General features: G+C 47.7%; 4 protein-coding genes across 17 annotated transcripts in view; 1 reads left to right on the forward strand and 3 right to left on the reverse strand.

Moving 5' to 3' along the window:
* Positions 1-16,347: 16,347 nt before the first annotated feature.
* dedd1 (death effector domain-containing 1) lies at positions 16,348-27,701 on the reverse strand. Of its 10 annotated transcripts, none has more exons than XM_084667998.1 (8): positions 27,621-27,701; positions 27,441-27,493; positions 27,032-27,145; positions 26,235-26,776; positions 25,943-26,071; positions 25,642-25,797; positions 18,080-18,464; positions 16,348-17,756 (listed from the first exon to the last, which is right to left on the reverse strand). In XM_084667998.1, the coding sequence occupies exons 4-8, from the start codon at positions 26,707-26,709 to the stop codon at positions 17,750-17,752; spliced, it is 1,152 nt and encodes a 383-aa protein (XP_084524124.1). In that variant the 5' UTR covers positions 26,710-26,776; positions 27,032-27,145; positions 27,441-27,493; positions 27,621-27,701; the 3' UTR covers positions 16,348-17,749. The 10 variants fall into 10 exon arrangements, with proteins under 10 accessions (XP_084524124.1, XP_084524132.1, XP_084524089.1 ...); XM_084668006.1 differs by having other exon boundaries at positions 26,235-26,790; XM_084667963.1 differs by having other exon boundaries at positions 26,942-27,145.
* A 62-nt stretch (positions 27,702-27,763) lies between these two features.
* rabac1 (Rab acceptor 1 (prenylated)) lies at positions 27,764-31,009 on the forward strand. 4 transcript variants are annotated; one of them, XM_084668042.1, is made up of 6 exons: positions 27,764-27,890; positions 28,488-28,640; positions 29,145-29,384; positions 29,766-29,863; positions 30,078-30,179; positions 30,345-31,009. In XM_084668042.1, exons 2-6 carry the CDS (start codon positions 28,525-28,527, stop codon positions 30,431-30,433), a joined length of 645 nt encoding a protein of 214 aa, XP_084524168.1. In that variant the 5' UTR covers positions 27,764-27,890; positions 28,488-28,524; the 3' UTR covers positions 30,434-31,009. The 4 variants fall into 4 exon arrangements, with proteins under 4 accessions (XP_084524168.1, XP_084524193.1, XP_084524184.1 ...); XM_084668067.1 differs by having other exon boundaries at positions 29,172-29,384; XM_084668058.1 differs by having other exon boundaries at positions 27,771-27,890; positions 28,511-28,640.
* A 2,689-nt stretch (positions 31,010-33,698) lies between these two features.
* Positions 33,699-56,761, reverse strand: atp1a3b (ATPase Na+/K+ transporting subunit alpha 3b). 2 transcript variants are annotated; one of them, XM_084668079.1, is made up of 24 exons: positions 56,652-56,761; positions 52,064-52,291; positions 51,846-51,935; positions 42,588-42,701; positions 42,391-42,450; positions 41,455-41,658; positions 41,154-41,267; positions 40,839-40,973; positions 40,577-40,694; positions 40,057-40,325; positions 39,252-39,450; positions 38,848-39,092; positions 38,382-38,574; positions 37,692-37,867; positions 37,427-37,563; positions 37,115-37,265; positions 36,693-36,861; positions 35,733-35,887; positions 35,494-35,617; positions 35,035-35,180; positions 34,775-34,905; positions 34,420-34,521; positions 34,115-34,206; positions 33,699-33,962 (listed from the first exon to the last, which is right to left on the reverse strand). In XM_084668079.1, the coding sequence occupies exons 3-24, from the start codon at positions 51,849-51,851 to the stop codon at positions 33,934-33,936; spliced, it is 3,069 nt and encodes a 1,022-aa protein (XP_084524205.1). In that variant the 5' UTR covers positions 51,852-51,935; positions 52,064-52,291; positions 56,652-56,761; the 3' UTR covers positions 33,699-33,933. The 2 variants fall into 2 exon arrangements, with proteins under 2 accessions (XP_084524205.1, XP_084524213.1); XM_084668087.1 differs by lacking the exon at positions 56,652-56,761 and having other exon boundaries at positions 52,064-52,317.
* An 11,862-nt stretch (positions 56,762-68,623) lies between these two features.
* Positions 68,624-70,072, reverse strand: part of LOC146301459 (poliovirus receptor homolog) — a 63,012-nt gene continuing 61,563 nt past the window's right edge. Inside the window, exons 8-10 of the mRNA XM_084668129.1 lie at positions 69,937-69,994; positions 69,622-69,705; positions 68,624-69,396 (exon numbers count right to left, since the gene is read on the reverse strand). Coding sequence (XP_084524255.1) covers positions 69,196-69,396; positions 69,622-69,705; positions 69,937-69,994 — 343 coding nt within the window. The 3' untranslated portion in view covers positions 68,624-69,195. The remainder of the gene's footprint in view (positions 69,397-69,621; positions 69,706-69,936; positions 69,995-70,072) is intronic.

A 70,072-nucleotide genomic window follows, 5' to 3' on the forward strand; every position in this document is an offset into this window, starting at 1 on the left:
TAGCTCACTAGTCTCATTGTCTGTGAGAGAGAGAGAGAGAGAGAGAGAGAGAGAGAGAGAGAGAGAGAGAGAGAAAGAGAAAGAGAGTGTGTGTGTGTGTGTGTGTGTCAGAGAGAAAGAGATGTGTGAGTGCGCGTGCGCTGTTTGTCGACATGAATGACAGACAGAGAGAGATGTGTGTGTGTGTGTTACCAAGTATGAGCATGTGCATGCATGCGTGTGTGTGAATGTGTGTGAGTGTGTGTGTGTGTGTGAGTGTGTGTGAGTGTGTGTGTGTGAGTGTGTGTGAGTGTGTGTGTGAGTGTGAGCGCTTCGCTGTGAGAGACAAACCAAGAGTATGTCTGAGCGCTCCCTCCCCATCACCAGAACAAACACAAGCCCCATCACTACAAAGTCAACATCAGCTTCTGCATTTGAATTCTACACACCCAGTTGAAGCTGCATCCATCGGCCCCTTCTCCCACACACACCTATTGTACTGACAACAGCATAAAAGCAAACACACAGCTACCATCCAATTAAACTAGTGACTAAACTAAACCAAATTGTAATTCCACTCTGACCCCAAACTACATCTCACACCACAAATATTGGCCTTTCATTTTCAGATACTCGGTTGCAACTGTGAAAGACCTTTGCTCCAGAGAGGACATCTGAACTGAAACGTTCCAGTTCAGGATTCACTCACACCAGCTCAGAGTTTGTTACGTGCTGCTGAAAGTTTGTCTTCTGTTACAGGTCTATACTCATTTGGAAGCACTTACCACCAGTATTTCTGATGGAGGTCTGGAGGGTAATTGCGAAGCAGTGGTTGCTACTTAAGTCTACGTACGGTATGTATAGTGTGGTGCACTCAACTGCATCATGGGAAAGGACGCATCAAATAACTTCAGAAAAGGTTAGCACAATTTGGTCAAGTGCTGGGGCTAAATATAGAGAATGCTATCAACTGAATGTCTGAATTGGAGCTTTGACACTTAAGCCAAGAAAAGGTCAGATTGCCTCAAACCCACACACACACACACGCTCACTTTCACACACAGAAGAAACACACACACACACACACAGAGAGAATCAGATGCAGCCAATTAGGTTCAGCAACCCCTCTGACATGGAAGTAGGCATGTAAGGTAGTCAGCCAAGCCTAACTTTACCACAGAAGCAGCCACAGGACAGACAGATAACAAAGGTTCCTCACTGAACTGACAGACCGTCCAGCATTCCCAGTTATTCTGTATTAGAACCAAACATCCCCTTTCTCTCCTTCATATTTCCAATACGTGTCTATTCCTTACACTGTATGTGTTCACCCTAAAGGTGAATCTTCATTTTGAGTTGTGTTGGAAGCTCTTTATGTACCCCATTTCTCAGTTTGACTCCCTCTTTATCTCTCTCTTTCTCCCTCCGATTCCCTCGTGTTAATGCACTGCGGGTGTTTCCGGACTGTGTATTTACTTAACTTCTCTCTCTCTCTCTCTCTCTCTCTCTCTCTCTCTCTCTCTCTCTCTCTCTCTCTCTCTCTCTCTCTCTCTCTCTCTCTCTCTCTCTCTCTCTCTCTCTCTCTCTCTCTCTCTCTCTCTCTCTCTCTCTCTCTCTCTCTCTCTCTCTCTCTCTCTCTCTCTCTCTCTCTCTCTCTCTCTCTCTCTCTCTCTCTTCTTTTCTCTCCTTCTCTCCACCCGCAAGCAGTGCGACTGTCTGTGTGTGTGTGTGTTTGTGTGTGAGTGAAAGTGGGGGAGATTTAGAGCGGGGATCAATAAGAAATTTAAAAATCAATGCACTTAGCGCCAGGAAATCAATGGCCCTAATCGGGATGCCAATCGGCCAAGTCAAAACAATTAAGAGGGAAGAGAAATGTTTAACAACCTCCTTTCTCTTGCTTACACAGACATAGCACGAGAGAGAGTTAGCGTGGACTGTAGGAAGAGGAGGAAGAGGAGGAAGAGGAGGATGGATGGATGGACGGAGGCCTGGAAAGGACTTTCAAGCAGACGGGAAGAGGGATGAGAAGGAATGATGGATAGGAAGGATCAGGAGGGAAATCTCAACACTTGGGGAAAAGAAGGAGGGGAGAGAGGGATGTGAGCAGAGATAAACGGAGGAAAATGGAAAGAATATGAGGTAAGAGTGAGACTGCCATGAAGGACAGGAAAATCAATGCTCTCCACAAGGACCCTGACTGTATCAGTCAGCGATGATCATTAACAGAGAAACATTAAGGTGATAAAGTTGTGTTTGGCTCCCGGACAAATGTTCTCTATTTTTCAAAGGGTCGGCTCTTGTTTTAGAGAACGTACTTGTAATAGTCACTGAACACGAACCTGAGGTGTGACTATAAAGTTAGGGTGGTTTGAAATGAGGTACTTCAAATGCATTGAAACATCTCCATGTTCATGTATTACATCAACAGCAACACACTGTCGCACAATTGTTCCAGCACATACTTCTGAACGTCGACAAACAACAAACAAGACTTCAGAAATCACAAACACGGTAAAAAATATACTTTTTTAACTCACTGAAGTGTCCAATCAGATTGAGTTGTTTGTAAACCACGCCGTCCAATGAAGACAATTGGATCGGGCAGGAGAGACATGGATGGGGGTGGCTAGTGGGAAGTTGGGTGGTTGAGGGGGGGCTAATTTGGGGTCAATCAATAGATCTCCCCTCTCTCTATCTTCTGTCTGCTTGCCGTGCTAAAATCAATGAGAAAGCCAATAGTTCTCCACCCCCGTGTGGATTAGTGAACACACCAACTAATCAGGCAGTCAATGAAAGTGACAGTACCGCTATTAACCTATTGATACGGAAGACACATGTTGAACACACAAAAACACGCGCACATTCCGATACCAAAACAACCGTCTCCCTCGCTGTAAGCAACACACACACGTACACACACACATGTACACACACACACGGACACACACACATACACCCACACAAAAAAAAACACCCACACAGACACACACAGGAGGGGTTATTCAAATCGCACCGAAATACAAATGATTTTACAAACACACAAAGAAAGACGTATATATTTCATAAGTCTTGACAAAACACACATCTGTGACTCCTGTTGGGCGGCAAGCCGGCCTGTGATTGGTCGTGTTCAGAGGAAGCCTCCCCCCTTTCCAAGCAGATTGCAGCAGCCTGACCTCCCCGGCTGGATCCTTGGCTACACAGAGAGGTCAGTGAGGGGACTCAAAATGGCTCCGCGTGGACGCCAGTTTCAATCTAACACAAGGCTGCAGCCATTGGTGAGACGACGCCGACACGTGTAAATCTGCTATTGTTTGAGCCGAAGACAAAATGGCGGCTTCTAATAATCAAAATAATTGACTGCCAACTCTGTGTTACAGCGTTTGGATATGATTGTGCTTGGTGATGTATTTTGTTTTTTTGGACCGCAAAACCATTTAGAGCAAAGTCCAAAATTGATGACATTTTCGTAGTTATCACAGATACAGAGACCAAATCATATCATGTCACACAAATTTCTTGCTTTCCTGTAATTTGGAAAAATACACCCCAAACGGAATTGTTACGATGGTGTTACTCAGACTCAAAGTGCTCAAGCTAGACTACATGCCATGTGTCTCCAGGAGGATGAAATGATATGTACCTGGCTCTTAAGAGGGGCACTACACAAGGATCATTTCTCAAAAATAACAGGCCGACTAGCTTTCATCCCCTCTTGTTTTCCGAGATTGCCTCTCCCTCCTCTGTTCCTCCTCTCTCCCCCTCCCACACCACCTCCTTCTGTCATGTCTTACTTTTCATATGTTGGTTTTGTTCTTCCTCATTTTCCCCCTGTGTAAGAAAAGAAAGGCTCAAAAAAGGAGAAGTTAGAAAAAACAATAGCTGCAGTCACACCAGCGCTTTGCTAGTGTGCATCTGTGAAATAATACAGCTACGCACTGACAACTTCCAGCTTCAGGCTTCCTTACAGACTAAGTGAATCACACCCATACAAATAGCATTTTCCAAGGCAACCTGTATGCACCGAATAAGTCTCTCTGGAGATCGATTACAAATATTTAAATATACTGTATACTTTTAAAGCTGAATAAGTGCACATTTGGAAAAGCATTGAATATACAGGCATGCGCCAATTCGTTGAAGGCACACTGTGGAACCCTATTGCAAAGGCTACTTGCAAATCAGATTCAAACATGATACTTGAAAAGCCAAATCGGATTCATGCATGTTTTTTGGAATCAGTTATCATCCATGCACATTGTACTGTGACACCCAAAGCAATGCACCAAGCATAGCCATCTCTCTCATCCTCCCTCTCTCCATTTGTTTCCCTCTCTCTCTCTGTTTATCTCTGTCTCTCTTTCCCGTTCTCCCCGACATCCTTTTCACCAATTGCTTTTCACACGTTAAACACAGAATGGAAGTGAGAGGCGTATGAATATAACTGGATTTCTGTCTTCTCCAGACAGTATTTCCATGGTGTTGCTAGCGTATGTGTGTTTACGTGTGTGTGTGTGTGTGTATTAGTTCACGGTAGGCCCAGCAGGAGCAGTAGTCATGGCATAGTCAACACAATCCTGCATTTAAGGCTAATCCATACCTCCTCCTCCATGCTGCCATGGCAATGATGGAGGGAGCGAGAGAGACAGAGAGAGAGAAAGAGAGAGAGAGAGAGAGAGAGAGAGAGAGAGAGAGAAAGAAAGAGAGAGAGATAGAGAGTGAGTGTGTGTGTGTGTGTGGGGGGGGGGGGTTACAAAGAGGGTCAGGGTAGTCCAGATGCATTTGTTCCATATAACAGTCCTATTCCACTCTGAAAAACGTGTGTTGCCAGGAAAACGGAATCCCAATTTCTCGCCCAGGGCCCAATATCTGCAACCATACAAACTTGCAGGGTATGGGTGGGGGTGAAAGTGATAGAGACTCAGAATATGGCTCTCTCCTCTTATCCTGCTCAGCCATATTGATGTCCTGAGACTTCCATAGCTCAGCCGAAATGAAGCCTTTTACAATAGGAAACCATTGACAGATTGAGAAAACATATCCCATTTGGTAATGCGTGATAGACTTGCTGCTCTTATCTCTGACAGTCGACCAGTGCTGAGAGGGCATGTGAAGCATATACATATTATGTACTTTATCTGAACAAGTTGAAATTGCAAAAGGTCCTGAGTCGTATATGACACACAGAAAGAACAGACAAGCTCACAAGGGTAGTCTACTGACATAGTCCTGAAATAACAGACAACACAACAGAACTCAAACTCTGCTTGAAATAAAACGTGATTCTGAAGTGACAAAGAAGAAGGAGAGTATACCTTCATTAATCTCACAATGGTGAACACACACACAAACACGCAAAAACACACACACTTGTGCAGGTAGCGGAGGAACACACACGTGTGCCACAGCGTCCACAGGAGAAATGGGTCTCTGCCTTTATCTCACCCTGCTGTCCCTCCTCCTAGGGCTGCCAGGAGCCGGGGCACTGCAGCCACCACAGCAGTGCCCGGGGGCCAGGTCCGAGTGCACATCCATGCCCTGACCAGGTCCAAGTGCACATCCATGCCCTGACCAGGTCCAAGTGCACATCCATGTCCTGACCAGATCCGAGTGCACATCCATGCCCTGACCAGGTCCAAGTGCACATCCATGTCCTGACCAGATCCGAGTGCACATCCATGCCCTGACCAGGTCCAAGTGCACATCCATGTCCTGACCAGGCCCAAGTGCACATCCATTCCCTGGCCAGGGACATGCAAAATACAGCCATTTCTTTCCATCTTTTTACACAGGGGTTCTTTCACAGAAGGCAAGTGTCAGCGTCTAACCCAATAAATAATCTTGTTCTAATTGTTAATATTGTTAGTTGCATTAAACGACAAAACAGAGAAAACTCTAACATGAACACAACAGAAAAGAAAATTACCCAGCTCCAAAACTGGAAATGAATTACTGTCACAGAGTGACCAAAGATTGTCCACCTTCAACAGAATCGCTGCAGTGTCTAAATTGGTGTGATCTGGATGTGAGGATGGCCAGGAAGACAAAACACTCCTGGTAATGTTCAAATGTGGAACTAAAAAAGGTGTGAGTTTGGCCTGCCGTAACTGACTCTTATCTGCTGTCAATACTAAACGGCTGCATAGATAAAACTGGAAATTATTGTGTCAATTCAAGCTCTTGGCAATTGTGCTGTTTGTGTCACAATTCATGGGGATGGAGTGATGTAAAGAACAAAGAAACGAGGGAGAGGTGAAGCAGGAAGGACGACTGCGGCCCAAAATTAGACGAGTGGATGATGACAAGGTAAGACTGACGGGAAAGACATAAAAAATAGAAAAACAAACGAGAGACAGAAAAGAAATGAGTAAATTGTAGGCTACTGCTATTTCAGCAAATGCTACCGCTTAGCCTACGACTAACAACCGCTTTCTAAAAATACCAAATACATACAACAATGTCAGATCCAGCTCTCCATCACGGTCGAGTGTGAAGTGTGAAACAGGGTTATGTTGGGGGGGGGGGGGGGTTGGCTTGTTCACGAGCGATAGGCGGAGGAGAAGAGGAAAAGAAGGAGGGAAGGAGAATGAGAACAATTGGGAAAGAGGGTGTTGAGGGAGAGAGATCTAGGCTTGGGATTAAGGAAGGAGTGCGGGCCAGAGAAGGAGGATTAGGGGCGTGGGTGAGCAAGGGACAAAGTGACGGAGGACTGGGGAGAAAGAGGGATGAAGAGAGAGTGAAAGAGAAAAGACCCAGACCTGGGCTTTGATGGAAAGATCTCTGGGATGAAAAGATGTATTTTTCCTCCGTTGTCCTCCCTCTCCTCCAGGGCAACTTGCCCCTAGCTCTCCTCCTCTCCACTCCCTTCTTCCTCTGCCGAGTACAAGACAGGTAGGAAAGCTAATCGAGCCAGACAGCCCGCTCTCTGCTCCCACTCGCAGGTCGAGGTGAGGTACTGCAGCCACTGCTGACTGCTCGACCCTTATCTATCGGTGGATCTATCAATCTGGCAATGTGAAGGTGGGGCCATGGGGGCTAGTGGTCTCCACACATGGAGCTGGAGATAAATCTGGAGGTAAGGAGCTTCTGGGTCTGGTTCTGGTTCTGAGTGGTGGTCAACGGTGGCCCCTAGCTTTGTGATGGTCGTTGTGGAAGATCCCATTACAAAGAAACCATGACGACCGTACGCAGTGTCACAACCTGAAGCATTACATAGGGCGATGGTGGAAGGGGTGCGAACGGCGACAGAGGATTGTGAGTGTTCAGCGTAGTTTCTCCACTGTACCATGTATGTTATGTGTGTGTGTGTGAGAGAGAGAGAAGAGAGAGAGACAGAGAGAGGGAGGTGACCACAAAAGAGAGAAAGGAAGGAAGGAAGGAAGGAAGGGAGAAAAAAAATTGTGTGTTGTGTTTGAATGTCAGAATATGTGTGTGTGTGTCCTGGTAAGATACCACGTTTGTTGATCTAACGTGAGCCGTGGTAGAGGTGGGAGAGGGTCATAATTTAAGGGTCGGGGTGTTAATTTACTCCTTCACGCTGAACGAGAGACCAAAGTCTGTGGAGACCGTAAGTAAAACAACAACCAAACCTCAAAGATAAATTAAACGACAATCATCATTCCTTACCTCTCACTCTTTCTCTCCTTTTCCCCATCCCTCATTCTTCCTCCACCACCTATCCCCTCCCCCCTGTCCCCACGGCAACCTCCCCCCGCCACTGTTTGACCACAGAGGTCACCGCGTCTCCCGGGGTCATCTGTCTGGGATGAAGCTGACCCCTGACCCCTGAGCTTGATCGTATTCTAACCACCCCGAGACCACAGACACCATCACAGGAGGGACAGGAGTGTCAGCAAGCACAAGAGGCCCTCTTTCATTGTGGTCATTTTTGATCAATTTATCACTTCTTCCTTGTCGCCAGCTGAAGCCCTCTTTCCGTAGATAACGCCTCCTGGCCTCGTGACAGCGTCCGAAGGAGAGACGAGACGCAGATTGCCGATGCCGGGTTTTCATCTGATTACTGCCATTTATCAGGTAATCGATAAAGCGATGATTGTGAATCACTTTGGGTACTATTCAATAACCAAGAGTGGAAAGTGATGCAGGACGTCAGATGTGAGGGGAAATGATACACCCCTTTGCTATTTCACGGTTCAAAATGAATATCATTCAAATGTGTGTGGAAAAAGTATTCACAACTACTCACACAGTTAAAATAGCAATGATCCAACGAAATGCCCAAATATGTGACCATTTTAAACTGAATGACCAAAGACCATATTTAAAATCTAAATAGAAACCACAATGGGTGTGATGATTCTCCTTCTACTAATGCACAAAAATCTATCAAACAATGTAAAAAATTGAATAATAAAAAAAGGAATGAAAGAAAATTCCTAAATGTATACTATTTGTTACAAGTTAAAACATAAGTAGGCCTACATTCAAATTTACATGAATCATGAATCAGTATTTTAGAATTGTTTTCATTGAAGGAACATAAATTATCCAGTTAAAAAAAAGTGTGCAAGTGAAACTTTCACGAATGTAACCTAAATTTTGAAAGAAATATTACGTTCAAATGTGGTGCATGGTCTAACCGGTAAGCGTTGTCATAAAAACGGTGCGACGTGCAATTGCAATCTTTCCGCCTTAATTGAGGAACTGGCCAAGCGCCCTTTGACCCTGGGGGTCGTTACTGCATTGTGCACGGGGCCACAGAGAACTGGCAGACCATTTGGGAAAGGAATCGTGCGCAGAAAATGGATTAATGTCTGTATGGCCTGTGGTGCTGATACTGATTGGAAATACAACAGCAATATGAGGAAATGTATTGAAAGGATTCTTCATGGACGAATAATCTTTAACACCGGATGCAGTTGAGTCTATACTGTAGCCTAACAGTATTCCATAGACAACCTTGGCCTGGGTTTTGCTGATAAGTTGAACACAAACTGATTCAAATATTCAAAACACCAAGTGCTTTTTGTTTCAAATTTAGAGTGTTATGTATCACATACACCAGCTTGTTTAGGAGGACCGTGGGAAATTGTACCGTCTCAGTAACCTAAAATAATGAATGAATCGATAGCTTACAATAAAATAAAAATAGCTACATAAATAATTGGAGAGATACAGCAGCCGAACATCCAGTAAACCCACAATAGAGTATGTTGACATCCTGAATATATCATTTGGAGTTCAATCGTTTTTAAAGACAACCTATTAGCTAATTTAACGGTCTGTCAATTAAAAATGTAGTCTAACAGTGTAAATCGTGCTCTAAGGTTTCAAGGGCTAGTTCAGTGTAAATAGTCTGTTTCACATAACTTAAAGCCTACTTTCCACCTTCACTTTTCGACATTCACAATGATAGGTCATATACTCTGAATTTTAACACTTAGGCTAAATAGGCAATGTTCAAATGATCTTTTGAAACGAATTAAATCCTGTTCCTTAGCCTATGTCCAAAAGTTTGACTATTAACAATTATTTTATCATGCGGCCATATTTTACTTTTCTCGAATGCTCCCTTGGGCTGATTCCATTTTTGCATCGTCGTCGTGCTTTTCACTTGTCATACGTTTAATATGTAATTTTATATTATTACAAACCGACATTACTGTCATGTCCTTTCAAATGGGTTTATTTAGGAAGCGCCTAATAAGACATCGGTTGTTGTTTTCGAGATGTTAGCAACATTTTCAAATGATGGGAAATAGGCTAAGAAAATAATGTCCAATCATTTTTATGGTGTCCTAGAAAAACATGTAGTAGGCTAGGTGTGGGCTACTGGATTTTTAACAGATGTGCAAAAGAGAGCAGTCAAACCTCATGTTGTCCGCTCCTTTGTGTAAATTACTTTAGTGAAAATAACATATTTTTAAAGTGGCTAAAACAGGCTGAATGTAGTTGAACAAAAACGCCTTACTTATTTTTATGTAGGTTGTTGCAAGGGTTTATGAATATCTTAAGTGTAAGCTTGTCAGCGTTGGAAAACATTTGATTAGCGTTGTTGCTTGGAACATGACTTATGTTCGTTATTATTATTATAAATTATTAAAAAATGTTCATGTTTAATTAAGGCATTCTCAGTTAAACAATGCATGATGAGTTGTACAAAAAAGTATTTGCATCGTCTACACAGGTGTTTACATTTAAGTTCATTAATAGGCAAAATGCAAATATGAATGTAGATGGCATTTGTAAGCTAATTACATTTGCGATAAGTCAAATGTGATCAAATTGTGCACACACATATTCTGTCTCTCTCACACACACACCCAAACACACGCACGTTGACAGAAGGTGTCCCAAATTTAAAAAAAAGAGGACGTAAAATTGTATATAATTTTCTTGCCTTAAACAATCACTAATCGACAGGTTTACAGTAGACGTAAAAGCTAGGCCTAGGTCTTTCACAAATATCAAACTTGGAAAAGTTAAATGCCTACCCTAACTGGATGATTATAGATTACAGTACAAGTGGCTACAATTGTTTCACCCCGTTGTGATCTCCTGAACAAAGTTAGAATATTACAATATGCTAGGTTACACAAAACCATATATGAAGTTTAGTATAAAGTCACGACAGGTGAAACAGCATAAACTTAAAGTGATGAAAATGCAGATAGCTAGCCTGGCAAAATGCTCAACCAGACACACAGCCTATAGCCAACAGCTCAACTACACTTTCCCTGCATCCAATAGATTTGATTGGCCTGCTGACCACTCTCGTGCATTTACTCTGTTCATTAACGTTTACGCCACAATTTCTTATAGCTTTTTCGCCTTCATGGGTCTGTTTTCCCTATCCGTATTTTCCTTTATGTCTGTAACACAGGCATATCATGTGCTGACTTTTGAATAATCACTTAATATTTGCAATTTGCTTGTTACAGTTGCACGGCTAAAACTCTCTCTCACACACACACACACACACACACACACACACACTTAAAAAGAAGGTAGTGTGGGTGACAGGCCTATAAGCAAAATCTAATTTCAGCTTGCATGCCATGGCTTCAAATCAGTGATATAGCCTTAACGCTCAACCACAAAATATCAGTCAACAGTCGTGAATTAGTCAGTTGTCTTTTCAGGATGACTCCAGTTCTTAAACTTTGCTTTAGTAATAATGCAATGGGTCATTTAGGCATGTAAGCTCCTCTGTTGTGCATCGTGAAAAGCTCCGTTCGAAAAGGAGACCGTAGCCGCACCGGCACAATGACAAAACCAGCCGGTTTAGGAGTGTCCATGTCCCGTTTCCACTGCTGTTCTGCCGGTCCCTGCTCAGAGCTCGGACTTATAAAGCCGAAATCCCCTCCTCTTAATTGATTTTCTCATAATTAACTCAGTCTGTCCATCGATTTCCTTTCGCCAGGGTAGGGTATCAACGGTTCCACGCAAACTGCTACCCGTGTAGGGGCCGTGTTATTGTGCTGTTATCTGCAGGGATCGGGGATCCACGAGAAAATCGACCACATTGATTATAAATCCTTGTCTACACAACTAAATTTGACGAAGCTTTATACGGCTACATTAAGGGACAAATGAAGGTAGCATAGCCGGCATGTAGCCTCTGCATTAAGGTGAGGCTAGGTTGGAAACCACAATTAAGGTACTACAACAACAAAGGACCTTATCGACAATAGGCATTCAAAAAGAAATCAAGCTGCTTTAAGGCTCTGGTGATAAAAACGCATCCGAATAACCATCATCATAACCAACTCTGGGTTATGTGAGACCCCCCCCCCCCCCCCCCTCCCAGGTTGCAATTCCATATTCAAATATTAATAGCATCGCAAAACGTATACAAAATACAAATCTGAGAAATTATAAAATATGCATTTGAACACGTGGATTAATTCTGTTTGGCACAGTAGAGAAAACTTGCACTTAAAAGCACGTGCGGCGTGCATGCATAATGCACAACGACCCCATATTCCAAATCGAATATTCCCGCGAATGACTACCGGTAATTCAGCATGCAGAACAAGCCAGTCACAACGCCATTCGCCCACTGATCGCGAGAGGGCAAGGGGCGGGTAGGTGAGAAAGAGAGAAGGGTTGCCCCTATGAATTAATTTCTATCAAATCAATAAAAGAAAGAAAAGCCCTGCCCCGCGCAAGAAATCATTAAGGTCGATATTCTTCTGTTCATCTCTTTTCCCCTCTCTCCCACTCTCTTAGTACACTGCCTGAAGTTTGTAGGCTATACACACACCGACACGGGACCAGAATCTTCATGTTTAGAATTCATATAGAAAGGAAAAATAGACTTATTGAGAAGGAAAGTATCGCGGGAATAAACGGTGTACAGAGAGGGAGGGTTAAAAGGAGACAGGCGAAGAGGAGGAAGCATTATGCAAAGATAAGTTATCACAACTGAACCCCTAAAATCTTTTTTGGGATGTGGAAAATTTACCAGTGCTTCCATCGGTGAATGTCTCTATCCCCGCCATGCGAGCTGCTTGTCTGGACACGAGAGGGATGGAGAGCAAAAGATGGGGGAGAGGAGGGAGAGGTATGGGGAGACAGAGGTGTGCGTAGGGGGCCAGTGAAAAGGGAGGACGGACAGAAGGGGGAAAATGATATGGGGTGGGGGCTCAGAATTAGAAACTAGGGGAGGTCAGAAGTGAAGGGGGGTCGTCTGGAGTTTGGGGGGGGGGGGGGGGGGGGTCTGAGGCACGCGCGCTTGCCCCGTATGGTAACACCCTAACCTTTCATGTCTCCCTCACGGTCCCTCATTGTCCCCCCCCTCTCTCTCCATCTCTCCCCACGCAGCTAGGGCTCCAATCTCTCACTCTCGACGTGTGTCTCTCAGTGGTTTCCATGGCGACATAGTGGCTGTGGTGCTGCTGAAGAGAAAGAGGCGCGTGCACAAGGAAGGGGAGAGAGACCGAGGGAAGGGTCATTTGGAAGAACAGCTATTTCCAAATGTAAATGAAAACAAGTTCAAATTATACGTACAAACACCCTAAAAAATCCGTAAGATTACATTGTGACATTTCGTCCATTTAAAAATTAGCCAACCATTTGAAATGAACACAGTATTTTAAACGTCATTTATCAACGACAAGCAATGCCTTCCACGGCATCTTCCACCGAATAATTACAACTCAAATATTAACATTTATGGTTTAAAGAAACAGCTCTCGAAAATATTGGTGGGACTACACCAAAATGCTTCATCCACATCATTCACAGCCGAGAGAAGTTTCTTAAAAAGCCTTGGATATGCAGCAGGCCGCATGCACTCTTTTGAATAACGGACCTCCTCAAATTGCCTATTCATCTACACATGCTGCCATCTACAGGCCAGGACCAGATCTGACGGTGTCCGTGAAGCAGACTGAAGGGCTTCCTACCACAGATAGATGAAGGCTATAGGTCACGTTTCCATTGTACGTAAATGTGTATTCAATTTGCATTCTCATTATGTATAAAAGTAATTGTTCCGAGTTCGCAAGGCATGTATGCAAACGCTTCTTGTTTTCAAAACAACAATCATAAAGAACCATTTTTATATAGCCTACATCAAGTACCACTTAGAACACTGCAGGATTGATTAAATCCCAGGGGAAGAATCATTAAAACGCCCTTATATTGAACTCATTTCAATTCAAACCCACAGTGAAAACACTTGTAATTTCCTTCAAGATAACTGGATAATGTGATGTCAGGGCATACAGTATATACAGCATAGGATGAATCCAACCCCAAGTGGGTTACAGTGTCTATCAGCTTTAGATGATATGTTTCGATAGCACACTGATTTCAGCTGGGGATACACAATATCAGTCGAGTCTCCATCCAATCAAAGAGGTGCAAGGAACACCTGGGGACTGTGGAAGTGGTTCCCTGTAAGGTTCACAGAAGGGATGTACAACGCTCTGTCATACAAGCCAACACACAGGCTCTTTGTCCGACAATACCAGGCAATTTCCTCCATGACAACAGATGATCTTATAAAGTATAGGTTTCTGGGCTTCTAAAGACTTTCCCAAATAAATCTACTTATTGACAATATGATCATTTCACCACCGACAGACACATAAAATACAGTATGCACATAATTGAACATTTTCACTGAATATTGTACTCTCAAAATCACACTCAGCGAGATGTAATCACAAAACAACGGGCTACTTCGAAAAACAAATACAGTTTTTATTCTTTGCTCGACTTGCTAGAAAAGCAAGAGAAGAAACAGCATCCTGCGCTGTTCTTTTCCTGGCACTCCTCCTCTCCCTCCCTCTCCCCAGCCCTCTCTCCCGGCTGATCCGTCACCAGCAGACAGCACGACTCCAGGGGCTCCGAGTCGATGCGGCTGTCGCAGCCCTCCTCCGCCTCCGTCGCTATGACAACGGTCTCCTTGACCCCGGCGGCAGCGACGTTGACCTGGACTCGGATCTGGTCGACGTCCCTGACGCCGATTGGCCGGGGGCTGTCGGGATGGGCGGAGCAAGGGGTGGCTCTGTCGTCGGGGGCCTGGGCGACAACAGTGGAGGCCCAGGTGGGGGTCTGGCACTGGGCCAGATCTTCAGGGCAGAACCCCGGCTCGAAGATGGAGACACGGGAGGGCTTCGACCACAGTGCTTCCTGCTCTCCCTCATCCAGCACATGCTGCTGGGGTGGTGAACAGCTCATGGGAGCGAGGACCGAGTCTGTCTCTGTCTCCAGGCTGAGGTCAAACAGGTCAGGGGTGGACAGGCGGTCCAGGTAGGAGGCAGGGAGCGGAGATCTGCTGGAGCGGGGCGACAGTCGATCGTCTCCTCCATGGCAGCTTGCTCTGGAGAGAGCTGAGGAGTCATCCAGGCTCAGGTCCATGTCTGAGCGAGGAGAGCTCTTCATCACAAGCACATCAGACGCCTGAAGACAGGAGGGAATCTGCTCACAGGTTTGGATGTCTCCAACGCAGTGAGACACTTCAGCCAGCTTCTCATCGTGGCCACGGTCCTGAAGAGAGGGGGCAACCGGACCCCCAAGAGAGGCCGCAAGCAGAGGGCTTGTAGAGCTAAGGTGAGCAGCGGTCTCCAGAGAGACAGTGGGCAGGTGGTTGGGCTCCTTCACAAATGGCAGGTGTGAAGCTGATGCCTCGTATCTCTTCTGGCTCTCAGCTTCAACGTTTTTGACCGGTGAGTCATTGACAGAGACTGGCTCCTCAAAGAGAAAGTCAGTGCGAAGGACTGGACTCTCAAAGCAACCTTTGAGTTGGGCCTCTAAATCCCTGCAGGGGTCCGTGTTTGTGCGTCTGGGCCTTCCTGTGGTTGTCCCTGAACCTGATTCCTGGTATGGTTCTGAGAGGACTAGGGATCCAAACATCTCTGAACTCCCCATGGCAGGCCTGGGGCAGTCTGGCTGCCCATCCAGGAACAGTGACTCAGATAACGGCAGCGATGGGCCGATCAGGTTTTTTTCAGGGGGTTGGTCCCCTTTACATTTCTCCATGTCCGCTGAATTGTGAAGGTTGTAATATGCCACGGCCTTACACAGGACAATTTATTCGGCAATTATTCGGACAATAACATGGTTTCGGAATAAACGGTAGTTATGGTAACAGAAATGCATGACGAAATAATGTTTTCATCAAAACAAAGGCATACAGGTTACATTTGTAGCCTAACTACGTAAAACAAAGACACAGGTAGCCTACTACGACACTGTAGTAGCTTAGTCTATCGTGTCAAAAAAGTGACTTGTTGCCAAAAATGTATTTCAGTAGGCGGATATATAGAAGATTAGAGCTATAAACTGGTAAACGGTTAGCCTAGCTATAATCTGTAGGCGGCAGGTGGGTGATAAGAGACGATAATTATAGCTAAAAGAATAATTGCAAAATAGATCATTTATTTTTAAATAGGCCTTAAGCTAACCATAAGGTTACTGTGCAAACGGAAGTCGATTTTTGGCACCGGAATGTCTGTGATTTGTATTCACTACCACGCTTCATTTTTTAAAGTTTAACGAAATGTTACTTTACCCATTCACCACGTAACGCTATTGTAGCCTAGTGCACTTTATCAATGTTAGGCTAGCGGTTTTCTCAGTGGCATGATTGACCAAGGCACCATAGCACGTACGGCCGTGAGTGGCTCCCATTTCAATAAATCAACGTAAGCAAATGCCTGCCAATTAAGAAATTCATACAATCCCATGTTTCATGAGTCAAATTTAGGTTAAGACCAGACACTTGCGCTTTCATCCGAATTATTCCGTAATCAGAACTCACCGTAAAGTCAGGCTACTCAAAGTCGTAGTTTATAGGCTACATGCCTATCGTCTAACTCTCTCCATCAAACAAGTTGCTACGCTAAACATTTATGCCGTACAGGCCTACAAAAAAAAGTTTGCAGCACACACACATTTCACTTTTTCGACACATATTTTATTTTCATCAGAAATAGAAATTATTTTCTTCAAATTTATTAAATTAAGATTACACACAAAAAGGAACCTCCCTTCTTGCCATGCCAACACAAAATCTCCAACTAAGTACTAAACAAAGGTTTCCCCCATCGATTTTTTTTGTTTGTTATTTTTTTATACACAGCCTACATTGCATTACAAAGCTTTACTTAGGAATTTATATACCCCCCCAAAAAATAAGAAGAGAAATAGAAACCACACACAAAAAAACGTATCCCAAGTTCCCCTCTGTAGGTCTTTAACTCTGGACTGGAGAGCCCCTGAGATCCAGACTAAAAGCCACAGTGGTCGTTGGTTTCCGTAAGTCCCGCTTGCATGAGGGGACTTGGAGCACGGAGGCCTTATTGATCGTGGTCTATGAGTGAAGTCCAGGCATTAGTTCCAGCAGGGTGAGCAGACAAGCAGCCCATGAGCCACCGTAGTGGGTCTACAGGACAAGGCTGAGTGGACCCGGGATGTGCTCTTTTGATTTTGATCTCCCACAACATCGCCTCTATTGAACGACACACTGTCGCGTGCTTGGCCTACATTGGAGGAGGACTCCCGGCCGGGGCATAGCAGGAAGGGTTGTGTTATCCCTGTTGCTGTAAAACAGCTTGTCCCTGATGAATCTGAAAATGGTTGGCTAAGGCCCAGAGGTAATCACTGCTATCATCTTGTGGCACCTGCCATGTCCACTGACCACAGCGATCAGAGGTGGAGGTTATTATGCCACCACAGTGAGGGGACTACCAGTGTACGTGTGTGTGTGTGTGTGTGTGTGTGTGTGTGTGTGTGGGTGGACCGGCCAAGGCTACACACAGGGCGTCCATAGGGTTCACTATCTCACCATCTGGTTTCCATTCTCCTTGGACCCTCAGAGGTCAAAACCTAAGAACAAGCTCTTGGTCTCTGCCTTTTCCTTCTTCCTACTAGCATTCGCAAGCTCTAACCTTGTAAATCATGCATCGCAATGAAAACTAAGTTCTCACCCTACAGATCAATCTCACCTTTCAGGGCAGCTCACATATATAAAACAAAAAAAAAAGCAAGACACAGGGCCCCGTTGGCGTTCAAACAGTCCGCCAGACTGTTTCAACGGTCTCCAGGCTTCAGTGACTTATAGGCAGATATTCCTTTTGAGTGCGTTTAACGGCAGTCTCTTTTTCCTCAACAGTGTGCCCTGTGAACGCCGACATCAACTGTCCTAGTCAAGTTGGTCTTCTCTTTTTCTGTCTAATTTGACATCTTCTAGAGGGGTTTTCCCAGAGAGTAGGCGCAGGAGAGGGTGTAACCTCTGAGACTCAGGAAGGGGGAGAAATCATTCCTTTTCGGTTTCTTCCCCTCCCGGTCTTCGTGATCATGACCTGTGGAGCAAGCATCGTTAGAATGTCTGTTGATGAACAGATATCCAGATACAGCTCTCTGCGTTTCCTGACGCGTTTATAAAAGTGTGCAAGGTCTGCCACCTAGTGGCTGATAACTGCAAATCCACAATGTTGAATCAGATGCGTAGGAGAATGGCAACTCTCTCAAATAACAGTTGTCCATAATCAAAAGCATAATCTTTCAAAAATAAAAAATATATACTTAGGCTTCCCTACATCCTCAACCTCCGTGACATAACCCACAGACCCTGCGGTCCAACTAGCCTAAAGACGGGCGTCGGCCCCCGTCAGGAATGCCTCACCTCTCCCCTCCCCACCAGGAGGCGCCGTTGTGCCCCTGGAGCAGCACCTTGCGGCCCTCCTCGTAGTCATCCTGGTCCACGCTTATCAGCAGGCGCACGCCCTCCTGCCCGGCCGCCATCCTCATGGAGTCGGTGATGAAGACTCCCTTAAGAGCCTCCAGGAGAGCCCCGCTCAGGTAGTCTCTCCAGAAGGCCTCCAGGTTCTCCAGGTCGGTGAACTTGATGTCGCAGACGATGGAGCCCAGGTCGCGGGTGCGTAGCAGGGAGCTGGCCCGGCTGAAGAGCTCAAACTGACGCTCCAGCGGCTGGCGCTTGTTGGAGGAGACGCCGCTGCGCAGGGCCGACTCGTGCTCCAGGTACTCGGCCCGCACCCGCAGTCGTACTTCTGGGGGGGTGGGGTGGGGTGGAGGGGAGGACGGAGGGTGAGGGTTGGAGGGGGGAAGACAGGAGGAATGAGAAGGGGTGAAGGGGTAGGATAAGAAAGAAGTGAGTAAAATAGTGGTGAAAGAATGAAAGGTCAAGGGGGGGGGGGGGTCAAGTGAATTGTAGGAAAAGAGAGGGAGATGTTTAGGACACGGGGAGAGGGTGAGAGAGAGGGAGGATGAGCAAGTGGGTAGTATAGGGGGATTTAAACAGGGGTTAAAGGAAAGGACAGGTAGAAGAGGCAGAAAGGGGCACATTGTTCAGGGAGAGAGTGGACATCAAGAGGAAAGTGGGGCACATTGAGTCAGGGAGAGGGGACAAAAAGGACAAACAATAATAAAGTTAAGTTAATGATTCGAAGTTTGCAGTTTTGAATTATCTACTTAACCCTTCTATTGTCCTGTGGTTGTAGCCCAAATTCTATTCAAACCTACAAAAATTGAACACAAATTAAATAAAACATGAATCTAATTACATGGTCTAATGTAGCTTTCTAAAATGAAAGAAAATAAAAAATAAATTACGTCGTTTTTTGGGGGGCTGCCACAAAATTAAGTAACGCCTATTGTCTTAGGGTCAATGTATATTATAGATGTTGAAAAGAGCAGTAGCCGATGTCATTTATAACTATTTGGTATTCTACACTCACAGCTGTAACATTGCATATGAACGTGAAATTTAGCAAAGAGGTTTAGTTGAGCTATGAGATAAACTGAACTCAAGAGTTATAGTGACCCAAAGGTAATAGGCGTTAGTATATCTTCAGACAATAGGAGGGTTAAATTACACCAAGCAGACTATGAAAGGAGTGGTTCATAAACTGTGGCAAAACAAAAAAATCTCTGTTGAAAAATTACTGATACAGGCAACTACAGCAGCACTAACTGTATTTAATAACCAAAAAGGTTTCCATTTGGGGCTTTGTTTGAATTGCCAAGAGCTGACACCTGTTTACAGGAAGCAGCTAAACAAAGAAGAGACAGGCCTGAAGGATGTAAAGGTCTTTGGGAGACTGCTGAGATGTGGGGAATGACACCCACCAGTACTGTGCTTACAGGCAGGTTACTGTTGGGCAGGTTACAGTCATCAGCACCAGTGTTTGAATGTGTTGGGCTCTGGTTGAACAGCTGTGGTTTGAAAATGTTTACTCGGGAATTCCAACACAAAACCACTCCACCATTGTGCAATAGACATAACCCGGTCATTAGTCTCTCTTGCGAAAAATAGGGACTGGTTTTAGTGCCTAGCAACTGAACAGGCTGAACTCATATTGAACATGAGCACATATGACTTCAGCCAGTCAAGAGGGTCGTTTTTGAAAGCCTTCGTGGGATGGCACTGAATGGCAAAGAAAAGCGATGCGAGCCCGAATGCAGGCCAGGGAAACGAGACCGGTTTCAGGGCGTGAACCTACATAGAACCTTCTAGTAAGTTCTGCATGGGGGAGTGTGAAGTTCATTGGGAAAAGTCCTAGTTCCACACCGACAAGGGTATGGTGGTCATGCAACAGCACAGTGAGAAGGGGAGGGTTCAGAGGATACATACTGTACAGAGCTTGTGAACCGCTGCTATCCTCCACTGCGCCACAGCTTCCAGCTGAACCAGTGGCATGACGACGGCTGAAAGCAAAAACCCTGCCCCTGCCCTTGCCCCTGCCCTTGCCCCTGCCCCTGCCACCCCCACCCTCCTCACCTACAGATAGAGACAGTTTGGTTACCCGCCCCTACCCCTACCCCACCCCCCACAAACAAAGACACACTTCCCCCTATTCTCCTCACCTGTAGACAGACAGTTTGACTAACCCCATGCATTTGACTTTTATCAGAATGGAGCTCAAGGTGAGAATTGTGTAGACCTGCCTAGGCCAACCTGACCAAACAACAATGTCCCCCTCCAGTGAAAAAAAACAAACAAACAAAATAACAAATAAAAGTTTGAAAATGAAATTCCCTGGACAAGAACAAATAAGTGAACAGAAAAATGTGATTCTGAAAGTACCCATGTAATGATTGGACAATGCCCAGTTAGAAGAGCACACGGATGAACAGCAGGATAACTGCATCTATTTGAGTCAAAGACCAAGCTGTGCGTGCATACAGAATACATGGACCCTCGTCAAAGCACCAAGAACCAGGGTTTTATCCATTCGTCCCCTAAGTTTTCAGTTGAGCGAAGGATAGAACTGAACCGTTTAAATCCGGTGTTGGAATTCAAGAATTTATGATACGCTTTCTTTGAGAACATTTGAGACTGGGTAAAAACCAACAACTGGTTCTTGCTTTCTGGGCATCATACAACTACTGTATAATGAAGAGAAACATCCAGACTGTGACTAGGTCACTGGTCCTAAAGGGAGATTATTAAAAGTTGCCTAAAAGGTTCTGAAATAACAGTCAACATTGAGGACATGTCTCAGAAAACAATGAGTAAGAAACGATATATTCTTACGTATTTGGATTTCTACGTATTTATGAAAGATTGCAATCAATGATGGTAAAGTTGACGAGGTAAGTTTGCACACAAATGAACTGAATACAGAAGGCGTTTGGAAGGGCGTTTTTCTCTTTTTTCAGCAAGGCAAAAGTATAGTACAGGCACATGAAACATTTGCTTTTTACATTTCACCACTGGTACACAAGTAGTTCAATACAGTCTTAACCTAAGATTTGAAAAACAAGAGAGGGGTTTTATCAATAAAAATCTTCTTCAACACCACCACGTTTCTTAGCAAGGTCTTTGTGGCTATTCTCTTGGTTAAACAGTTGTGTATACAACTATGGGTCATCTCTGAAATGCAGACAACCTTAGACTGTGGGGGTGGGTGGATCTACTCTCAGGGAGATCCAGTATCAGTAAAAGGTATCACATAGCAGGTTGTGCTGACTAGACATTCCCCTGCTCTGGCAGAAAACCACTCTGGCTGCAGAAGTCAAATAGCCTCAGCCCTCTTACATGTAATGGCTACTTGACAACAGTGGGATAACATTTTCAACATGGGTACACACGGAGCTGAGTAAAACAGGGAACAATTTGCACTTTTGTACTTCTAGAGACATTTCCTGTCATTGACTGTGTATATGGCCTGCGATAATCGCCCTTCCTTGGTACTTCCCTGCCCGCCCTCCCACCTCCACACCGTACTGTACTTTTAAATGGCCTCTGCACTGCCTCGTTTCTCGGTAGAGAAAGGATAGGGTTGGCGATGGCTAGACAGAGTAGAGGGCCATTTAAAGCCACAGGAACACAGTGATGGTCATTCTGTTAGGGTTACAGAGCACTTCACGCTTCATTACAGACAGATAGATCCACTTAGACAGGACACATTAGGAGGCACAGCTTTCATTTTCTCCCTGTAAGCAAGAAGGTTCGACTTAGGCTTTCTCCATTTCACCTCCACACCCTCACCCCCCCCCCCCCCCCCCCCCCGAAAAAAGTTTAAGTACCCATTTACGAGGAGTCACTTGGTGCGGAGAGCTTCAACTCTTTATCGATCCGTGTTTCTGCTGTACGACTGACCAAGAGGGCGGAGAGGAGGGGAGGGGGGGGGAGAGAGACAGGTAGACCTCCCTCTATCCCCCCTACAGCAAAACACTCTTGTGTGTGTGTGTGTGGGGGGGGGGAGGTCTGTAGTTTTGAGTGTTTAGCATTGGCCTCTCTCCCCCTCATTGTGTGTGAGGACAGTGTGTTCCTGACACGCGAGTCGGTCTGTTTTGAACTGCGGACATAGAGAGGAGAGAAAGAGAGACAAGCACAGTTTGGTTGGATATCTGTCCACGGAGATCTTTCTTGTTGTTGTTGTTAAGCAGGCAAGACAAAACAATGCAGGAGGCACTCGATTGGTTAAAGTGAGCTGAGCTTGGGTAATTGTAGAAAGACTTTACGCTATCAGCTCGCAGTGCCAATTCTATAACACTCATCTGTGTAAAACTGAGGCTACTGTTTTACACTGTTACAGAACGGACATCACAGAACCTTAGGGGTAACTGGAACATTTGTAGCCTGCAATAGGCAGCAAGAGACATTAAACTGAAAATGAGTGATGAGAGTAAAAAATATTAAATAAAAAAATGTTTGTTTTTTTGCAAGGTCTGAATGCTGAGACTGCTCCATCCATCTCTGCCCCCCCGTCTCCAACCTCCTTCCACACACCACGAGGGCTCACATTGGGCACAGAGATAGGATACAGCAGGTGCTATCACGGCCTTTGGCTCAACACTGTTGGGTCATTTTCCTCAGAACTGCTCAAGTAAAGGTTTTCAGAGTAGCGATATTTGACGACGGTTGGTGGCCATTTTGTGCTCTTTCATAGCAAATGAGGCTCAGATCTGACTTACGAACTGGCAGCCGCACAATTGAACGCTTAGAATTTGAGAATCCAGAGTGGATTTGAGTCAGATTGATTAGTTCCTATCAACCAGAATCGATATCTAATTAGGATTCTGATACAAAGTGCAGACACTAATGCCACAAGAACCATTTAAGTCAATACTTGATAGATTTGGATGGCTGCTTTAAAGCTTTAGTTCACCCCAAAGTAATCAATAAAAAAAAATACCACCGCTTCAGACTTTGGGGCAGACTAACCATGTAATATCAAGTTCTCAGAAACATAACATTACATTTTTGTATATTTTTTTTTTTTGGGGGGGGGGGGGGGCGAATGAGGCCTTTAAAACCGGTCAGGTTCAAATTTTGGGAAAAACTGCATTTCCGGTTAATTCTAATCATACTACTGAGGAGAAAGTGCTCAGTTCTGTGAGACTCTGAGGCCTGAGTGAGAGACAGAACAGAATGGAGTTTACTTATTTAAAAGGGGAACATAAACTGAGGAACATTCCAGAACAGTTTGCAGAGAGAATATTGGTTGTCTGAAGGGAATCAAGGTAGAAGGCAGCTATCATGATACACAGGCATTGAACACAGAGCATAGTGGTTGGTCGCCCCCCCCCCGTTTGAAAGGGGGGGGGCCTCTTTACCTTAGGCATGGGACCAGACTTGTGAGACAGCGAGCGACTGAGCTGACCAATCACTGCTGATCGTACGGACAGAGGAGCAACAGACTCTCTTTTTCTTATTTTGTGCTCGTTTTTGTTTTTGTTTTGCTCCCAGCATCTCTTTCTTTCTCCGCTCTCTTGTTTCCTAGGTTACTCGAGTCACAATCCTGAGTCAACCTGGTGGGGGATCAAATGTGGAGTCAAGACAGCAGCAACATGAGTCACAGTCACAACACTGCAGATTGATGCAACAGCTAGGAGGACAGCCTTGGGGGGGGGGGGGGGGGTCAGGTGTTACGTCTTGGATCAGAGGGCCTCAGTGTCGGCAAGTTAACTGGCTTTGATCAACAAGCAATTAATGGCATGAATTATCCAGAAACTAGGTACCTTCTTGGAATGTGTTACTGTGAGTCAATCGAATAGTGGAGGGAAGCAGCATGGATCAGCAGTGAGAGAGATAGCTTGTTTTAGAGGAGTGTATTGGTGTGTACAGCCACACCAGAGACCGAGACCTGAACCGGTGGTGGGTAAGTATGGCTATACAGACAGGCCCTGTCAAACTGACTTGATGCGGTTTTTGGAAGGCATTTGCGGAGTTCTTAAATTCATGGTGACATATGGAAACTCAAAGCATCATGGGACCTGGAGTATCAAGACCTGGGTATAGCAAAGGCTGGGCAGGGCACTTCACAGCAAAGTTAGAAAGAGAGATGACCTACCCAGACAGGTTTTCTAAAGCCCAGGAGCTGAAAAAATCAGGTCAGCAAGAAAGAGAGAGAGAGCGAGAGAGAGACAGAGGAGGACAAAACAATGACAGATGGATAGAATGAAATGAATGGGTGGAGATGGAAAGCGGATGGGTTCTCTCTGATTGGACAGCGTGAGCAGCAGTGTTCTGCAGATGGATCGAGAAGCGTGAATGCATGGCATGAAAGAAATTTGATTCAGCTATCACCTCCCCTTCTCTGTCCCCACACAACACAAGGCTTTATCCATGTACGCCTACGTCATATCAGGAAACATCAAAAAACAAAGTCTATGTCCTGCACCAGGCAAATACATTCAACTAGAATTAAGCTATTCATTTCTAAAACAGAAAAGTTTAAGAGAAAGCTAACATTAGTCTCGGCTTCATTTGAAGGAGAGAAAGGTCTCCGTCTTATCGCTCATTTAAGACCACACAATTCCGCTAAGTTCTTTGGTTCCCAGTGGCCTTCGCACCAGGGCAGAGAGAGGGTCTTTGAGGAGAAAAGCTTCTCTCTGGTAGTGCTGGCTGACAAAAGGGGTTTGCAGGCCAGAAATGTACGAAATGGTTCAGTTATTACGTCTCTAATGCTGTCTGGAAGAGCTGAAGGAACCCTGTTTTGGAGAACAGGCAGAGGAAGAAGGGCTGCTTCTCTGTCATTGGTGCACGGAACTGGGGGAGGGACACAGGCCTCTCGGTCATTATTTGAACTTGTTTACATGTTAGAAACGTTTAAGTGTGGAGAAAGCTGGCTGTCGCTGGCCTAAGGAACGTGTACGTATCAAAGCTTAGCGCCGGGGACGCTGGAAAGATGGTACGAACATATCTATGTACACAGAGTTTCCTGACTCAACAGTTGATGATGAAAGGTCTTAAGCTGTCAGGATGTCTAGCTGGTTATGAAGGGTTAAGAATCCTAACCTGTATTTCTCTGAAGGCCACATATGTAATTTCTCGCAGAGCGTTTCAGAGCCGTTTTCCTTGGCATTGCCGTTAAAACAGTTAAGACCATTTTTGAAAAGTGCGGTCTTAGCACGAATAACTGGACAACCCATTTAATATTCACAAAGCAGAACTTCCTGGGTCACTAGAGAGGTAGCGCTAGGGGGTACTAAACGACATATAAGCGATAGTGTGTTAGGCAGATACCGTGACAAATGGCCTTAGAAAGCAAGCAGGGTAAATGAGCAAGACGGACCCGAGGGGAGAGGTATGGAGAGCAAGAAAGAGAAGAAGACTGAGGACATGACCAGAGGAAGAAAAGATCAATCTGAAAGAGTGAGTTTGATAAACAGATATGTACATATAGAGGAAGAGAGAGAGAGACAGAGAGAGAGAGAGAGAGAGAGAGAGGGAGAGAGAGAGAGAGAGAGGGGGAGAGAGAGAGAGGCTGCTCTCACCACAGGTGACTTTCTCAGGTGCTGGTGGGGGAGGGGCCTGAAGCTGAGGGAGCAGGCCCGTTCTCCTCTGGGCGGCTGGGCGGCCGGACCAACCGTGGCCTCTCGTCTTCCTCTTCTTCTGTCTGGAGGTTAGCGCCGGCCTTGCAGGGCACAGACCTGGCAAACACGCATGACCAATATGCCGATAAGTACTGGTTTTCAAAAACACCTGTACCAACCCAAGATCAATTTATCTTTTCAACACCTTTTGTTTTGACAACACCCCCCTTTCCCCAACCCCATGATAGGATGGCGAGCTGACCTCTCCTCCACTGTAGTGAGGAATGTTCCTGAGGTAATTCTGTCTGCTCACGGGTGTCTGTCAGTCCAGGAGGACACGCCTGCGCTTCGTCCACTGACCCATAGTCCAGGCTCACACGCTCAGGAGACACTGGAGGAGAGACAAGACCGGGTCAAAGGCTAACCACCCAGACACACAACGGAACAGTACGCCTCACAGAACTCACGGCAACACTGTCTAAACAGGAGAGTCATATTGGTTGGTGTAGGCTAGCAACGACACAGCCCTAAGTGACAAGACGAACCCCGGTTACCTGTCCTCCGTTTCTTGCTCGACACAAACGGCAAGAGGTCGTGTCGGGTGAGGACTCTCAACAGCTGCAACAGGGGCTCCAGGTTCCTCTCGCTGAGGTAGCCACGCCTCTCCAGCTCCAGCAGAAGCTCCAGGCCGCTCTTGGGCTTGTGGCGGGCGGCGGAGGGGCAGAGGGGCCCCCGGGGGCGGAACCTCCTCCAGGCATTCAGCAACTCCGGACTGGGCGGCACACCGTGGTTGTCTGGGTCCCCGTCGCAAGGCTCTACAGTCCAGCCCGCTGGCTGGAGGGGGTGCTCTGCCAGGTAGGTTTCATCCAGGAGGAAGGACAGGACTTCTATATCTGTCTCTGTCAGTTGTGAACCGACAACTTCGAAGAGCTCGTGGATAGAGAGCATCCCGTAAAACGCGAGACATTCTGTCTCGTCCCAGATGATAGACCCTCGGAGAGGATACCCTGGACGACGGATGGGTGCCATGGTTACCTCCCAAGGTGTTTTCCAAACGGGGTGTTTTCCTTTTTCAATGCACGAGCACCAGCAGTCTCTGCAAAGAAATAACTATTTATATCACAGCTATGTTAGTACATACAAATGTGGCCGATTACAATCAATACACTAACATGCCACTCAACATTTTTAACAACATTATTGTGTTTTGCGTAGTTTAATTTTAAACTTGACGTCAAATAGGAACTTGTCAACAACATACATTGTTCAAGTTGACAGCACGACGTTACTCTGAGGAGTTTGAAACGGTTTGAAAGATGATTGTTCCTGGTGTTTTTGCACGCAGCGATACCTCTGTCCCAGCTGTGTTGATAGTGCAGGAAATTGCGCGTGCTGTTTACGTAATGTGTCACGTTCGACAAAAAAAACAACAACAGTCTCTTGATTAGATTTCCATCGATGACATCTGTCAACGTTACAAAAATTAAAAAGAAAATGTCACTGTGGCTGTAAATGCACTGTTCAACTTTTTAAACTTCCAGCGATGGTTTTGTTAATAAGACACGGAGCATATAGGATAATGGATGTGTTACTAGCATCTAGCTGGAATCTGCCGTTGTCAAAGAAATGTCTTGATCTCACCAGAACGTACGACAGGTCGATGCATTAGCAGATTTGTCGAACAAAATTATATTTGTCTTTGAAAGCGCTATAGAAAGTAGCAAACAATCGTTACAGATTGTCGTATTTCATTCGCTCACCTTCCTTGTTCGACGCTATGTTCGACGATCTGTCAGACGAGAAGCACGCAGAGCTGGCAAGGAAAAACAACATAAAGCAACCAATCGCAGCACAGTGTCTTAAACCCGCATCGCTTTGATTGGTTACTTTTAATACTTATTTCATTTCCTTTACTGCATGCCCCAGGACAATATATCTACCTGTAGTAATATAGCACTTTGCTGCATGTAACCACTCTCAAAGATCGTTGACGCCAGTTGATCCCTTGTGCGTCAAAAGTGCAGTATTATGTTGTGTACAAATCAGCATTGATGGAAATTGTGTTACTGTATGTTTGCCCGGTAGGTGGCGGTACCTCAGTCGAGTTTCACACTGCTACACAACAACAAATCCTTCCACATCACTTCCGTCTCCAACCAAAAACAGCTTCCAGCTACTGTAGTGGATAAGTAGAAGTACCACAAATTTCCGTAAGTATGTTCCTTCAAAATGTGTATGCAGTCTGGCAGGAATATATAGGTTATGTCATAATACGGTTCCAGGAGTAAGCGAAAGGCTGTTCTTCGGCTAGCTACCTCACTAGCACAAACCATTTAAGTGAGAGCAATGTTCCACCGCCAAAATAAAAGTAGCCTATTCATATTGTTTCTACAACAGAAGTCTAGTTAGTTGTGTTTAGGCAATATGTTGATATAACATGCATGTACTATACTTACTAGGATACCTGTGTGATTAAACGATTGTTGATTGCAATAGGCTACTGTTCCAGCATTTTCATAAACGCTAGTTTGTGGATGTTTCACTAGTGATGTGGCAGTGGCCAAGCCCTTCCATGACACACATTTTCCACTTATATAGCTAACATTATAGCAAATGGTATGTTCAGTGTTCACGTTACAGTGTGACATTAAACTAACAGTAGCCTTGATAAACGTGACACTAAATGATTTACTGTCAAAATTAACTAGCAAAAGGCTATCTTACGTGTAGCTAAACTGTTACCTTTAGTCATAGATTAACGCTAATCTTTTATTGTAGGATGTCAGTAGATTTTGTTTTACTTGTAGGCTATTTTCTTCATTTCTCGGAGGCAACTGGTGAGCGATGACATCTGGAGGCCATAAGGGGGAGAACTGTCTTGTGGACATGGACAGCAAGGCAGGAGATTTCTTCAGCGACACGGAACCTGAGGCGGCACAAGCATCGGGAGTCATGGGGAAGTAAGTCTATCTGTTAAATTTCGACTCCAACGTTTTAGTTTCTGACGGTAGTTTTTCTTTTCTGAAGCATGTTGTCGTTAGATAAGTGGTTGGTTACATACTTACGACAATCTTGTGAAGTTGTAATGTTCTGCTTTTACTTATGTCTGGTAACTTTTTTTATTTTCTTTGGATGAGTTTTTTAAAATATATATATAGGCCTACTGCCGTTTTCCCGTTCCCTGTCAGTCTGCCCCAAACTTGTTCTTGAAGTCACACAATTCTCCACTGAAAGAATCTTGTTTTTTATGCTGCTTAGGTGTCGAATTACCTACAGGAGAAGCATTTTCATTGATTTTCAGTTCCAATCTGTACAGTTTTTAGATGTATTTCTATTGTTTATATGCTTTGTTAATGCTTTATAGTTATTATTAAGTCATGGTACAAACCTCTTTTTCCCCATTCATCCATCCATTTGATTTTTTGACCCAATGTTTTTCAATTTCCCCACAACTTTTTATGTAGTTATTGGCTCTCTGCCTTACCTCCCAGGTTTGGCCTTCCCAAAGGCGTCTCCGTCGCCATGGCGAAGGAGTGGTTCGATAAGCGGCGGGTGTCCATTCGTCCATGGTCGAGCTTCGTGGACCAGCGTAAATTCTCGAAGCCCCGCAACTTTGGAGAGATGTGCCAAAGGGTTGTGAAGAACGTGGACACCTATAACAGCAACTACACCTTCATCTTCCTGGGTCTTATCCTGTACTGCATGTAAGGGGCCTCGCCAACGACGACCGTCGCTGTGGTAACCTGCAACGTAGCAGAGAGCAGAACAGCTGGCGAGGCGTTGCTGGCGATAATCAGAATAGCTTAGTGTGAGAAGGATGTGATGCGTTACGTAGCAGGTTATAAACAGGCCCGTGTGATGTGATATTACATTTAGTCATTTAGCAGACGCTCTTATCCAGAGCGACTTACAGTAAGTACAGGGACATTCCCCCGAGGCAAGTAGGGTGAAGTGCCTTGCCCAAGGACACATCATTTGGCTCGGCCGGGAATCGAACTGGCGAGCTTCAGATTACTAGCCCGATTCTCTAACCGCTCAGCTACCTGACTCCCTGACATACGTCTTGTTCTTCACCCCCGCCTCAGAATCAGCTCCCCTATGCTGCTGATTGCCTTGGCTGTGTTCGCCGGTGCCTTCTACATCATCCACCTCAAGTCCCTGGAGTCCAAGCTGGTTGTCTTAGGTGAGAACAGAGTTATCCTTCACCCTTTCGCCGTCATCTCCAGTCTAGTATCCCTCCTCTGTTCTCCTCTGAGGTGAAAACAGGCGATGGGTGTGTGCAATATGGTGGATGCCATTCCAAGAATTAGCTCTCTTGCGCAACAGATCATGGACACAACATAAGAAAGTGAAACACAAGAATAAGAAAATATACATGTATGTCTGTTCACGTTCAGGCAAAGAGCTGACCGTACCCCATCAGATGGGTGTGGCAGGAGCGATGTCACTTCCTGTGTTCTGGTTGGCTGGTGCCGGAGCAGCGGTGTTCTGGGTTCTGGGTATGTTGGCTCTCAGCTTCCTGTTTTCTGTTCACAGGGTTTTCCAGTTTGCACTGTCAGATTGACGTTTTTTTAAGAAGCATGGTACTTACAGTCTAGCCATCCACCCTAACCAGTCTGTTTTGTTTTCCTCCTATCTGATTGGCCGGTGCTTCCATCATTCAGGCGCAACGTTGTTTGTGATTGGCTCACACGCTGCGTTCAGGGAGCTGGAGGGGACAGACATGGAGGAGCTTCTTATGGAGTCTGTGTGAAGGAGGAACAGGTTCTCCCTCTCAACCTCATAATATGATGTATATTACACGTGGTCTCTCCTGTTGTCTGTCATGTGATATCCCTGGAATGCACCCCCGTCTTGCCTCTGAGAATCACTGTTACTGACAAAATTGCTTTGTTTGAAGCCTTCCGACCCATTGTGAATACCTATCTCTGTCGCCTCATTTTATATATTTTTTATCAGTGTTCTCATTCACACAAAAAAAAAGTGCAATTTAAAAAGCTTTACATCTTTCTGCGAATGAATTAACTTTTACAATGTTTCTACATGACCATTAAGGAATGGCATGGTCTGTTTTGGGAAAAGTGTCATATAGGGTATTATAGCTGGTCAATACTAATCAAGCATAAATATGAGTTTAGGAATCTGAAGTCTGATAAAGTATCATTTGATCCTCAGCACCAGGATGATCCGAGGTACTTAGAAGAGTCGATGTGTTAGATCCACAACTAGCAGTGGAATTATGCGTCTTTCATATTTAAAAGTAATCTTGTTTTTTGCCTATTGTTTTGTATTTTGATGACTTTGTGCAATAAACTCTCGATGAAGTCTATTTGTGTTTACGTCGGTGTGTCATGCTTAGTTTGTACTCATCTGATCATCTAGCTACAAGATCATAATTCCCATTTGCTGTTATTACCCACCTTTCCTGTAAGATAATACCTCTCTCTCTTTATCTAATTGGAAACGTTACTTTAATCCCAGATTTTGTAACCCATCTACCTCCCTGTACACCGCCCCCGTGACCCTGTGACCCTGTGACCCCTGCTCTGACAGCATAGCAAGAGGATCCCAAGCTCAGGTTACCATGGAGATGACCTTGGTGGCCCTCCTTACATGCGCGCACGCACACACACACTCGGACACTCATATACACACTGCGGCAAAGGCAAGCGATCGATATTCCATTATACAGAGGGTGTTAGGACTGTGCTAGTGGACTGGAAGGGGGGGGGGTGAGCTGGGGAGGGGGGCTGTGTGCAAGCGCACTGCAGTGAGCTCACTGCAGACACACAAGGGAAATTAAAGAGAGTATAGGTGTGTGTGTGTGTGTTAGAAGCAGGAAATGCCTGCAGAGAAGGCAGGTGCAGTAGTATAGCTTTTCCGTGGGCATTGCTGTTTCTCTCAAGTTTTTCTCACAGGTCATATCAAGGACTCACGTTCTCTCCCTCTCCCCGTTTAGCGTGAGCCTCGCTCGTCCCTTCCTATCATCATCAGGCAGCAGCTGTCTTTGATCTGTTTGCTTCCCACATGATTTACCCGACAGATTACCCGAGAAAAACATATCATGCTTTCAGTCTGGGTCCTGTCAGGGTCGTGAGAACAGCATGGTTGGTTCACACCCCCAGAATGTCAACATAATAATCTGTTTTGGTTCATTGGGATTTGAATGGTCTTCGAATGTAAAAATGTGATATGCGCTCGTCAACATGAAACTGGTATTTATGAGAAACGTGTGTTCTGCAGTGTGTTTGTCATGTGCTTGGTTCCTGAACGTCATCCTCTAAGCCGTGTCCTGGAACTTCTCCCGTGCTCCTTAACTTGTGCTTGTTCTCTTGGTGCATCACCCTGGGGTCTTGCCAACTCAGCCAGTTTAACGTGTCCTGTGTTCCGCAGTGAGCTCATACTTGTTCTCGCCACAAGGGGGCAGCCTCCTCTCACCCATAACCTGGCCCACCTCACACTGCAACGCTTCGAGACAACATTGACCTTGTTTCATTCGAACAAGACAGCGTCGTTCGTAGGTGTGTAAGTAGGGGCGGAGAGGAAGGCGGTGGCTTTTTCAAAGGGATGGATGACGGTGAAAATGAGACAGGAAACGGAGTCATCGACGGGGGTCGGGGAGATAAAGACACGCAGACAGAGGTAGGTTGTATTAAATGTTCTAGATGTTTTTATTGGTGTTGGTTTCATTTCTTTCACACACATGTTCTACTAGTTGTTGTTTTGTTTTTTTTGTTCTCGTTTTTCTTTCGTCTCTACCCCCACAGCCCACAGAGTCACCCCCAAGCTGAGGCCTCCCTGCCATCTCTCAGCTGGTCTCCAACACAAACATTCACACAGAACGCGAGACCTGGGGCCCTGGACCAGCAACCTGGACCCTGACCCTGGGAAGATGGGATTGAACAACATCCCGCCCCACCCCACGCTGCGCCGCGTCAGCCTGGCAACATCAACAGTAGGGACTATGAACAAGGGAGCGTTGTGGTTTCGGTCTCACGCTTCTTAATAAAAACACAACCAAACTCCCGTTTGCTTTTGATTTTGTAGTTATGTCGACTTACTGGAAACCCGAGCCAAAAAAAAAACGGAATCAAAACCAAACGAAAAAGAGAAAGGAAAGAGAGAGGGAGAGAATCCCCCTCGTCTTCATTCACGGAAATGTGGATGCTCTTGTCACGAATGCCTCTTTTAGAGCTGTTTATTTCCAACATGTGTTTATTTTTTATTTTATTTCTTTTAAATCTGTATAGAATAATATTGTTTTTTTTTTCTTCTAGAACACACAGAAAGATTGTTAAGACTGTATTTTTCCAACTGGGAAGTGTACTGTAGTAGGTAACAAGGACAATGGTTCACACAGTGCACACAAACAGAGACAAACAGGGCAGAGGGAGGGGGAGGAGTGAGAGTGAGAGAAAGAGCAAGAGAGACTGGGTTTGGGGAGCGAGGAGGACTAGGATACTATGGGATGTGCTTCGTTTGACCCTAAATGAAGGAAGCAGCTCTCACACAAACTCCCCCTCCTGTCACAGAAATAAAAAAACGAGTAAAACCTAAAATCGACCCTCCCAATCCCACATATTAAAAAACAACAACACTGTGAAGAGATGAAGAGAGAACGGAGATGGACGGAGTGAGAGCCAGAGAGAGAGAGAGAGAGAGAGAGATGCTCTTCCCCTGCAGACAGCGAGGAGGCGCTCGGCCTGGGGGGGGGGAGAGGTGGAATCTCGCTCGTGATCTTTATAACTGTGTGTGGTCGGAGGACAAGCGACGGGGCACAGGGAGGGAGGGAGGAGGGGAGGGAGGCGGGGGAGGGGGCGTGTGGAGGGAGAGGGAGCAGGATGGCCCTTTGTTGCAGAGTGTAGACACTCCCGTTGCATCTTAGCCCATTCAAATCTACATACACAATATGCAGCTGCCGTTTTGGTAGATATATTGGTTTATGTACACAGCAGTGAGAGAACACATGCAAAGAGTATCATAAGGGATGGTGAGGGCGGTGGGGGAGGGCGGTGGGGGTGGGCGGTGGGGGAGGGTGGGGGATGGTAGAAAGTGGGAAAGGTGTTTTTGCTGCTTTTAATCTTTGGGGCAGTCGAGATGAACATTTCTTGAAAGCGGTTGTCGTCTTTTAAGGGGGTGCGGGGGGGGGGCATCTGAAGGTACGTTCTGCCAGGATGGAGTGGGGGGGGGGGACTTGGGAGGGGAGAAATAAATGGATGATGTAGGGGTTTGAGTAAAGAAGCTTTCCATCGATCAATAGTATGTCTCCTTTTCCACCCAACCTGCATGAGAGAGAGAGAGATGGAGGGGGGAGAGAGAGGTTTCAATGAAGCTCGCACTGTAGTCAAGATTAACTTAAAAATATATATATATATATGTTTTCCAGTCAAATTAGAAAGGGATGTGTGTGTGTTTGTGTGAGACGGAAACTCACCTCCTGGATTCCGGCGGAGGAGCAGTTTTCGGACCTCGTCATACACAAAGATGAGGAAACTGTAGGGAAATGCGCAGAACCACCAGCTAGGCCTGCACAGAGAGAGGAGGGACCATCAGAGAGAGAACACAGAAAGATGTGTGTGTGTTTGCCTGTGTGTGTGTGTGTGTTTGCCTGTGTGTGTGTGTGTTTGCCTGTGTGTGTGTGTGTGTGTGTTTTTGCCTGTGTGTGTGTGTGTGTGTGTTTTTGCCTGTGTGTGTGTGTGCGGGTGTGTGTTTGCCTGTGTGTGTGTGTGTGTCACTCACTTTAGTGGGTACATTCTGAGTGCCACGTCCATGCCGGGGCAGTAAGACAGGAAGGCAGCCAGGGCCGTCTCTTCAAACAGGCCAAAGATCAAGATCTTATTCCTGAGGAGACAAGAACACAGTGACTCAGGAAGCCGTTGAAACCGTCCCTCTAAACGTTACAGCGGGCGGGGGTGAGGGAGGGGCTGAGGGAGGGGTGAGGGAGGGGTGAGGGGGAGTAAGGGGGAGTGAGGGGGGGGCAGACTCACCTCATGCCCTGCTGGAGGGCTGAGGGTGAGGGAGGGGTGAGGGGGAGTGAGGGGGGCTGAGGGGGGCTGAGGGGGGTTGAGGGGGAGTGCGGGGGGGGCAGACTCACCTCATGCCCTGCTGGAAGACAGAGTTACGTCTGGTCTTGCAAACGATGACATCGGCCCACTGCACCACCACGATGCTGACGAAGAAGGCTGTGTGGCACGTGAACTCCACGATCTTTCTCTGTTCGTATGTCTGCAGAGAGGAGAGAGTTAGGAGGGGAGGCGCGCACACACACACACACACACACACACACACACACACAGACACACACACACACACTCTGCCCCACTGTCAGGGAGCTGTAGACTGGAGGGCTCTTACCCATTGCTGTCCATAGCTGTCCTCCAGGTCGTTGCAGGCGCGGTCGTCCCAGTTGAGCCTGATGCCCACCAGGATGGAAGGCAGGAAGCCGTTCTCAGCCAGGATCACAAAGTAGGAGAAGAACCCTCCCAGAGCCTGGATCATACCTGGAGAGAGAGAGGGAGAGAGACAGAGAGAGAGAGAGAGGGAGGGAGGGAGAGGGGGAGGGAGGGAGAGAGAGAGAGAGAGAGAGAGAGAGAGAGAGAGGGGGAGGGAGAGAGAGAGAAGGAGGGAGAGACAGAGAGAGAGAGAGAGAGACAGAGAGAGAGACAGAGAGAGAGACAGAGAGAGAGACAGAGAGAGAGAGTGCCAAAGAAACAGAGAGAAAAACACAATTATTTGGAAGAATTCACAAGTCACCGTTCTATATCCATGATCTGTAGCTCTCATGTTAGACATGGAGATCCTCCGAGGACCCACCGATCTGTCCGTAGGCGATGCTGATGAGCCTCTCGTTCACCAGCTTGTCCCTGGCAGGGTTCCTGGGCTGGCGCTTCATGATGTCACTCTCGGCTGACTCGTAGGCCAGGGAGATGGCTGGCACCTGGGGGGGGGGGGATCAGAGAATGGGACAGAGCTGGGGTGTGTGTGTGTGTGTGTGTGGTACGAGGGAAGCCTTTGGTCCTGGCTAGGAGTAGGAGTATGTGTGTGTGCCTCACCATGTCGGTTCCCAGGTCGATACAGAGGATGGTGATGGTGCCCAGGGGCAGGGGGATGTTGACGATGATGAAGAACAGGAAGGGGGTGATCTCAGGGATGTTGCTGGTCAGGGTGTAGGCGATGGACTTCTTCAGGTTGTCGAAGATCAGACGACCTGGTGAAGCACACAAACGCAGTTACAGGCCTTGATCCATACATGTTGGGACTTTCTAATCTTCCAATTCTGCCTCACTTTATTTCCCTCCCTATCACCTCTCCCTCCCTCCTTATCTCCCCTCCTCCCTCCCTATCACCTCTCCCTCCCTCCTCATCTCCCTCCTCCCTCCCTATCACCTCTTCCTCCCTCCTTATCTCCCCTCCTCCCTCCCTATCAACTCTCCCTCCCTCCTCATCTCCCTCCTCCCTCCCTATCACCTCTCCCTCCCTCCTTATCTCCCCTCCTCCCTCCCTATCACCTCTCCCTCCCTCCTCATCTCCCTCCTCCCTCCCTATCACCTCTCCCTCCCTCCTTATCTCCCCTCCTCCCTCCCTATCACCTCTCCCTCCCTCCTCATCTCCCTCCTCCCTCCCTATCACCTCTTCCTCCCTCCTTATCTCCCCTCCTCCCTCCCTATCACCTCTCCCTCCCTCCTCATCTCCCTCCTCCCTCCCTATCACCTCTCCCTCCCTCCTTATCTCCCCTCCTCCCTCCCTATCACCTCTCCCTCCCTCCTCATCTCCCTCCTCCCTCCCTATCACCTCTTCCTCCCTCCTTATCTCCCCTCCTCCCTCCCTATCACCTCTCCCTCCCTCCTTATCTCCCTCCTCCCTCCCTATCACCTCTCCCTCCCTCCTTATCTCCCCTCCTCCCTCCCCATCACCTCTCCCTCCCTCCTTATCTCTCCTCCTCCCTCCTTATCTCCCCTCCTCCCTCCCCATCACCTCTCCTCCCTATCTCCTCTCCTTCCCTCCCTCCTCACCCTCTTCCACGCCAGTGACGATGGAGGCGAAGTTGTCGTCCAGCAGGATCATGTCGGCCGCCTGCTTGGACACGTCGGAGCCTGAGATCCCCATGGCGACGCCGATGTCGGCCTTCTTTAGAGCGGGAGAGTCGTTGACGCCGTCGCCTGTCACGGCCACAATGGCGCCCTGCGAGGAGAGGAGGAGAGGAGAGGAGAGGAGGAGAGGAGGAGAGGAGGAGAGGAGGAGAGGAGGAGAGGAGGAGTGGAGAGGAGGAGAGGAGGAGACAGGGAGGTTACACTGGGGAAGAAGCACCCTCTTGGTACAGAGATACACTTCGTGGTGGTGGATGAACCGTGCACACATAGGTGTGTGTGTGCAGTGTGTGTGTGTGTGCAGTGTGTGTGTGTGTGTGTGTGTGCAGGGTGTGTTTGTGTGTCACCTGTCTCTGACAGCCCTCTACAATGATGAGTTTCTGCTGGGGGGAGGTCCTGGCGAACACGATCTCAGTGTGGTTCCTCAGGATGTCGTCCATCTGGTCCTGGCTCAGGTCCTTCAGGTCTGTACCGTGGATCACACACGCCTTGGCATCCCTGGAGCACACACACACACACACACACACACACATTTCACAAGTCACACGGGTAAATACACCAGTGTCTGAGTGTGTGTGTGTGTGTGTCTGTGCGTGTGTGTCTGTGTGTGTCTGTGTTTGTGTGTGTGTGTGTGTGTGTGTGTGAGAATGCCGCCTCACCTGGGGTTGACCTGGCTGACAGGAATGTTCAGACGCGCAGCGATGTCCTCGACCGTCTCGTTGCCCTCGGAGATGATGCCCACTCCCTTGGCGATGGCCTTGGCTGTGATTGGGTGATCCCCGGTGACCATGATGACCTTGGACCAAAACAAGGCTGCTCAGTAACCTCTCCAGCCCTACACACGGGACTATTCTCACACAGTCGTGACCGGACACCGTGGTATGTCTACCATGTTTCAGCATTTTCTAGAAGGGCAGCGGGTACCTTGATGCCAGCCGAGCGGCATTTCCCCACGGCGTCGGGCACGGCGGCACGAGGAGGGTCGATCATGGACATGAGGCCCACGAAGCACAGGTTGTCTGTCTGGAAGTTGACGTCGTCGCAGTCGAAGGCAAAACCCTTGGGGTACTGGTCCTCTGGCATGAGCAGGTGGCAGAAGCCTGCACAAGGAGGGGGGGGGGGGGGGAGATTTACAACTGGAGACGGAACAAACAACAAACAGCGACTGTCTTTTCCCCCTCGCCTCCCTTGAACCATCCATCTCTCTCTCACAAACTCTGTCTCTTCCTCTCTCTCTGTCTCTCTATCTCTCTCTCTCCCTCCTCTCTCTCTCTCTCTCTCTCTCTCTCTCTCTCTCTCTCCTTCTCTGTCTCTCTATCTCTCTCTCTCCCTCCTTCTCTCTCTCTCTCTCTCTCTCTCTCTCTCTCTCTCTCTCTCTCTCTCTCTCTCTCTCTCTCTCTCTCTCTCTCTCTTCTCTGTCTCTCTATCTCTCTGTCTCTTCCTCTCTCTCTGTCTCTCTATCTCTCTCTCTCCCTCCTTCTCTCTCTCTCTCTCTCTCTCTCCTTCTCTGTCTCTCTATCTCTCTGTCTCTTCCTCTCTCTCTGTCTCTCTATCTCTCTCTCTCCCTCCTTCTCTCTCTCTCTCTCTCTCTCTCTCTCCTTCTCTGTCTCTTACCCAGCACTCGCTCTCCCAGTCCCCCCAGCTCCATGTAGGCGTTCTGGAAGGCCTCCTTCAGCTCCTCGTCCATGGGCTGCTCTTTGCCCTGCAGCATGATGGTGGAGCAGCGGTCCAGGATCCTCTCGGGGGCGCCCTTCATCACCAGCAGGTAGCGGTTGTCGTTGGGGTCCTCAGTCTCGTGCACGGAGAGCTGGGGGAGGAGGGGGGAGGAGGGAGGAAGGGGGGGGGGGGGAGTGAGATTTGCACATGTGAGCTATTGGGATGCCCTACGGTCTGGCGAACGGATGTCCTTCAGTCGGTGTGTGTGTGTACGCGTGTGTGTGTGTGTGTGTCGGTGCATCGAAGAGAGCGCTAGGTCTCGGTTGTTTGTACATTTCTATCGGGGTGTGTTTGGGGAGGGGTGGTGGTGGTGCCGTACGCACGGTGCAGCGCGCGCAGGCGGAGGGACGCCAGCTTCACCCACCTGGTACTTGTTGGTGGAGTTGAAGGGGATCTCGGCCACCTTCTTGTTCTTGTCTCTCATGGTCCTGACGGAGCCGCAGGACAGCTCGATGCACTTGAGCAGGGCCGACTCGGAGGCGTCGCCCGCCACGTCCCTCTTCAGGATGGGCAGCTGGTCCTGGCCCGCTTTGAACTGGGCGCGGTTGCACAGGGCGGCCACGCGGGCCAGGGACACCCAGGTCACGGAGCTCTTGTCGAAGGAGGCACCTGTGGGAGGCGGGAGGCGGGTGGCGGGAGGGGAAAAGAAACGTTAGGCGTTGCTCGATCCGACAGTGAGCAGGTTTACAAACTGAGACAGAGTGCGAGTCTGGAACACATGTGACACCCCCCTCTGACCCCCTGACCCCTGACCCCCTGAGCCCTCACCAGACTGGTCCTCTGTGGTGTCGGCCTCGTGGATCTGGTTGTCGAACCACATGTGGGCCACGGTCATCCTGTTCTGGGTCAGGGTGCCCGTCTTGTCGGAGCAGATGGTGGAGGTGGAGCCCAGGGTCTCCACAGCTTCCAGGTTCTTCACCAGGCAGTTCTTCTTGGCCATGCGCTTGGCAGTCAGGGTCAAACACACCTGGGGGGAGGGGGGGAGGAGAGGCAACCCACAGATAATCAGAGAACTTGAAAGTGACCACAGGATGGGACGTAAACCAATAGGGGGCCGAGATCGATGAAAGGCACACACACTTGGGGTCGACCGATATGCGTTTTTCTGGACCGATGCCGATACCGATTATTACAGATAAAGTAGACTGATAACTGAAGTTTTAAACCGATATATGTCTAGTGTAAAAATGAAAATTAATGTCAAGATTAACAATTAAAAAGGCCTCTGATAAAGACTCTTTATTAAATTATTTAAACAATATCTTTAATCCTGAGAACTGTTAATAATAACAACATTAATATTAATAATAATAACAGCAACATAAAAAGTGCAGAGAGCATCCAGCAGCATTCTGTAAACTTCAAGAAGTCAATTTAAACCACAAAAAAAAATAAAAAAAATAATGGAAAATAAATGCAATAGTTCCCTGAATTTTTATAAGCTAAAAAAATACAATAAAAATGCTTAATATCGGCGCCGATAATCGCCCCCACCGATAATCGGTCGACCCCTCCACACACACACACACTCCCACACTCCCTCCCTCCCACACACTCACACACTCCCACTCACAGTGACGGTAGCCAGCAGCCCCTCGGGCACGTTGGCCACAATGATGCCGATGAGGAAGATGACGGCCTCCAGCCAGGTGTAGCCCAGGATGACGGCCAGCACGAAGAAGGTGAGGCCCAGGAACACGGCCACGCCCGTGATCAGGTGGATGAAGTGCTCAATCTCCTTGGCGATGGGTGTCTTGCCCGACTCCAGGCCGGAGGTGAGGGTGGCGATGCGGCCCATGACCGTACGATCTCCGGTGCCCACCACAATGCCACGAGCCGTGCCTGGGGAGAGGAGGGGGAGGAGGAGGAGAGGAGGATAGGAGGAGAGGAGGAGGGGGAGAGGAGGAGGAGGAGGAGGAGGAGGAGGGGGAGAGGAGGAGGATAGGAGGAGAGGAGGAGGGGGAGAGGAGGAGGAGAGGAATATTCTTTATATTAAGAGATTTTTTTTCGTGGCCTGCCTTTTATTATGTATTTCTTGGGGGGTGGATTTTACAGAGCAGGTCGGTTATGTGGATTGTCGTTGTTATGGCTACCTTCCACGCAGTTGGTGGAGAAGAAAGCGACGTTGCGGGTTTCCAGGGGGTTGTCATGGGTACAGTCAGGTGACCTGCTCTGAGGCTCTGATTCGCCAGTCAGAGAGGAGTTGTCAACCTATTTGGAAAAGATCACATCTTCAGTTCAGTTTTGTTGCTGTAAGTGTGTATGTGTGTGCAAGTGCGTGCAGGTGTTGGTGTGTGGTTGTTTGCGAGATTGTGCATGTATTTATGTTCTTGTGTGTGTGTGTGTGTGTGGTACCTTGCAGCCGTGCGCGGAGACGACCCTGATGTCAGCAGGGATTCGGTCTCCTCCTTTCACCTCGATCAGATCTCCGCCCACAACCTCCTCAGCGTTGATCTGCATCTTCTCCCCCTCGCGGATCACCAGGGCTTGCTGCCACCGCACACAGGAGACAAGGTGGTGAGAAACCACACACACACACACACACACTTCAAATGCTTTGTTTCAATCCCCCCAACTTCACACTGGTTTGATAGGGGACAGTGTCTTCCTCAGACATGTTCCGGACACGCGCACACTCTCGCACACACACACACACACACACACACACACCTGCGGCACCATGTTCTTGAAGGACTCCATGATCTTGGAGCTCTTGGCCTCCTGAAAGTAGGAGAAGCAGCCGGTGATGATGACCACGGCCGACAGCACGATACCCAGGTACAACTGGAGAGAGAGAGAGAGAGGGGGACGGGAGAGATCAATTAGAACATTCTGGAACTTGCATGCGTTTCATCTGTGTGCAGCTAAGTCTATATCGGCGGGCTGGTCGGCCACAGCCTTTTGAAGAATTCCCTTTTCCGGGATTAATAAAGTTTGGTCTCTCCTGTGAGAGGGGGGGGGGGGGACTCACGTTGTCTCCGGCGGGTTCGTCCTCCGTAGCGGCCTGGATGGCGTACGCCAGGAAACACAGGATGGCGCCAGTCCACAGCAGGATGGAGAAGCCGCCAAACAGCTGACGACAGAACTTGACCCACTCGGGGGTGGTGGGGGGAGGGGTGAGGGTGTTAGGGCCGTCCCGGATCAAATACTCTGCTGCCTTGGCATTGGTCAGACCCTGAGAGGGAGAGAGAGACAGAGAGAGAGAGAGAGAGAGAGAGAGAGAGAGAGAGAGAGAGAGAGAGAGAGAGAGAGAGAGACAGAGAGAGAGAGAGAGAGAGAGAGAGAGAGAGAGAGAGAGACAGAGAGAGAGAGAGAGAGAGAGAGAGAGAGAGAGAGAGAGAGAGAGAGAGAGAGAGAGAGAGAGAGAGAGAGAGAGAGAGACAGAGAGAGAGAGAGAGAGAGAGAGACAGAGAGAGAGAGAGAGAGAGACAGAGACAGAGAGAGAGAGAGAGAGAGAGAGAGAGAGAGAGAGAGAGAGAGATGGATGAATGAGAGGGAGAGGGGGGGAGAGAAAGGGGAGAACACGTTTTTTCATCTAAATATAAATGCAGGAATCTCTTTGTGACTGTGGCCTGGTTATCATGAGAGCGAGGCATTGTATGAGGATGGAATTGGGTCCACAATTACAGGTGCAACACCTCCCCCAGTGGTCAAGAGGGAGAACTGCAGCTGGGAGGCCAACACCAGGTCCTGAACCGCAAACCTTAAGTCAGCAAGCCTTAACTCAGCAAGCCTAAACTCAGCAAGCCTAAACTCAGCAAGCCTAAACTCAGCAAGCCTTAACTCAGCAAGCCTTAACTCAGCAAGCCTTAAATCCTTGTTATTAAGCAGCTACTGCAGGTCTGCTTAAATACCTATTGTTTTAGGCAGTGAGCATGAAATGTGACCTCTTTGAGGTGAGACTCACCTGGACAATGTCAGTCTGGTACTTCCTGCAGCACTCCTCTATGGACATCTTGTGTTCCGTCTGGAGGGAGGAGGAGGAAGGATGGGGGGTATCAATAAGTGCACTTTGATCTCTCTCTGAACACTGTAAAGACTTGTTTCTCTTCTCTAGAAGGTCCCAGACCCCCACACCCCCACTTCCCCCACACCCCCACTCACCAGTGGTACTTCCTTCTTCAGCTCATCAAGGTCCTTGCCCCCCTTCTTCTTCTTGGGGGACCCCTTTTCTTTATCCTGCGTGGTTGCCACGCGGTAACTGTCTGACCGCCCATACTGGAGATGGAGAGAGAGGAGGGAGGGACAGAGAGAGAGAGAGGAGGGAGAGAAAGGGAGAGAGACACAGAGAGAGAGAGAGAGAGAGAGGGGGGGGAGAGAAAGGGAGATACAGAGAGAGAGGGAGGAAGAGAGACAGATACTTTAATATAGTATAACTTCTGATCACTTGCATACCCTCGTGTTGATCTGACTTTTCTATGAAACAGGGGTGACAAAGTGCCGTCTCTGACCAGTAAAGGATTGTTTGTAGCTGGGGGCACACACCCTGATAGCAAGGGGGAAGAGAGAGAGAGGTACAGAGCAGTCTAAGCCATCAAAGCGCCGTCTAATTCCATTTGATTCAATTTTATTCATTCAAATTGAACAGAAGGGTTAGCGCTGTTATTCTTTGATCTGAAGGGTCACACACACACTCTCTCTCTCCCTCTGTCTTTCTCTCCCTCTCCTAAGTGTCCAAACGTAAGCCTATCCCTGAACGCCGGGCGAGAATCGATCCCAAGGTCCCCAAACAGAGGTCAGAGGTGACATGGAGAGGGAGTGTCGCCCCTGGAGATACCTCAGGTCACAAAGCCCCTCCTTGACTGAACCAGTCCATTAAAAGACCTGACCTTGGGTCCCAGTCAATACAAACACATATAAATAGTTCACTTAGTTCAGAGGTTGGCAGGGAAAAAATGGAGAGCCAGAGTAGCATTAGATGGACTTTTTAAAAGATAGTATTTACCAGTCACTGGCAAGTACTTGGCCCAAATTCAACGAGGGCGTCAGTAGTTTGTGGACAAGAGATCATTTCCATTACATTTACATTAAGTCATTTAGCAGACGCTCTTATCCAGTGTGACGTACAGTAAGTACAGGGACATTCCCCCCGAGGCAAGTAGGGTGACGTGCCTTGCCCAAGGACACAATGTCATTTTTGGCATGGCGGGGAATCGATCCGGCAACCTTCTGATAACTAGCCCGACTCCCTCACCTCACCGCTCAGCCATCTGACGCCCGATCATTAAATTCTTTAAATTCATGATCATGTGGTATTTCTGATCATTAAATGTGGTATTCATTTTTTTTTATTAGGTAAGGGTTGTGTAGGAAGGGGTTAATATTGTGGGTACAAGGATTGAATCACATGTGAGATTTGAAAGGGTAGGTTTATTTGTTAGGGTGGGGCTGTATGCTGAGAGAGTGAGCTTTGTTCAGCATTTAGACACCCCCTCTACTGGTGTAAACAGGCTACTACACCCACACCCCAGTACAGAGCTGACCTAAACGCAGCACCCAACTGGTAAAGAGCATAAGCAAATTACATCCAAAACTCACTGTGGTCGAATTTGACTAAGAAAACACAGCTCTAACAAAGGTTTCGCTGAACACACACTTCCACCTACTGGTCCTGAACACTCCCCGAGAACACACACACACCCAAACATACGCACAAAAACACACATCCACTATGCACACAAAACAGATATCGGAAGGCCTGGGAAATGTTCTTCGAGATCAACCCGCCATGACAGATCTCGTTTGGGTTGTGCATCGAAGCATCTGAACAACAAGCCTGAGATCTCGTCACTTACTGACAGGGGGGGACAGGAATGCACTGAAAGGCAGACACCAAATATATTTCCCAACAATGAACCCATACACACTGACACTTGAGACAATAAAAGGTTACCTGTACAAACACACTTGAGAAACACACCCACAAACACACACACACACAAACACATACAGATAAATGAGTGGTTGAGCTTTCACTGCAGCAAGACCAGACAGGCCTGAAATGATGACGGTTGTAGCGGAAAACTACTGCAGCTTAACCCCTCAGAGACCAATCTGACACCTGCTCTGACGACCCTGACACCTTGTGTGTGTGTGTGTGTCTGTGTGTGTGTGTGTGTGTGTGTGTGTGTGTGTGTGTGTCTGTGCTTTCTATACATCTCATACTTCTATTCTAATCTAGAACCGAATACATATCTGTGTGTTTGTGTCCCATGCTAGGGCTGTGTTGGCCACCGCCTGTATAGATCTCACTGATCACACATTGTTGGCTTGACGGCACACCTGCTCAAACACACACACACACACAAACGTGAAGGGCGGAGACGGGGGGGGAACAGCCATTAAAGCCCAATGATCCACGTTGAAAACAGGAGATGAACAGGAGGGAACATGAGAGAGAGATGAAAAGAGAGAGTGAGAAAAGATGGGGCAGATGGAAAGAGAGACAGCAGTGGGAGGTGAGAGAGAGAGACAGAGAGACAGAGTTAGAGAAACAGAGAGTTAGAGAGAGAGAGAGAGAGAGAGAGAGAGAGAGAGAGAGAGACAGAGAGTTAGAGAGACAGAGAGAGAGAGAGAGAGAGAGAGAGAGAGAGAGAGAGAGAGAGAGAGAGAGAGAGAGAGAGAGAGAGAGTAAGAGAGAGAGAGAGAGCGAAAGACAGACAGACAGAGAGTTAAAGAGACACAGAGAGAGAGAAAGAGAAAGATAGAGAGAGACAGAGAGAGAGACACAGAGAGAGAGAGAGAGAGAGAGAGAGAGACACAGAGAGAGAGAGAGAGAGAGAGAGAGAGAGAGAGAGAGAGAGAGAGAGAGAGAGGAGCTGTCACACCTTCCTCTCACTACTACTAATTAGATATTGACCACCACCCCCACAGTTTCCTGGTGGCTGTGTGTCAGTGTATGATGTGGTGCGTGACCCCACTCTGTTAGATTAAACACACAGAGACAGTCAGGTAGTGTGTGTGTGCGTGTGTGTGTGTGTGTGTGTGTGTACACTAATAGCCTATCCACTCTAATTATCTGGCTGTCTGTTGACCCGACAGTGAGTTTGTGACTATACAATATTTTTTGCATGCAAGTGTGTGTGTGTGTGTGTATATCCCAAACGTTCTGAAAGATAAACCTACCCTTATTTCCTGTACTGCTACAGCAAGTCTGTTTGGAGCGTCTGTATGGATGCCACATTCAATCATTCATGACACATTTGGCATCGCACAAGGCACCAGAACCTCTCTTTTTACCCACAATCCCTTGCCGTCTTGCATGACAGTGTGTCCTCATTGCAGTTACAGGACAAACTCACTGTTCCCTTGGTTACCAGGCTCAACAAGGCTTGTGAAACCTGGCCTGTCATGTCTCTTTCTCTCTCTCTCTAAATCTCCATGGTTACAGTGTTGTGTGGATGTCTAGTCACACCTGTGCGCACACCTGTGCGGCTCCTTTCCACATGGAGGTAACTCTGGTCGTTTCCTGGACATGTCATGAAACAGAACGTCTCCCCTCTGCCAGGAATCAGAGAGGCAGGGCTGGAATTACACTCCTGCTCTCCCACGTCCTCAACGACTGACTTACTGACTGACAGCTGACGGACAGAACAGACGCACACTCCCTTCCTCTTAACGAAAGATGATAACTGACAAAACAAATCCTATATTCACTTACTGTCCTTGAAAAAGTTCATCTATAGCCTCGTAAAACTTCTGCTGCTATTTTCTGACCCAGTCCCACTAGAACACTAAAGAGTTATGGTTTGTCCCAGTTTAAGGAGGAACCGAGTAAAACAGTAAGCATGGTGATTTTGGCAATCGGCATGGCAAGACTGATACTTGATCTGGTTGTTAGGAATAATAGATGTCCTTGTAACTGGAGGCTGTGTTTGTGTCACTGCATGTGTGTGTGTGTGTATGTGTGTGTGTGTGTGTGTTTGTGTCACTGCATGTGTGTGTGTGTGTGGGGGGGACCTGCAAGCCATACTCAGTTTAGCAGAGGTGAGTCATTGCATTGACTAGGATCCGTCTGCGCAGGATACACGCACTGCGGCAGACAGAGAGAGGGAGAAGGAGAGACAGAGAAGGAAAGAGAAAGAGATAGAGAGAGAGGAGGGAGAAGGAGAGACAGAGACAGACAGAGAAGGAAAGAGAGAGAGAGACAGAGAGTCAAGGAGAGAGAGAGAGAAAGAGAGAGAGACAGACAGACAGAAGGAGAGAGAGGGAGAGAGACAGAGACAGAAGGAGAGAGAGGGAGAGAGAGACAGAGGGAGAGAGCGGGGAGGGGGTTGGGACGAAAGAGGAAAGACGTTGCACCCAGAGACACGTGACGTCGTTACTATATTGTGTCTGACATGTTGGCCCATGTTTAATGAAGGACATCCAGTTGTACAGTAACTACACTATACCTCCAAGCTTTCCCTCTCGCCTGAGGCAGGGGGATTCATGTTGGGGCGCGTCCACAGATGTTGTCCCTGCGTGGGCGTAGGACGCGCCGGCCTCTTCCTTTGACACACACTGGTACAATGGCCACTTCTGTAGCAATCGCCCTCAAATGGGGGAACTTGCACACACATACACAAAAGACTTTCAGTTCCTCTATGAAGAGGAATGGGCCACATTAGGAAAAATGTGTTCATACATATGTGTGTGTGGGTGTGTGTGTGTGTGTGTGTGTGTATGGGTGTGTGTGTGCCCTGTTGAGTACAAGTGTAAGACCTTGGTGATGTTGAACCATCTGCCTAGGCTTGGTCCATGACAGGACAAGGGGTAGGGTGCTACGCTATGCTAACAGGGATTAACTAGTCTGATTAGTGCAGCCTGGATTAGCCCACAACTATGCTAACTCGGCTAACCAAAGTCTGAAGTGAGGGAGCTCAGTGTAAAATCAGTAGCCCTGGGACAGTGGATGTCTGTCTGTGTGACAGCTAAAGTGAAAACATAGTGACAAAGGGAGCCAATATGGATACATGAAGTCTGGGTTATGACTTTGCTATGGCTTATCATCCACAACTGAGGTGTGGTGAAATATTTGTTTACTGTGAAAAGGCTCCTATGACACACATGCACCAACTGAGATGCAGTGCCTAAGGTAAGGCCCTATATGAGAACAACTGTAGCGTAGGACATACCCTCTCTCTGGCTCTCTCTTTCTTTCTTTTTGGAAATAATCAAACCCGTTTCATCATTTAGTTTACAAATATTTTGTGCTCCCTGCCCCCCACTCCTCCTCGATGAAAGGCAACAAAACAAAACCCAAATCTAAAATCCCATCTTATGGCATTACCGTTCCCCCCTCCCCCTATCCTCCCCCCTCCCCCTATCCTCCCCCCTCCCCATCTGTCCATTGCTCTGATCTGTTCATCCGGTCCTGCAGCTGTGCCAGTGTTTAAAGGTTGCATGTGTGTGTGTGTGTGTGTGTGTGTGTGTGTGTGTGTGTGTGTGTGTGTGTGTGTGTGTGTGTGTGTGTGTGTGTGTGTGTGTGTGTGTGTGTGTGTGTGTGTGTGTGTGTGTGTGTGTGTGTATCTTCATGCATGCAGGTCCCTCCGTGTGTGTTACGACATGTTCCCATGTGCGAGCACCTTCTTGCCGTGTCTAGATTGGCCTCCTGAATCGCTGTGTTCGGTTGCCCCTGCAGAGAACCAGCCTGTGTCTTATGTGGGGTTCCCTACGGGCTGTCCTTGTTTAAGGAGACTGTAACAACGACCAACTGTTCAATCAGTTTCTTCCTTCCTTCCTTAAACGTGAGGTGAACCAACAGAAAACACGTGACACACACTTCACAATGCAAATGGATCCGATTCTGAACCATGATTCCTTTGTGAATCATTTAAATTAAAGGGGAAAATGCAAAACGCTGATGACAAACTATGAACTGTAATGAAAAATCAAATGAACAAACGCGAAAGGTAACATATTATATAACAATCAAGGATGTAAGAATGCTGACTGAAGGACTGACGTGGTGCAATAGGGATGCACCACTTGTCTGTGGAGGACCTGTCTGGGTCAGACTAGCCAATAGAGACAGAGCTCTGGGCTCCTGCTTGAGGACTTCCTGTGTCGTGACCAAGCTCTCTCTCGATACCCCCGTGTCCTCGACTGACTCAACTTGTGGATCCTTAGGAAACTGATGAAGGTACCTATCCCTATGGGACCTGCTACACTACCGTCTTCACAAATCTGAACCCAAATGGAACTATCGTCTTCACAAGCCACAAAACTTAGAATAAGATATTAGACCCAGGCTAGGAAGTCAAATACAGACTACAAACGCTAGCAGAGGCATGAAGCAAATGTCCAAAGTGTGTCCTTCAGAACCAATCGCAGAGGACGGCCTTCGCGAACGTCGAGAACTCGTATCGATTATCAAACAGGATTTATCCCCCTGTGGGTTCATCACTGTGACCTTTCCTGACCCCTGAGATTTCCCCGGTGACCGAGCGTTCCATCAGTCCCAGCGCTCAGGAGAGCCCGAGTAGGATGTTCTGTCGGCGTGACCCGGAAGAAACGGTCATGTGACCTGGAAGGTACGGTCATGTTACGGCTCTGCACTGCGCAAATCCCCCCGAGCAGTGAAGAGCAGGTGCAGGAAGCAGTGGAACCACTCTGCACCAAACTCTGGGCTGGGCTCTGCTTCCGTTCTAACACTCCACACCTTCCCCCCCACCCAAACACCCCCTGTGCCCCCCCCTACCCCCCCCCCCCTCCTGAGGCCCAGGACACGGTGAGAGGTGCCACCTGAGTGGATTCACCGGCTGGATGATGATATCCCACCTCCACCACGCCCTTCCATCATCATCCCACCATGACCTTCACTCACCCGCTGTCGCGCTCCTCTTTCTCCCTCCACCTGCTGTGTCCCCCCCTCCCCTCCCCCTCCCCCCCCCCTGTCACTTCCTTTACCTGTCACACGGGTCACATCCCATCCCACCACCGTGCCCCCCCCCCATCCTCCCCCTCCCAATCCGTCCCATCTGGCTCCCCGTCTCCATGGTAACCAACCCCCCCCTCCCGTGAGGGAAAGAGGAGCCATGGTAATGTGAGCTCATGTCATTATCCTGTAACAGGATATGGCCCTCCCCCTCTCCTCCTCCCCCTAGCTTACAATCCTTCTCTCTCCCTTTCTCGATCACTGTACCTGCAAATCAGTCACCAACTGCCTCCCCTCCCCCAACTGCCTCCCTTCCCCCAACTGCCTCTCTTACATGTATGAAGATGAAACGATTGTCCTGTGTTTATCTCTCTTCCAGATTCGTCTTCTCTATTCAGACAAAAAACAAATTGCATCCATATGCTTGGCTCTCTCCGTTATGGACAAACGAAGGTGTCTGCGTTATAATATTTCATTGAATCTCGCCAGAATATCTCTGCTTGGTGTGCCTCCTATCTACGTGGTTTCTTTCGCCAGCCTATTACAGCGCTGTAAAGGGAGTTTCCACTTCAATAGGCACCGCCCCCTATCGACGCAGCAGCTGCGTCGCACACAATGCCCCTTGCGGCACGGGGATGGACAGCTTGCCAGTAGCTTGGCACTGCCATACTGCGCGTCAAGCCGAAGTGCGACTTCGCCGAACGAGCTAATAGAAAACGGAAAAAATGTGGGTCACTGCTAAGTTTCCAATGATAAAAATGTAACTGAAACGCACATGAGGTTGGATAGCATATTTTAATGATCTCTCTCTACGATCTATCTCGCGCGAGTTGGATCTAACCTTACCCTGACAACGAATTTGCCCTTCATTCCATTTGACGCGTCAACTGTTATTCAAATTGGGAGGGACAAATGCTAGACTGATTCATTCTTTCCTTGACATCACTTTACCACAACTCGATGTAGACAGGAGTATTTAAGTAAAAATGGTGGTGTTATTGTTTAAGCCGTAGTACCCAAACAATGACACCTGGTAAAAACGGAATCTGAAAAGCCAAAAGATTTTACGTCTTTACATACATTCACCTCATAGCGGAGTTGAAGATTGAAGAAGGCTACAACTGCGCAGGGTGATGATGAGGCTGAAATTGCGCAATAGCCCAATGACAATCGCAGCATCATCCCCTCGGAATTTTCCGATAGTGCATAACTCCACAGAGGCACAACTGGCTGCCTAACTAACTCAATAAAGTAAAGCGATAGACGTATGCTCTTTGATTTGTTCCAAAGATAGATCTTTAGATGTGACTTAGCTTCAAGGTCTCGGGCCTGTAACGGTTGCGCTCAACTCTGACGCAGCTGTAGAGGTGATACATTTCGCCGTTAATTTTGAGACAAATTGCATCCCGACATCATCGTCTAAGATCTACGGTAGCCTACTTTTTTTTATCTGTCGTGTGTGTGTTCACTGAAAACGATTACTGATCCTCTGTTATGTCACAAATTAAAGGGGGAAATAAGCGGGTGAAGCGCTTATTCCTGGTAACCGCATTATGACGCATGGGTCAAGGAGGCTGCCGCGTTGAGACACCGCATCGCTTTCCACAGGCGGCATCCTATCACACGCAGTATGTTAAAAATTCCACCGGCACCGGTACTTTTCCTGTGCCACTCTACACATACCGACGATGCTGCACCAACAGTGTCTATTAGGAAAAGACCGCACTGTGTGAATAACGGTGTGGTTGGGTCACATGAATCATTCTGAAAGCAACTTAAACAGCTATTAGAAATGACTCAACATTAATATCTTACTGACTAAAATGTCGCGGCAAGTCGGCGCGACTTGCTTTGAAAAGTGTAGCCTCTCATTCTGTCGCCCCCCCCCCCCCCCCCCCCCCTTTATCTTGCATACACACACAGACACACACGCGAGGACGTGCAGTAAGATAAAACCTGATTACCAGGCAAGGTTATTGGCAAAATTATGACACGATATAGGGAAACTCATTTACTATATCTAGGCATGTATCTATGTTGTTAAACTCCACATAAACTCTCTTTTTTAAATTATCATTCAGCCTTGTGAAATAGGCCATACCCCCGCGAAACACAGAGGACATACAGGCTAGAAGGCTACCTTAAAATGTTGCGCTAATCCGAGACAAATGTATAAAGCTAATTCCTTATTCTGTCATTATGAGTAACTGAAGCAGTTTTTTGTCATGAGTTCGTATTGTCTGCAGCACACCCCCTCGTCACATCAATTTGACGCAGTACATGAGGCCGAGGTAAAACTGAATCCGCATCAGAGTCAATGTCATTCCACTCGCGTCAACACTCGCGATTTCAGAAGGTTAAAACATGCACACAGATCTTTTTTTTCAACGCCCAGAAGCAAATTCTCAAACGGTTTTATGAGGCTACTTCTCACTTTACGAGTCATGCACTTTGGGTATCCTGGACTATCAACGCAGTTAGAAAGTTGGAGACGCCGGTCTTACCCCCATGGTGGCGCAGTCTGTCTTCCCTCAGGTGATGCAAAGCTTGAGAGGTGTCAGCCTCTCCGGTTGAATTATATCAAAATGTAAAGCCTTTTGAAAACGTAAGAAAGATTTGTTCAGTTATTCAAGTAAACGAGAATGACGTCAGTCAGGCAAATGTATTGAATACAACGCTACAGTCTAAATGTATGTGGAGGAACAAAATTATTGTCTCTAACCTCCAAAAGGTAACACACTTTTCCCCCAACTGAAATGTCTTTCAAATGAAATGTTGCAGTCTCAAGCGGAGCATCACGCGAGGATGCGGGTCCTTCCTTGCTCTCTGATACTTGCGGTAAAAGACCGGCTAAACTGAAGCCGCACTGCTTCCTTTTTCAGGATAAGATGTCCTTCCGCGACTCAGTCGACTGCCGCAGTACTCCCTTCGTCCGTACACACCACTCCGCCTATGGAAGAAGCGCCGGTGGATGTGAGTGATTGCACCGCCCCATTCAAGTCGGGCTGATAAAGAAAGGGCTGTAACACCCGCCCCATACTCATTTAATAGCCAATCAAAAATCTTAACGTTCCATCGGTGACGTGCTATCTAGCCAATGACATCCTTCGAATCAATAAATCCGGCCAATAGGAAGATCATTCTGCTCCTCCTTCTTTACTGCAGAATTCCAAGGCTGTCCGAGCAACATCGCAAGCCTATAGGCCGTGTATGGACGCACAAGGTTAGATACTATTGTCGTGGTTGTGTTATTTATGCTATTAGTTAATGTGGTATACAATAGTGCTCATGTGTGCATCATTGCATGCGATAACCACCCCCCGTTTCACTGGTCGCGATGGTCTTGTCCTCTCGATCATGTGCACCTGATTATTCCAAGGTCTATAGCGTGATGTCGAACTGACGCTCACGTGAATACAGAATGAGCCTACATCTAGCGATGACACGGTCAGACTTATCCTTACCAGATGTACATTTGATAGAAAATGCTTGCGTATCGAGTGTCCCAATCCCAACCCTGCACCTTAGTTTGTCTGGCAAACATTTGGGGCCTCACTCGACACTCACAGAATGCCATACCACCAAACCCATATATCTTGGCATACCGCTACATTATAGTCAGACCATAACTTCATCCTTACTGATGTCGATTTTAAACGTGTATCGCCCAACATGTTACCTTTGACCGGTGTCCAGAATGAGCAGCTTTGGTGAGGCGCATCTTCATGCATGTCATACTTAGCATGCTGGGTGGTCGATCATCAAACACACTATGTTTGCAACTAGAAAAGGATTTCTAGTCACCTGATAACAGGTCATTGATTGGCCCTGCAGGCACAAGTGAAGTTGAAAGAAACACAACATCAACAAGAGAGAACAGGGAAGGGTAATCCAAGAAGGCAAGATGAACAAATGAAAGAGAAATGGAAGGGTTGAGGAAAAGAGAAAGATGGTCAAAGAGAGACCAAATATAAAAGTACTGTCTAAGGAAAAGTTAGAAAAAGAAAGGTTGAGAGGGAGAGAGAGAGAGAGAGGGAGGGAGAGAGAGAGAGAGAGAGAGAGAGAGAGAGAGAGAGGGGCAACGGACAGAGGAGGAGACAGAGAAAAACGATGTGCGAGGATAGAGACAGTCGGAGGCAGCTGGCCTACATGCAGAAGTTTGTTGCCACTGCAGGACTTTGTCACGCTTCCCCCGGCATTTCAACTAAGGAAATGTATTCAGAGGAGGATGCAACACTTTCTCTACTCCTTTTCCCTATTCCCCTCACTCTTATCCTCTCTCCCACTCTTTCCCTCTCTCTCTCTTTCCCACCCCTTCTTTCTCTCCCTCATCTCTTTCTCTACCTCTTCCTCTCTCTCTTCTCATCTCTCATCTCTCTCACACACACACACAAGCACACAAACACTCGCTCGCATAACCTCCCAGCTCGATTGGTGAAGCAAAGTACAGAGTCATGGTTGACCTCCAGTGGTTGAGAGGAATGCTCTGCCATGCTACTGCTGCTAATGCTATCCCCCAGGTCCAGAGGATCACTGCAGGGCAAGGCCCACCAAGCCACCCTGGCTACCAGCTAAGCTGCAGCTAAGATCCAGGGGCTGACTGTTTCTCTGGCACTATAATTACGCTTGGTGAATAGGACTAAAAATAGAGGCTGATTATAGTAGCTAGCCACTAGCTACTTTGGGGATTGTGTTGCTAGAGTGGGTTGTTAAGACTATAGTGCCTTTGTGTATAGAGCAGGAAAAGGATTCCTTTTAGTTGAGTGGAAAGACGATATTATTCGCTAAGGAGCTATAATATGCTATTAACATCAGAGTAGGGTAATTATCGTTATAGCATGATGGATCTGGCTTTCGAAAGCCATCAATGGTGGGTAAGATATGGAGAGGAACCGTCACAAACTGTTCATACATGCATCTGCTGTGTACATACATATGCTTTGAATCAAGATGGCCGACAGCTGTATCCTTCTTTAACCTCTGCCATCCCTCCTGTCTCTCGCTCCACCTACACCTCTCTTTCTTCCTCTGTCCCTCTATTTCTCTCTCTCCCTCCCTCCCCCCTCCCTCCCTCCATCTCCCCCCCCCCCCACCTCTCTCTCTCTATCCCCTGCAAAGGCAGTAGGGGGAGGGAAAGATCCCACAATTCTCGGTCTCCACAGCAACAGCAGTCAGGTGACCTTGTCTCCAAGTCATACTGCTGAGTCAGAAAAATGAAGGGATGGGGGGGATGAGCGAGAGAGACAGAAAAGGGAGAAAGACAGATTGCCATGATATAGAATCCACTAGTATTTCAACCTCATTGATGCTAGCTATGTGCTAGTCTTTGATGGAGACAGCGCTGTGTCACTATGCCTGTTTCAGCCTCCTGAGACTCCTCCTCGCACACACACACAGCACATGCATCTGGTGCCAAAAGGGAGGGAGACTCAGAGGAACTGTCAGATGTTTCCATATAAAAATACAAACATGCGTGAATGTCTTTTTTTGGGGGGGTGAAGATCACGATGACTAAAAACAATATGGCCGAAGCGGCCCCAATCTGTGTGACACTGAAAAGAAGAGCGTGTGTGTGTGTGTGTGGTTGTCAAGGTGATCCCAACTAATCCGCTTTTAAAAATGTCTGACATAATCTGCGTTCCACTCACAGTGTCAAGGACAGGGGGGGGGAGGGGGGGAGGGAGGGGAAGGGAGGCGATACCACAATCAAAACTGAGTCAGATGATGGGAAGAACAAGGGAGGGAAGTAGAATGACAGGGGTGTTAGAATGGAGAGAGAGGGGGGGGGGTACAGGAATAGAGTGTTCGACGACATCACCGCAGGGATTACGTCTGGAAAGAACGGCATGACACTGTGGAACTTCTGCTTTGGGAGAACGGTCTCTGTAGAACATGAGAGACTAAAAATATGAGGGGGGTAGAGGAGGGGGAGGGGGTAGAGGAGAGGAAGGAGGGGGAGAAGGGAGATAAGGAGGGCTGGGGAGGGGGGTGAAGGATATTACTGATGAACAGGTGAGGGGTGCTGCTTGGCACAGACGGATTCACAGAGAGACTAAGGAGGAGGGGAAGGGAGGTGTGAGTGAGGAACAGGAGAGATGGACAGCACATGAATGATGTCTGGCTGGAGAGAGAGAGAGCCAGGGGAGGAGGGAGGAGTGGAAAGAGAAGTTCACATGGAGTCAAGGGTAGACATCTTAAGTTCCAATCCGATTAATGAAGCAAAGCTCGAGAGCAAAGTGTACTCTGGATACAGCCAAGTCTTCTGTGGACAGACACTCATAAACCCACACAAACAATCTTCAGTCTTTTCATTCGTTTGCCGTTTTCACTCACAAGCCTAACTAATCACATAATAACATGTACATATAACCTCTCTAGTTGTACTTTCAGATACCCTCCTCTCCCTACAGCACCTGCAGCTGAAACTGTACATCTTGTTCAGAAACAGCCCCCCCCCCCCCTTTCTGTAGCTGTCCTTTCAGAACCACCACTGCAGCAAAACTCTACTCTTTTTTCCTCCCCCATCTTTTCTTATCTCTCTCTCTCCCCTGCTACTCTCCCTCCCGTTAGTCCCTCTCTCCCCACCCTGCTTTACTCCTTACATTTTTATCATAATTACGTGTAAATCATACGATTGGACATTATTTATATTTATTTATAGAAAAGGGATAGGACCACATAAGTGTGTCAATGTGTTCGTATTGGTAATGATTGCGTTCCTTGTATTGGCTGGAAGGTTCCGTTGCACTGTTTTAGACATCATTTACGTTTTAGTGTCGATAAGTGAAGATAACGGTAGCTAACTAGCTAGTCACAGTCCCAAACATCACAAACCTGCGAGCTGTTTCCTACAGCAGAACATCAGTTCAATAGCTTGTTAGCTGAGCGGTTAGGGCATCGGGCTAGTAATCTGAAGGTTGCCAGTTCGTTTCCCGGCCGGGGCGCGTGACGTTGTGTCCTTGGGCAAGGCACTTCACCCTACTTGCATTTAGTCATTTAGCAGACGCTCTTATCCAGAGCGACTTCCAGTGCCTTACTTGTACTTGCCTCGGGGAGAATGTCCCTGTACTTACTCTGTCGCTCTGGATAAGAGCCTCTGCTAAATGACTAAATGTAAATGTTGACCAGCTAAAACTACAAAACGACAGCAGCAGAAATGCCACAGGCCAGGGTGCTAACATTTTATGTAGCTATATTTCCAAGCTGTGAGTGTGATATCAACAACCTGTATTTTCGTAATTCGTACTGGTTAGTTAGCAACCCCACACAGAAGGAGTAGCTAGCTCAACTGTAGACAACAAGTTACTTACCAGTTGGTTGTCAGGTCTGAAGCAAGGAGCAAAACGGAGCACAGCCAGCAATGGAACAAAAAAACAATGGATTTGGTCGCAACAGTTCCTTTCAATGTAGTCTATGACCCATGAAAAATATAGTCTTTCTCCAAATGCTGTATATGGTAGGTAGGCCAAACTGTTCATTTGATTGGTTATTCTTGTTTTCATAGTATTCTTACAAATAAATGAAAATAAATGTATTCTTATGTATTAATGTATTCTTATTCAATTATATTGTAGGCTTTGCTGTGCCAGCATTGATTGAACATGAACTTTTCTCATCTTGAAAGAGGTCAAATCTAAGTCAGTGGTTTTGAACAAAAGGCCAAGTGCAACTAACAGAAATTAAATTGTTTCTATGTAAAGTTAATTAGGACCGTTAACTACCATAAAGACTTATCTCTAAGAAGTTGAGACCAACACAATAACCTATATTTCAATGTCAGAATGGCTAAATAAACACACATAAATGAAAAGAAACGTATTTTGAGGGACAGTTACTAACAGATTAGTATAGAGAAATGTTTAAACTCTGTTTAAGGGGAACCTGCTGGCATCAACTCAACGTTTTGGATAATGTTCGCATGATTACTTTTTACTTGAGAGCATTTGTTTCATCCCCAGCCATACTCTCCATATTCTTTCCCCCTCTATTACAATCTCAATCTGTCTCTGATTGTTGTTTTTGTGTCTGCTTCACATCTTGGTGGGTTTAGTTTTTGGCCATGTTCTGTTCTACTGACTTTGTAATCTGTCGTTCTTAATTATTGTTGCAGTTATTTCCTTGGTGTGTTGTGTTTTCCTCGTGTGTTGTGTTGCGTGACTGGATTGTGTCATGTTCTGTGTGTCATGAGTATAACTGCTGACAGGTGTTTTATGGCTGATGTTTTGTCATGGATGACAGAAAGAGCTGCCTTAAACTTGGTTCGATTGGAAGATGTGTGTGTGTGTTGTGTGTGTGTGTATTGTGTATTGTGTACAGTAAGCAGCTTCAGGGGTGATGGAAATGACAGTTGCTGTAGGAGATCTCAAAATGGCCCATGTGCTCAGCGGGGCGCCGGCCCTTTAAGACCCACCGACCAATCAGAGAGGAATGCTTGCAGCATGCCGTCCTTGCCAACGACCTTGCAGGGGGGCGATACATGGAAAGGGTGAAGAACTCACGAAGGGGAGGGATGGAGTGGGAAGGGCAGATGAGAGAGAGAGAGAGAAAGAAAGAGAGGGGGGGGGGGGGATACAGAGGAGAGAGAATTTCCTCAATATGCTTAGCTATAGGTACCACAGAGGTCATTATTCCAAAGGAAGGCACCTGGTGATGGAGAGACAGTACTCCTGTTCATCGTGACTCAAATGTAATGCTGATATACTTCCTGCTCATAGCTGGAAATAGCAGGATAGAGAGTGGCAGAGGACGGTGGATGTGCTGTTTGTGTGGTAGAGAGATGAATGGGAGAGACACTAAGAGGATTGAAAGTTCAGCTACTGTGGTTCCCTCTCTCTCTCTCTTTCTCTCTCTTTATCGCTCTCTATCTCTCTCTTTCTCTGCCTCTATCTCTCTCTTCCTCCCTCTCTCTCTCTCTCTCTCTCTCTCTCACTCTCTCTCTGCCTTTCTATCTCTCTTTCTCTCTGCCTCTCTTTCTCTCTGCCTCTCTCTCTCTCTCTCTGCCTCTCAATCTCTCTTTCTCTCTGCTTCTCTCTCTCTGCCTCTCTCTCTCAGCCTCTCTCTCTATGCCTCTCTCTCTCTCTGCCTCTCTCTCTCTCTGCCTCTATCTCTCTCTTTCTCTCTCTCTGCCTCTCTATCTCTCTCTCACTCTCTCTCTGCTTCTCTATCTCTCTTTCTCTCTGCCTCTCTCTCTCTGCCTCTCTATCTCTCTCCCTCTCTCTCCCTCTCTCTCTCGGCCTCTCCCTCTCTCTGCCTCTCTCTCTCTGCCTCTCTATCTCTCTTTCTCTCTGCCTCTCTCTCCCTCTCTCTCTCTCCCTCTCTCTCTGCCTCTCTATCTCTCTGCCTCTATCTCTCTCTCCCTCTCTCTCTCTACCTCTCTCTCTCTGCCTCTCTATCTCTCTCCCTCTCTCTCCCTCTCTCTCTGCCTCTCTCTCTCTCTCCCTCTCTACCTCTCTCTCTCTACCTCTCTCTCTCTTCTCATTCCATCTCTCGGCCTCTGGCCCACAGACGTCATCCCAACCAGATTAAACTGACAACACACCACACTATTACATTGCATAAGTCTTCATCTGAAAAAAGGCTGGAGTTGGGGGATGAGAATGGAATAGGGATAAGAGGGAGGGAGGGAGGGAGGGAGGGAGGGAGGGAGGGAGGGAGGGAGGGAGGGAGGGAGGGAGGGAGGGAGGGAGGGAGGGAGGGAGGGAGGGAGGGAGGGAGGGAGGGAGGGAGGGAGGGAGGGAGGGAGGGAGGGAGGGGAGAGGCAGAAGTCACATATCAAAGTTAATCATGGTTTGTTTTGAGAACAGCTTCAAAAGAGACGGGCACTGAAGAGGGATTGTGTGTGATCTCATAGGGTTCTCATCTCCTACTGAACCCAGAGGGCAGGTCATGTTTGTCCCCACCGTACTGTGGCACCTGTGTCGTTCTATAGGAGCATCCCACCCAAATGTGTCCCTCAAGTCAGAAACCTCCATTGTCTTTCCTCCTCTCCTTTATATAGCTCCAAACAGCAGCCCGCTGCAGGGAGCAAGGGAACTGAGTCCAGTATCTAGGACTCCTCTCTCTCTCCCCACCCAACTACCTGGTCGCCGTAGCGACCGTTGCAGTGAACGAGAGCCACGTTCAAGTTTCTGTCTCCTGTACAAGCGCCCTGTAGCTTCTATGTCTGCAGCAATGCCGGCTGGCCCAATCAGAGGAGGCGTTGCCGGGCCGACTGGCCCCATTCTGTTACTCGGTGACAGAGTGAGCGTGTGTTCCGCCCAGCTGTGGGACCACTGTGATTGGGGCTCGGGGGATGTGGGGGTGAGGATGAGGGGAGCGCTAGGCCCAATGACTCAGTCTGACACAGTGCCGACCTGGCGCTGTACGCTGCGACGCGTATCCATGTCACATTTGTACACACTTCCTGTCCTCCTCCTCTCTCTCTGCCCACCCCCACCCCCCTCCTCCGCCCCCCACCTCCACCCCCTCTTCCCCTGTGTCTCCGCTGCATCATCATTATCGCTGCACCCAGTTACCCCAGCCACCACACCCAGTCCTCGACTGCACCACTCTCCTCCCAGATACTGAGCCCTAGCTACAACACACCTGTGTGTGTGTGTGTGTGTGTGTGTGTGTGAGAGAGTGTGTGTGTGTCTGTGTGTGTGTACAGTGCGGGGGGGGGGCGCCTGTGTCTGTGCATGCCTGTGTCTATGTGCGCTCATGTGCGCTGTGCTCTGCTCCAGGTCTGCTGTGACAGAAAGAGGCTGGTGCTCGTTAGCGCGCTCCGAGTGGGAGTCGGCCAAGTTTGGTGATGCTTTGCGGCGGCTCTGACCGCAAACAGAGCTCCGATCAGCACCAACCGACGTAGCCGCACTGACAAACAGGAACCTTTCAATGCCAGAGCCTGCTGGATGAGCACATTCACAGTGTGTATACTTTAGCATCCAGCCCAAGTAGCATCTATGCGCTCCGTATTAAATATGTATTCGAACACCTGCTGTGAGGAGAAGAAACGTTGACTTAGCAGGAACGACACGCGAGCTGGATCTGTAGAGGGGGCAGGAGAAAAGCCAATGTTGCAACTTTGCAGTACTTAAATCTCCACCCCCCTCCGCGGGTGTATGACGCCCACCTCTCGTGTCCTTTACAGACCCCTCACATCATTCACTCCATCCCCCTTCTCTCCTTGCTTTGCTCTCTCCCTCTTTCCCTCTCTCCTTCTCTTTCCCTCTCTCTCTCTCTCTCTCTCTCTCTCTCTCTCTCTCTCTCTCTCTCTCTCTCTCTCTCTCTCTCTCTCTCTCATGTGTGTGGACTCACGGCGAGTCTATTTTTAGACGTTGCGCGTCAGTCGCTCTCGTCTTTTATCGGCTCAGCTATTTATGTCGTATACACACATTTTTCTCTCCACATTTCCTCTTGTGTGTGTGTGTGTGTGTGTGTGTGTAAACAGGGGATACATGTATAGAGGGGACAGATGAGAGAAGGAGGCGTTTGTTGTCAGGGCAACCTCATCCAGTTGACGAGGGTTATCTGATGGGGGGTGGGGGTGACCCTATCGGCTGATTGGCTGATTTCCCTGTCCTTCCAGTCATTCCATACACACACACAACACACGTCAACGCGTCATGGTAACAGTCTTGCCTTTGGGAATGTCCGGGGCTTTTCACATGCTTCTTGAATCTGTTATAGAAGTGTGTTATACTGCACGTGTTTGTGTATGTGTGTGGTGTGTAAATCGCTTGGTATGTTCACATCCAAAGTGCCTATGAAGTGGCGGTCTTAGAGGACATCGAGGAAGACCTGGGGCCTTCTCGGGGGAGCTGGAGAGTGTGTGCTTTGAGACACACACACACACACACACACCAGGTGTCATTTGCGTGACGATGCCCTCATATGGCTCAGGACAAACTGCAGTAGCATTGGAGCATGACAGTGTTTATTGGAGTGTGTTGAAATGCTCGGTGATGCCACCCTCACGTGGTCGCAAACTCACACGCACGTTAACCTCGCCTGCCTGATGTTTTCAGTGCGACTGTTACTCTCTGATTCTTATAGGTGCCAGGCACAGCTCCTCGGCCAATCAGGTGCTTGTATTCTGGGCTGTCCTCTCCCTAATTGGACGATTGCAGTGGAGAGCTTGTCGTGATGCAAGTGAATGATATTAGCAGGCATCTATCCGGGCTAATGCTAACCCCTGTCATGACGTATGGTCGCAACCCCGCGCGGTCTCTCTCTGTAACACAGGGTCAAAGGTCACAGGTGAAATCACAGCAGAGGCTCATACACGATCTGACACTGCGGTTGATATCTGGCATGTGGCCTGAATATCCTCACGCGTCTCGAAGGTCGGTCTGTGCAGTAATGAAATGGAATCATGCTTTAATCTCCATGAATCACCACACTGGGTATGTCGTCGTCGGACTGACTAGAGTTATCACGGATGGTTCTGGAGATTGCGGGCAGCCATGCGGCTAGTGCATGGGGGAGGGGCTTCATCTGACGTCAATGTGATGTCGTGCGGTTTAAGGCAAGATCTACACGCGCACACATATCTGAGCGCTGTAGTTCTCCACAGGCGGTCACAAAGGTGCAGCACCGAAGTAGAATATCTATTTTCCTCCCCTTTTATTTTCATATCGGGCAACAGCCCCAGCTTAAGTAGCTGCAGCTCCCAGGTAGCACACAGTGTTCACTGAGCCGTGTTAGCACGTGCTAACACATCATCACAGGGAGGCGATCAATCACAGGAGAGCCGCCGTTCAGACTTCCAATCATTTAACTGTGTGTGTGTGTGGTGCACGTGTGTGTGTGTGTGTGTGCGAATGTAGTTTGTCAGGGCCGTGTCTATGTATGAAGAAAGAACGAAAGAGCATGTTTTGCGATAGACTCTGTGTGTTAACGTATGCATATGTCGGGTGTTCACAAAAGAGGGATTTTCGGTCGACGCTGGAGCGTTCAGTAATCATCGAGAGTGAAACATCTGGCTGCGTAGTGGAGTGATACACTGGATCGGATTGGCTGGACTCATTAAGACTCTCAGCCAGAGGGGCCAATGGGAGGGGAAGGGGGAGGGGAATGTGGAGAGGAGCAGGGAGAGGGGAAGGGATGCGGGCGAGGGGTCAAGGATTCCCTCTGCTCTGGGTTGGATGGAGTGCCACGGACGTTTTTTTTTCTCCAGCAGGATCACATTCACACTTGAACAACAAGCGACCTCAGTCACCTCCCGGAGGCGAAACAGCGGCCAGAAGGAATCTCAATACATTTGAACCGAGAACGAGCCAGGCTGACTCTTCCCGGCCTCCCCTCCCTGTTGACAACCTCATTTAGAAACGTCTGAAATCAGCTATTGTTTCAAAGGGGGAGGGGGGAAGGATTGATACTGAATGACTTCCTGCCGAGAAACAGGGAATGGGAATGTCTGTAGACGATTCCAGGAATGTTTCTGCCCAACTGGCAATGTTTCAGACGGACACCAGAAGGGATCCTTGTTTCCACATCTCACAATGCTTAGACTGCAGAAAGGGAACCGGGAACAATCCTCAGTGTTCAACTGGGACCGTCAAGAGGAGAGCAGTGCATACCTACAGCACAGCTGACGCCCCTCCATCTTGTGAACAGTCAACATTCCCATCAGCCTCCAAGAGGTTGTTTACTCCGTAGCTCTCAGCCGGAGACACAAACATTCCCAGCCCTTTCCGCAGTCAGACACATCGACTGTAAACAACCGATCGTGCCAGCCTTCTCCACACAGATCCACCATCAGCTCACCCTTCCCCAAACCGTCATAGATCATAACGAAGGTCAATGCGTCTGGTCCTGAATCAGTATCGGGATCCGCTGGATCACTGCTCCTTGTTGACTGGTAGTTGGTGTTTTAGGTCACGGCCTGCCCGAGCGACGAATCATCCCCTACGCTGACACATCGACCCTACAGCAGGCATCGCTCGGATCAATCTGTTAGCTGCCGTGCTCGTGTCTGCCCTAACGCTCTGCTCTGCATTTCCCCAGGCTGTCATGGTTTTCTTCAAAGGCTCGTCTGGCTTGTGAAGGTGGGGTTCGTCGGGTTGGAATTTGAAGTCACGCCGTCATTCATTCATGTTTGCGTCCGTTCACTTATATTGTAATATGTAGTGACAGTGTCATTCGAAGGGGCCTTTATAGATGGTCTGTAGACGCTCATCTAATCATCCATTAATATTCAACTAACCCTGCCTACCAACTAATCCTGAGTCTTATCTTAACTACTTGCAACCAACAGAGTTACTGTTGATAGTTATCTAGCATCTGTTGAATATTAATTGCACCCCTAAACCTGCAGTGTGATACAATATTGAATCAATTGAACAATTTTCTAATATTAAATACAATATAAACTAATAAATATACATCTGTAAGATACCAGTGCTTTCAACGTTTTGTGTGGGGTTGTTTGCTGGTGCTGAAGTCAAGTTGTGTTTTGACACAAACCATCTCGCACACCTCAGCAGCCTCGTGTTGCCTTATCAAGTGTCCTGGAAGCTTCTGGCCAGAACAAAGCGTGTGTGCTGGGGCCACATAGCTTTGCCGGGCGTGGCATCCCCCTGGTGCGTTGTTCCGGAATGTCTCCTAAGTGACATTCCGCTATTCCAAACCTCAGCAGGCCGACGTGAAGAAATATATTTTCTCATGAAATGTTTGAAGTGTGAATGTCCTCATTGTTTAACCAAGCCTCACGGGCAGGTTTGGCGTTGTGATGCGCTACATTCTATTTCAAGCATTACCATTCGGACTCGTTGGTGGAGCCGTCGTGAGGCACTGGCTAATGCGACGTGGTGTGTGGATCAAGGACCACTCTGGCTCCAGCTGTCCACCGGCCTTGTATGACCTACAGGCTCGCTCTTAATCCCCAAAGCCAATTTATCCCCCCCGCTCTCTTTCCTCTCTCTCTCTCTTGGTGTCTCTCGCTCTCTCTTTCCTCTCTCTCGCTCGCTCTCTCTCTCTCTCTCTCTCTCTCTCTCTCTCTCTCTCTCTCTCTCTCTCTCTCTCTCTCTCTCTCTCTCTCTCTCTCTCTCTCTCTCTCTCTCTCTCTCTCTCTCTCTCTCTCTCTCTCTCTCTCTCTCTCTCTCTCTCTCTCACTCTTTGTATGAAACCTTGCCTATAATCAGACAGATCTGTCTCTGTCTCTCTCTCTCTCTCTCTCTCTCTCTCTCTCTCTCTCTCTCTCTCTCTCTCTCTCTCTCTCTCTCTCTCTCTCTCTCTCTCTCTCTCTTTCTCTCTCTCTCTCTTTCTCTCTCTCTCTCTCTCTCTCTCTCTCTCTCTCTCTCTCTCTCTCTCTCTCTCTCTCTCTCTCTCTCTCTCTCTCTCTCTCTCTCTCTCTCTCTCTCTCTCTCTCTCTCTCTCTCTCTCTCTCTCTCTCTCTCTCTCTCTCTCTCTCTCTCTCTCTCTCTCTCTCTCTCTCTCTCTCTCTCTCTCTCTCTCTCTCTCTCTCTCTCTCTCTCTCTCTCTCTCTCTCTCTGTCAGAGACGAGGCTCATGCCTATCTTATCTCCATGGTCTCGAGCAGGAGTCACTCACCATGCTGTCTGGAACGGTCTCCCCCTCGTCCCCCGGCTGTCCCCTCACACAGGGCGTCCGTCCAGTCTGGGGTCACATCCCAAAGGGGAGATGAGGGACGGGATGGAAGAGAGAGAGAGAGATACCGAAATAAGGGTTTGGGTTTAGAGAGGCCCCACACTGTTTGTCTTTAGAAAAGGCTGGCGTCAAGAAAAGGCCACTCTTCTGCACTGGATACTTTTTAATCTTCTGATTCAATTTTCCTAATCTCAGTCACTGTTCTTTACAATTATGCACACGTACATGCACACACACACGCACACACACACGCACACACACACACACACGCACACACACACACACACCACGGGGGGGGGGCAGTCTTGTGTTAACTTCATCCTCTTAAGGGGCCCATAAGGTTGAGCGGTGCTGATTAAGTCCCAGGCCAAACGTGACCCTCTCTCTCCCCAGGCACACAGTGTAACAAGAGACGATAAGCTTGGCTTGACACATTCTTCTCTGTGTCATCTATGTCAAGTTCTTGTATTGTCGTACTCTTACTCAACTCACTATAGAAATGTGAGCTTTTTATAGTCGTTTAACCAGTTCATCAACAACACGTTAGAATATGTGATTAAAGAAGGTTGTTCTGACCAAACTACTAGGCCTACTGGTGTGTGTGTGTCTGTGTGTCTGTGTGTGTGCGCATACTCACCAACCAAGTAAGAACCACACAGGCCAACATGCTCATCATAGTGAGACACATGATGAGGTTTGGAAAAGCGTGTGTTGTCCATCAAGCAGCAGGAAACTCCCAGTGGGTGTGTGTTCACTCCCTCACTGGGGGTCTGTGTGTCTGTGTGCTATTATTGTGGCCTTTTCCCTGATTGGCAGCCAAGGGCACCTGGAGAGGCGAAGACAAATCCCTCCTTATCTCTGCACCATGACTCTCTCCAGACCCCTACTCTTCCTGTCTCTCCACGTCGTCCTCTCCTCGCCGTCCAATCGCTCTCTTTTGCTTCTCTATTTTTAAACAGCTTAACTGTCGTGTGAGAGGCTAAGGTCTAGTCTCCTACTGTACTAAGCGGTGCTTGTTAGTAGCTGTGCCTCTGCTGGTTGTCAATGAACAATCAAATTTGTAACACTTTGAGCAAACGTATATAATTTCACGCTGCTGTCATGTGCTTTCTGCTATTAGTCTGATCATTTAATGAGTAAACACCCCATTAGTAGCTATGAAAGAAAGAAATACAACCATTTGAAGATTGTCTAGTATTACTCCTTGCAGAGTTGGGAAACGTGAGATGGCAAAGAGCAAAGCTGATGCGGAAGACAGGAAGCGCCGTGGCTTCGACTCATCGATGGAGCTTTCTTAGGTTCTCCCTCTTGTATCACTGCACATCAAACACAATCATCATGAACTCAGTCCGCTGTCTGCTACTCTGTGCTCTCTGCCAATCAATTCAGATAGAACTTAACAATATTCCTCATGTTCTCCCAGATCATAAATATTATTCTTGTGTTTTATTTAGCAGACATTAACTACTTTATTGCAAGAAAAGGCCTGAAGCATACTACGAATCCCTTTTAATGATGGTATGCTTCATGTTAGTGATCTACCAGTCTACTACATCTTAGGCTTTGAATCCTGCTGCGTTTGAATGCTGCGGGGCCATCCAGGATTGATCAAAGCTGCGTGACACACATGGAAAGGGGACTTTGACGTAACCGCAGTGTAACAAGCCGGTAAAAACAGAAACCCGTTGTGGGCTCGTTCCTGATTTCTTCCACAACCGTCAATGTTCTCGTGGAATCCAGCCTTCATTCGGCCTGACCCGCTTCACCTCCTAACGCCCCAGCTTCCCTCTAACCTCTCCCTGGGCTTAGATCAGGGACACAGGTTCTCTCTGGCGTTGGGGAAAGGTGGATCAGTAATATCATTGAGCGGACCCTACAGGTGCCGCCGCCACCCCCCCCCCCCCCTCCTGCTCCTCCCTCCCTCCCCCCCGCCCCGCGGTGTCCTTCTGTGCGTGTGAACGAGCAGAATGCTGATCGAGGAGAACCGCAGCTCCTCAGATTGCAGAGTCATGCTGGGGCTGGGAGCTCCTGAGCACGTCCCTGCTCAGGGATGCTGCGCCCCACGCCCAGAGGATCCTGCTCCACGGCGCTGTCTCAGACCCCGCAGGACGCCAGGGGAGAAGCTGAAACCACGGCGACGCCGTGCGCCCCCCCCCCCCCCCCCAGGCAGGCTGCGGCTTCGTGTCGTCTCCGCGTGTCACGGGATTACCTGTAACTCAGGGAGCGCGTCATCTCAACCAGCACATCCTGTGGGCCCGTCTGGGTCGGGTGGCCTGGATGAGTCCCAGAAGGTTTTTCTGTCACGTGGGTCGAGGATGGGGCGTAGAGTCTGCGCTGCAAGGATGGTGTGTGTGTGTGTTTAGAGTACAATGTGCGTTACGAAAAACAAGATGATTTAAAACTGAAGCAAGGCCTACTACTGCATTGTGAGGCCTGAGTCTTCGTACGGCTGAATCCTTTCAGAATGCAGTATCCAGCGCCCTCTTGTGGCCCTTGAGGGAACTGTCTCTGGTGCAGTCCACAAAAGACTGCAGCATGAATATACCATTTATTTGAGTAAGCAACTATACATAATCTAGACGGTTAACAAAAGATTATAATCATATAAAAAGTGTTTATGCTATGCTCAATAATCCTTTCTGAGAATGTACACATTTGTATTTTATTCCTACGGGTTCAGTAATGTTCAAGAATATTCCGTCTGTCTGTAGCGGGGAGGCGTTGCGGTAATAATCCCTGGTGGCAAAGTAGTGGTACTGCAAGACCAGGGCATTTACCCTCCCAATACAATTATCACCTTGAATGACTCGACCAAGTCAAATGTCTCAGTTTATTGAATCACAGTATGTAACTTCATGATTATGAAAATAACATGCACCCAAACATCACAGTAGACAAAAGAAAAAGAGAAACAGGATTCATTTAAAAAAAAAAAATCATTACATTTAAACCATCATTTTGATTTATAATTTCTAAAGCAGAAACTCATACCCTGTCAGGACATTATTTTTCAAAGGCTCAGTAACAATGGAGTGATTTGCCTAAAATACCCCTGATGTGTGTATGAAAAAAACAGAACATGAAAATGGATTGTGTCAATCATATTGTAACAGGTTTAGTATCAGCTCAATTTGAATTCCATCCACTCAAAGAAGTAGTTTGGTAAAGACCTGAACAGACCTTGTCTGGACACATTTCATTTGAACACTAGCAGAACAACATGGGATCAGAACCACACCTTAACCAGCAGGCACAAGTAGTAATGGACCAACTGTCAACGTTTAAATAGTAACAGATTTTCCCTTTTTAACATAAAATCAACGTATTGCTTGACACCAAGTCCGGGGAAAAACTCTTTCCAGCAGCTATGGCTTTAGTAGGTTCTACGGTACACCTGAAGACAACTATGGGTTCCCTGTATTCTAAACCCTTAGGAACTATGGCTAGGAGAAAGGCTTAACTGACCCAATGACCAGGCCGAGGGTTTACTAGAACCCAGAGTTCGACACCCACTGACCTACGGATCAGTTTCACACCTGCAAGGTGAGGACCAGGGGGGGAAGAGGGAAGGGGGATCTGGCTCCATGGAACTGGGCCAAGTCACAGGTCAACAGGACGTAAAGGAGGTAACTGGACCTGGTCTGTCAGTGGTCTTCTTCCCAGCTGAGGGGGTGGGGGGGGGGGGGGGGGGAGGGGCTATCTGCTAGTCTGAGCTCAGGTTGTTTTCAGCGGAGCCAGGCTCAGCAACAGCAGATAATGGCGTCTCCACAGGGAGCCAAGACTACGCTGCGTGCTCCTGTCAACACACTGGCTGGCAGACACGCTCACGCACACACACACATTAACAAGTGCACGCAAGCATGAATGTAGACAAACACATGCTTTACACACACAACAGGCAGTAAGAGTTGCTCGCGTTCAGTTAACCACAACATGCACTGTGGGTGCAGTGTAACGTAATGTGTGTTCTAAGAACCGAAACACAGCCTCTTCAGACACACGAGACACACGCACACACATTCCGTCGTGCTATTCCAGGAGAGATTAAGTTATGGGAGCTAGTTTGGCTGATTTGTCTTCAAGCATAGTGGTATTTTGCTAACTGTTTCTGTAAAAAAACTGGACTATGTCATTGTTCTCAATAGCATCATCTTGTAGATATGGGATCTCTTTTTCTTTTTCTTTTTTTTAAGGATTCGAGTTGATGATTGTACTTCAACAATATGATCAGTCACTCACTCATTCACACACACGAATGAGCACACGCTCAAACAAACATGGCAGGGGACACAAAACTATCTCCACGGTTCACGCTAGCGGGAGGCTCTTGATACTCATTGGCCAGGTGAGCGTAGGGGGGCGGGACCTCGTGGTGGCCGGGTTCATCCCAACCAGAGGGGGCGCCAGCGTGGTAGTGCTCGCTGTCGTTACCCTCGTAATTGGCATCGTCGTAGTACGCATCCAGATCCTGGCAGCATCAAACAAAAGCACGGACACAAGAATGACAAACTCAGTTCCGCGTTAAAGAATGACTCGAAAGTAGGACAGACGTAATCACACTTCGACCAAATCATATACATCACAGTTATCATTTCAAATGAGATTTCATTATTACTAATTGATTTGCGATCAATAACGTGATGAGAGACAGTGTACAGCTACGGCATTCCAGCGCACGCAGATGACATCATACCGTGACTGGCTCGGCATCCTGGGAAGTGTGGTACAGATTCTGCAGAGGCCTGTCCTCTGAGACCGGGTCGCGGCTGGTGTTCAGCTGCAGGGACACAACCACACATACCATCTGCATCACACGCATCTCCGGTTCCTTCCTGTCTAAGGGCCGGCATTCAGAGCCTGAGGGGCACTAATCTGAGACCGGCCCTGAAGGGGAAGCCTTGATCTCTGGAGAGCTACGGCTCTACGTCCAACACATTGTGACACATTGTGTCCCTCACACACACACACACGCACGCACACACACACACACGCGCGCACACACACTCACCCTGTCAGTAGAGCTGTTGGTCTTCTTTGGGGGAGGGGGTTTGTACTTGGGGGGGCCTCTGGGGAAAGAGAGAGATGGATGTAATCATGTCAGTGAACAAGTCATTGGATAAGACACTGCCTGGTCTCTGTGGATG

This window comes from Hypomesus nipponensis, chromosome 2 (assembly GCF_054491055.1).
Source record: "Hypomesus nipponensis isolate SF chromosome 2, ASM5449105v1, whole genome shotgun sequence".
Classification (NCBI taxonomy): Eukaryota; Metazoa; Chordata; class Actinopteri; order Osmeriformes; family Osmeridae; genus Hypomesus; species Hypomesus nipponensis.

Bases quoted from the DNA above. Each gene is read 5' to 3' on its own strand.
- dedd1 (XM_084668022.1), bottom strand. From the start codon at position 26,709: ATGGCACCCATCCGTCGTCCAGGGTATCCTCTCCGAGGGTCTATCATC. The intron at 26,072-26,234 runs GTAACCGGGGTT...TCTCTCCTCCAG, and splicing joins GAGCAAGAAACGGAGGACAG to TGTCTCCTGAGCGTGTGAGC. The intron at 25,798-25,942 runs GTCAGCTCGCCA...CGTGTTTGCCAG, and splicing joins CTCACTACAGTGGAGGAGAG to GTCTGTGCCCTGCAAGGCCG.
- atp1a3b (XM_084668079.1), bottom strand. The intron at 37,564-37,691 runs GTACCCGCTGCC...TTTTGGTCCAAG, and splicing joins GCCGCTCGGCTGGCATCAAG to GTCATCATGGTCACCGGGGA. The intron at 35,181-35,493 runs GTGGGTCCTCGG...CTCTCTCTCCAG, and splicing joins CATCGCCTACGGACAGATCG to GTATGATCCAGGCTCTGGGA.
- rabac1 (XM_084668042.1), top strand. From the start codon at position 28,525: ATGACATCTGGAGGCCATAAGGGGGAGAACTGTCTTGTGGACATGGAC. The intron at 29,864-30,077 runs GTGAGAACAGAG...GTTCACGTTCAG, and splicing joins GTCCAAGCTGGTTGTCTTAG to GCAAAGAGCTGACCGTACCC. The intron at 30,180-30,344 runs GTATGTTGGCTC...TCCATCATTCAG, and splicing joins AGCGGTGTTCTGGGTTCTGG to GCGCAACGTTGTTTGTGATT.